This window comes from Musca domestica, unplaced genomic scaffold (genome assembly GCF_030504385.1).
Source record: "Musca domestica strain aabys unplaced genomic scaffold, Musca_domestica.polishedcontigs.V.1.1 34, whole genome shotgun sequence".
Taxonomy (NCBI): domain Eukaryota; kingdom Metazoa; phylum Arthropoda; class Insecta; order Diptera; family Muscidae; genus Musca; species Musca domestica.
Window position 1 is genome coordinate 8,254,278 of NW_026712313.1, and position 72,089 is coordinate 8,326,366.

The 72,089-nt window shown below is 34.5% G+C and overlaps 1 protein-coding gene and 1 long non-coding RNA gene across 2 annotated transcripts; both read right to left on the reverse strand.

The window, feature by feature from the left end:
* Window positions 1-3,364: 3,364 nt before the first annotated feature.
* LOC131803848 (uncharacterized) lies at window positions 3,365-4,184 on the reverse strand. The gene is made up of 2 exons (XR_009342797.1): window positions 3,930-4,184; window positions 3,365-3,867 (listed from the first exon to the last, which is right to left on the reverse strand). It is a non-coding gene; the product is annotated as an uncharacterized LOC131803848 (long non-coding RNA).
* Window positions 4,185-14,425: 10,241 nt separating this feature from the next.
* Window positions 14,426-50,012, reverse strand: LOC131803827 (probable serine/threonine-protein kinase DDB_G0282963). The gene is made up of 8 exons (XM_059125548.1): window positions 49,286-50,012; window positions 31,881-32,146; window positions 31,285-31,816; window positions 29,728-29,866; window positions 28,701-29,654; window positions 25,267-25,710; window positions 14,859-16,262; window positions 14,426-14,786 (listed from the first exon to the last, which is right to left on the reverse strand). Exons 1-8 carry the CDS (start codon window positions 49,338-49,340, stop codon window positions 14,426-14,428), a joined length of 4,155 nt encoding a protein of 1,384 aa, XP_058981531.1. The 5' UTR covers window positions 49,341-50,012.
* Between the last annotated feature and the right edge of the window lie 22,077 nt (window positions 50,013-72,089).

Sequence of the window (72,089 nt, forward strand, 5' to 3'; positions counted from 1 at the left end):
AATTAAATCTTTCCTATTTTTAATTTACTGGCTAATTTACTTCCGCTGCCTACAACAATTATGTAAGCAGTCTTAGCGCACTATTATTAGGTGTAAAGGATTATTGAATGGTGTTCTGTTTATTGTGATGTATTTTGTAATTCGCTACGCCTATTACATATAATAGCGGCTATATTGCTGTAATAAGTAAGTAACATCATACGATATTCGTTATCTATCTTAATATACTTACCACCTACCTATCTGCACATCAAAAATGTCAGATCGGCCAACGACGAATTCAAAAATTGAACAGGAGAACAGAAGTAGTAAGAAGTAATTAGCAATTTAACAAGTTAACATTCCTGTGATCAATTGCGATTGGCCTATCTATGACAGTGATGCGTGCTCACACACACATACCATCACAACAAAATTGCATTTGCGTACGTATGTATGTGTAATTTCATAACAACCAATGAAACATCAGTGGAATGAAAATGTTTGCTTTTGCACTGTACGCGTTAGAAAGAAACAAATGCAAAAATAACACAGGCGTCGCCCAATGAAAGACTTACTGTCTTTGCAAATTTTAGAATAAGTTTAGATTTGTTCGAATTAGTCACATTTGGCACTAACTGTGACCTTCAAACGGCCAATAAAACTGTCCCACGCTGCCCGAATGTTGCTCTGCGGTATTTTGGCACATTCTCGGTGAAGCGCTTGCTTGAGGTAATCGACACTTTGGTATTTTTTAGTGCCAACCTTGCTTTACAAAGTACTCCAGACACAATAGTCCAACGGATTAATATTGGTGGCCATTGTGCGCTGGAAATGAAGCGAGGGACCTCATTTTGTAAGCATTCTTTGTTGGCGCATGCTGAGTGCGATGGTGCTGAGTCCTGTTGGACTGTCCAAGGTCTGCGGCTAAAATGTTTGCATGCCCAAGGCTTTAATATACCCTCCAGAATATTTTCGCAATAATATTTTCATTGCAGAATTATGCGGCCCTAATTATGTCTGATCTAATTAATTATTTCCTGTTTATGGTTGTTACAAAAAATTAATTTATTTGCCTAACCTGTTAGTGAAGATTTCTTGGTCCCGAGGTCCTGCATTCTACATAAGACATTTTTGTAGTAAAATTGGTCATTTGGTTTCAATTGCAATGTTAAGGATTTACTTAGGTAATCAGAAAAATTTTGATCTGTTTAAAGCAGGGCCAAGCAAAGGCAAGGGTGCCTTCAATTAGCCTAATTTTCTCTACTCTCACAATCAGTCACAGTGTTACCGCCAAAAAATTTCAAAAAGTGACACAAAAAAGTTATTTTCTTAAAAAAAGACAAAAAAGCCAGCACAGTAGTCAATTTTTGAAAAAAAAATCGAAGATATTTGTTTTAAGTATTTTTTTTTTTTCGAAGTAAAGCATAAAAAACAATCGAAAATTCATGTCTGTATTTTTGTTTTTCAAGTTGGTCACTTGGATTTAATACCCCTATTTCATCACCTAGTATATTTAGAGTTGATAACATGGGCAGTTTTAAAAGCTCGCGTTCTTGGCTGCTGATCATATTCTGTAAAACTTTTGAAAATAATTAATAATTTGTTATTGAATAACCTCTCTACACCATCGGATATTTAGGGTGAGATGAATAAACTGCAACCAACTTCAGACTGCTGTCATTTCTAAGCCACTCGTCCGATGGCTGTTAAAATTATTCCAGTGACAGCTCAATATATTGTTCACAAGCGTACAAAAGCATCTTGGTGAGAATTTTCCAGAAAAAATGTTATTCGTGATGGAATATAAGCGTGATAGTGTGATTTCTTTATATTTGGCTGAAAAACCACAAGTGGCTATCGTTAGAGCTCTGCAGCATTTAAATGTGAATAAATCTTTTGTGTCTCGTACCATCGCTCGTTACCGTGATACTGGTAGCGTTGCCCGACGTCAAGGAAGTGGACGGAAGAAAACAGCAACATCAGCAGAAATGGTTCGAAATGTAAAGAAGCGACTTGATCGAAACCCGCATAGCAGTGGATGAAAAATCGCTCATGAGCTGAACATGTCGTAATATTCCATTCGGCAAATTTTGAAAAATGAGCTCGGGGTAAAACCATTGAAATTCCAAAAAGTGCAAGGACTTACACCGCAACAGATAGAAAATAGACTCAAAAGAGCTAAAGATTTGCTTGGCCGAAAGTAGTGATCTGCCGAATTTGAGTTTCTCCGATGAGAAAACATTCGTTGTCCAGCAGTTTGTAAACAAACAAATTGATCGTGTTTACTTGCCCAAAAGGTCAGCTGAAAATGTGCACCTTCGGTCGGCCACCAGAACCCAAGCGCCGGCCATGGTGATTTTGTGGGCCGCCATAACAGCCGATGGTCGCTCTCCGCTCGTATTAATCGACCGTGACATTAGAATAAATGCCGAATATTTTCACGAAAATATTCCGAAGGGTGTATTAAAGCCATGGGCATGCTAACATTTTGGCCGCAGACCTTGGATATTCCACAGGACTCAGCCACCCAAGAATGGTTACAAAAATGAGGTTCCTCGCTTCATTTCCAGAGCACAATGGCCACCAAAATCTCCGGATACCAATCCGTTGGACTATTGTGTCTGGTGTATTTTGGAAGCATGGTTGGCACTAAAAAATACCAAAGTGTCAATCACCTCAAGTAAGTTCTTCCCCAGGAATGGTCCAAAATACCGCAGAGCACCATTGGGGCAGCATGTGACGGTTTCATTGGCCGTTTGAAGGTCATAATTTGTGCCGGAGGTGACCAATTCGAACAAATATAAACTTATTCTAAAATGTGATGCAATTTCCGACATGTTTTGCTTTCATTCAATAAAATTTAAAAAAAAAATGTAAAAATTATGGCGTTCGACTTTGTTGATTTTTTTATCTCACCCTGTGTATGAGAGTTATAGCTATATCTGTTCCGATTTCGATCAAATATGGCATTCTTATTTCCGGGCTTAGTTTGGTCGTATATTCAATACTATTTGGGCTGACATTACACGCTTGGTGTACAATAAAAGGTAAATCGGACGAAGATATATATGGGAGCTACATCATAAATTTTGACCTATTCAGGCATGTCACAGAATGTAAAATCGTTCAAGAGTGAAAACGAAAACGGTTTTAGCTTCTCTAAAAAACGGAAAACGCAAAAATTTTGCGTTTTGATATCACTTTCAAAAAGCAGGGTGAAATTGAAATGTTTAGTGATTTTAATGTAAAAAATTAACAGAAGACACATACATTTAACAGAAAATATTGTATTAACCAAATTCTCTTAGAATGAACTTGTTTTTGGAATTTATTTCACAAAAAATCTATTATTTTTCTAATCCATGATGAAAACGCAAAAAAATATGCAGAAATGAACGGCAGACTTGTATTGTTGAATTATTGCCATATGTGTTGAAGAAGAAGGTGTAGAAATGTACAACTGACAGACCAAAAAGCAATGTCCCTTTTCTATTATAAAAAAGGGATTCGTCTTCGGAAGGTTTAACCATTCTAACGTGAGTTCCGTCAATGCATCCTACAATTCCTGGAATTTCATAATTTTCAAAAAAGTACAATTTCGACTATCTTTTTTCTTCGGAAGACATTCTTAATTTGATCCAATGTGGACAAATTTCAGCTTCAATTGCCTTAATAACTCTCCACATAATTGTAGAAACTGTACTTCTCCCAAGGCTTAGCTCCACATCTCTACCTACAACTCCTTGAAATGCACCCGTAGCCAAAAACCTAAGCGTTGTTGCAAGCTGGATAATAGCCGGTATATTGGAACGTTTGAGGTGGGGAGAAATTTTTTCCAAAACTAAAACAAAAGCTTCTTTATTTAGCCGATAATAAGTTATAAATCTGTAGAAATAAATTATTATTAAAATAAATTTGAAAATAACTCATTGCTGGTGGAGCCTTACTCTGCATTTGAGTGAGATAAAGGATCTGATGCGTTCCTCAATGTCCGGCGACGAATTTTTCAGTAGACCGCTGATTTATTTCTTCATCAGCAAGTATTGAAGCCCCTGGCATTTTTACTTTTGGTGTTTATATTATAAAAAACAATTTAAACTCCTTTTTTAATTGTCAATAATTTGTTTACGACTTTTTTTTCATGGAGTTACCATATTTTTATTTCAAAAATGTGAAATGATTTTTTTTCCGGATTAGTCAAAACGTACCAGTGCTGAAGAAGCAAAAGCAAATCGTAACGATTTGGAAAAGGTGAAATAAATCGATTTCGTAAAATTTCTGTGACATGCCTGATTATCTTCAATTTAAATAGGGTTTGTCATTGGGTCAAAGAAATTAATTGTACAAAATTTCATCTGGATCGGGCAATAAATGCGACCTGTCCATCTTTTACAAATCTACATGGACAGACGGACAAGCATAAATCGACTCAGAATGTGATTCTATGCAGATCATCAAAAGGAACTATGGGTCTATCTCGCTTCCTTTTGCCTGTTACAAACAAATGCACAAAGATATAATATCCGGACCACCATGTGGTGTAGGGTATAAAAGAATATAATACAAATATGTTTGCAAAAGGTAACTTCTTAATTCGACCATGGGTGTCGCTATATGAGGCATGTATCATAAAAATTTGGGAGGTTTAGGGTTGTTGCGGGATCTCAGACAAATATTTCGAGGTTATACAAACTTTCATAAAAAAAAACTTTATAAGAATTACAGTTGTTATAAAAATTTGCATTTTCCTTTTTTCTAAATTGTTTAATTTCGCTCATAGCATATAGTATATTATACAACCTATATAATAAAAATTGTGTATAATACTTATCCTCTGCATTAATTATTTTGAGATCAATTATACCATGTTTACATGTCAGTTCATTTACATAATTTTTCATTAATTCAAAACATTTTTTAAATGCATATTATTTCAAATTTAAGATTTCTTAACAGATGACTTGGAGTAGACGATATTCGAAAAATGCAATTATTAATTATTAAATTCTAAACGACACGTAAATACGGTATAGTATTCAGCTATTAAAAAACAATTATTTAATTTCATATTTTTTTGCATTTTTATTTATTTATATATATTCTTTCAACGTTTCAGTTATTATTTCAAATGTTCAAATATATGTATATATGTTTTAGACGATTTATAATATACGAGAGAGAGAGGAGAGGGAGAGAGGTTGGTTATCAATTTTCTGAAGTAATATGTGTATGTACTCAATATATGTATGTATGTATGCATTTTGTTTTTTAGTTAGTTGTAATAATATCTATTCGCTAAATTGTTTATCTTCTTAAATATTTAGGCTATATAATTAATTTACACAGTATATAAATATGTATGTTATTGTATATAATGACATTATAATGCATAATTCAATGTAGATTTTTTTTTGCATTTATATAAATTGATTTTACTACAAAATTTCCATAAATAATGCATAATACATACGATGATGGACCTAACAATGTTTGCTTGGCTTAGGCAAATATTTATAAATAGAGTAATGCAGTGTATAACAAGTTTGAAAATGTTTAAAAAAAGGGAAAATGGAAACAAAATAGTTATGTCCAATGATTTATAAAATTATTAAAAAGAATTGAAAATGTTTAATTTTGTTTTAACTAGCATGCAAAGTTCATAAAAAAAAATTTTATTTATGGAAAATCACAAAATACGATTTCCATATTATCAATTAGTATCAGACTATTTTTAGCTTAGAGATATAAAATATATATATTTTTTTTTTCATATATTTTAGTAATTTTTAAAACTTTTTTTAGATATTTAAAATTGAAACAAATAAATTAAAAAAAATATATATATATTTTAGTAATTTTTAAAAATTTTAGAGTTTGAATTGTTTAAATAACGAATCTTTTGTAACAGTTTGAGTAATTGAGTTAGTAAAACTTAATTTAAAACCTTAAAACTATACTTTACATTATTTGAAAACAAGAAATGTGATTTAAAATCGAGCCAAGTTTAAAAAATATGCAGACTAGTTCACGTAAAAGGTTTCCATAGGTGGTTAAAGTAATTCTTCCTACAGATTACCGGTAGGTAAAAAGTAATTTTTCTATGAATTTTTTCTCTGCAGGAATATTCTCCTTTAGTGGAAGACCTGCCAAAGTCTTCTACATATAGACAGTCGTCTAATTTTATATATGGATAATCCCAACAATATTTTTAATTCATAGGAACTGAGCAAAAGTTGTTTTTTTCTCATTTTTACACCTATATATCGATTTATCTATAGAAGATCTTCTCACAATAATAGATCCATGACAAGTAAAAAAGCAGTTTGAATACCCTTCACCATTTCGAAAGAGTTTGGAAATTTTCAAAAAAAAAAAAAAATAAAAATAAATAAATAAATGAATAAAATCAAAACCGTTAAAAATTCTGTTAGAATCTTAGAAGTTTCGAATATTGCCGTTATATTGAGGTCTGGACGAAGACGTCTACAGGTCGACGGCAACTTTGGTCATTACGATATTCAAATACGAAATTTGAAAAGAATAATGTAGTTAAAAACATCAAAATAACGATTATAGGGAGGTACCGTCATATCGGAGCTATTAAGAACTTCAAATTCGAAATTTAAAACAATTCCGGTGATATTAGTACCTTAAATTGGAAAAAATGACGAATATAGGGAGGTACCGTTATATCGGGGCCATACGAAGACCTTCATAGACAATTTTCCGGTACAGGCTGTAATATCTATTAGGAACTTCAAATACGAAATATCAAGCAATTTCGTAAAATATTGTACATTAAATTGTCAAAATACCGAATATAGGGAGGTACTGATATATGCGACCTATACGAAGAACTGGACCTTCATAGACAATTTTCTGGCATAGACTGTAGTTCCCATTACGGACCCTAAATACGAAATTTCAAAATACCGAATGTCGGGGGCGTACCGTTGTATGTAGGCTATACGATATCGTGGATCTATAAAAACCTTTCTCTTCCAGGGGGTAAAGTGCTTGGAAGGAACTGCTAGTATAGATTTTTAGACAATTCCATTAAAAAATGTAGCGAAAGTCAGCAAAATAGAGAATATAGGGAGGTACCGTTATATCCCTCATATAACATACGATATCGTGGGCATATATAGACAATACTCTTCCAAGGGTAAAGTACTCGGAAGGAACACCTTTTGTGGATTTTCAGACAATTTCATTGAAAAATTTGGGAACAATCATCAAAATAACAAATATTTGGGGGTATCGTTATATGGAGGCTATACGATATCGTGGACCTAGATAGCACTCTTCCAGGTAGTAAAGTACTCAGAGAGAACTCCTTATGCGGATTTTCAGCCAATTTCATTGAAAAATGTAGCTAAAGTCATCAAAACACCGAATATAGGGAGGTACCGTTATATGGCGGCCATACGATATCGTGGACTTATACAGTCCATCTTCGAACTTGATCTGCCTGAAGACAAAATACTGATTTATGCAAAATTTCAGCTTCCTATCTTTATTCGTTTTGACTCTAGCGTGATTTCAACAGACCTATGGACGGACAGGGCTAAATAGTCTTAGAATTTTAAGCTAACCAAGAATATATATACATTGTTATGCCTAAAATTATTATTTCGATGAGTTACAAACGGAATGACGAACTTAATATGCCCTCCATACTATGTATGTTGGAGGGTATAAAAAACGCTTCTATCTACGGAGGACTATCTATGACAAAACGTGTTCTATTGAAGTCTTATCACTAACAAAAACCTGTAGAAGGTCTTGCTTCATAGACGACCTGTAAAAAAACTAATAGGAAACATTTTAAAATCCAAATAGGAAACACTTTAAAATAATAGGAAACATTTTAAAATCCTCTTTCTGTAGAAGTATGGGGAAAGTTATGCTATGTATGGATATAATATAAAAGATGGATCTGTCGAAGATCTTTAATCTATAAATTTTTAACAAATATTCTGTGGTAAAAGTTCTGTATAGGGAAATTATTAAAAAATGTTACCTTTATAAGAAGACCTGATGAAAGGTAGAAGGTGTGAAGGTTTAATTTCGATTCGTTTTAGATGTATTTGTCTTTAATGGTTTCAATGATATTTCTTTGGCAGAATTCTCTTGTAAAATTGTAATCTTAAAATATGGTCACAATTGTAAATAAAAAGTTTTCTAAAATCTGATATATAAAAATTAGGCTTATGCTCAAACTGTTTATAATTGTAGCTTTGACTTGGACCAAAAGACTTCTAAAAGAACCGCCAAGTAGGTGAAAATGGGATCATGAACCTTTTTCCTCAGACTTGCTATTGGATGGAAGTGTAGGCAGACTTTAAATAAGCTGTTCATAAGAAATGAATTATATTTTCTGGACATTTTCCAACCATTTTCCAAGAATGTCATAAAAGTATTGAGTGTAAAAAAAAATATTAAAAATAAATTCAAATATAAATTTTATAAATCATTGGACATAAAATAATTGGTTTACAAACAAATTTGTTTATAACAAAGAAGAAGGAAAAACTTAACAAGTTTTTATTTTTAAGGTATTTAATTATGTACCATGCATGCATACAGTTTACAGTTTCAAGCAATATATTATTAATGGCTTTTTTTAATTCATTATGGATATTTCAGTATTTCAGTTTATAGATTTATTTTTTTGTTGATATTTTTTTATTTAGAAATGTTCTTAACATTAATTTTTTTTAATGCTGTTGCTGTTGTTAGTTTGATAATAATTTATAATATTTGTTAATAGAAAAACGACATGGTACGCGATAATATTTGTTCTATATTCTTTGTACAATTTAAGGCATATTACATTGTGATTTATTTTTAATTTTTAAATCTATAAAACATTTTAATAAAAAAAACGGATTACATACTAAAAGGTTTCAAAAGAAGGGGTAGGTAAATCATATTTACAGATCACTAAAAAAATTATAAAAATATGATTATATACATTATATTTATTTTATGTATGTATATATTTTTATTCCTAGCAGAAATAACAATCAACAAAATATCTTAAAAAAAAACAAACAAAAAAAGGGAAGAGTTTTAATAATTTGATTTTTTCTTTTCTTGGAAAAATAATGCACACAATGATTATGATGATGTTGTTTTTTTGCTTTTGTTGTCGATGACGATGTTTTTTTTTGTTGTATAAAAATATTTTAAGAAATAATTAAAACTTTATAAACCTTTGTTTTTTGTTTTCTCATATAATATTTGATTTTGAAATCAAGGTACATATATGTTTTTTTTAATACTTAATATTATTTGATTTTTAGTTAGATATTAGGGTTTTTCATTCATTTTCTTAATTTTAATCCATAATATTTTCTATTTTGTTGTTCATAATAATTTTAGTTAAATATTTATTCTAGTAAAAAATTGTTTTGTTTTACAAGTAAAAAAATTCATAAGAAACAAGATAATGTTTTTGTTTTTTCATTTCATTTCATTCGCATTGTTTTTGTTAATATTTGCACTTAAGTTTTAGAATATATATTTGAATCTGTTATAAAGGGGGACAATTAAGAGACTAAAGGTTGTTTATTTCAATAATCGTAAATAATTTAAATAATATTTTTAAAATCAAATCATTTTTTATAGAAAATTGCATATCATCAATGATTGTTGGGATTTAAAAACGGTTCAATTTAGTTAATTTCAAAAAATTTATTTCACAATGTTAACTTTGACCTCTGTTAGGGGTACAATTAAATTCGAATTCTCACTAAAATTTCTAAGCGAACACCGGGCTCTTAGCATAGTTTTATATGAAACCAATACTAGAAGCAATATTTCCATCTGTTACAAGATTTGAAAATACTTATCTATATAAGATGTTTGGATGGATGGTTGAAGAAAATTTTATAAAAAAAAAGAAAATCTCTTTTAATTGTCTGCTTATTATTTACTCTTAATTGCACATTAAAAGTAATATAAACAAATATCGTCGTTGCTTTAATATGTTTTAGAGATGTAGAAAGGATATAGATATCAGTCTATTACTCAAGTATTATAAGAGTTATAGTGATTTCAGAAAATATTCGACGCAAAAAGTTTGAAGCTGGAGCAAATTGAAGGATCTCATCCAACAATGAGGTCATAAATCTGTAGCGATATTAGACTGGAAAGAGAATGAGAAATCAATCACCATTGAAAACCAGTAAGGAAAAGTAAAAAGTCGGGCGGGACCGACAATATGATACCCTACACCACTATGCATATTTAGTAGAGCTCCCGTAACAAAAGAATTTATTTCAAGTAGATCATCAACATTTGCCTCTAGAGCAGTTATAGTTTGCTATAGAGTGCATGATATTACTTGGAAAAGGATTATTTTAAAAAAATATATATATCGGAGCCAAGTTGCACAAAATGGAAACGTACGTCCCGAAATTCACTCCATTTGGGCTGATATTAACATTATTTGCACAATAAACCTGAAATCGGATTATGTGAGCTATATCCAAATCTTAGTCGTTCTCGATAAAATTTTGCAAAGGTGTTTCCGAGCTTTATAAGATATCTGGTACCAAATTTGTAACCGGTCGGATCTACCAAACCTCAGGTCATTTGGACTGATATTGGCAATTTGGTGCACAATTAACCCGAAATCGGATGAAGATATGGGAGCTATATCCAAATCTGAACCGATCTGGTATTTTCGAGCAGTATCTGATGTCCGGTACCAATTATCATTCTTCTGGTGCGAATATTACGCATGTGAGGAAATATATATATATGGTAGCTATAGCTTTATCTGAACCGATTTACACAAAATTTGATTTACTTGCTTCTAGGCTGAATTCGGTCGGATGTACCAAAATTCAGTCCATTTGGGCTGATATTAGCCATTTTGTGCGCAATAAACCTGATATCGGATAAAGATATATATGGGAGCTATATCCAAATCTGAACCGATCTCGATAAAATTTGACAGAGATATTTTCGAACAGTATCTGATGTACGGTACCAAATATCATTCTTCTGGAGCGCATATTACGAATGCGAGCGACTCCAAACCGAATGAAATACATATATTGGAGCTATAGCTATATTTGAACCGATTTTCTCCGAATTTGATTAATTTGCTTCTAGACTGAATTCGCTGGGATGTACCAAAATACAGGTCATTTGGACTAATGTTAACCATTTGGTACACAATTAACTCGAAATCGGTTGAAGATATATGGGAGCTATATCTAAATCTGACCCGATTATCACTAATTTCAATAGGGTGGACCAAAAAATGCTGTTTGCAAAATTTCTTCTCAATCTGATAATAAATCCGACCTTCATTTTGTTCACAAGAATACATGGACGGATGGACTAATTTAAATTAACTCAGAAAGTTATTCTATGTAGATCCTCCAAAGTAAATATGGGTCTATCTCGCTTCCTTCTCCATGTTACAAACAAATGTACAAAAACATAATGCCCTTACCACTATGTGGTGTAGGGTATAATGAGGCAACATGCTGTGAATCTGAGTCACACGACATCGTCATCTAAAACTATTTTATTAAGACTTCTAAGGTGTATCTTCGTCTATAGAGGATATGTAAAGGCAATTCAATCTATATATCTGTAAATAATTTGAAAAAAATACATATATGTATACAAGAAGGAGCACTCTATAAGCATAATTAACATGTAATACTTCTCCAGACTACAATTATTCTGCTCCTTGCTCTACACCTTCAAGAATTGGATTCGATTAGAAACATCAAACAAAAAGACAGCTTTTTAAATAAAGTATTTTTTCAATGGACACTAAAAGTAGTCCCACGCTTGGATGACGAAATGCCTGTGAGAAAAAAAAAACGTTTTCCAATGGGCCATCAGCCCTGTAAATTATAAATGCTATATAAGTATATAGTTTTAGAATTGGGAAATACTACATGAAATGTATATCCTTTGATAAACTTGACTATGTAGTTCTACTCAGATTTAAAAATGTGTTTAAAACATGATATATATGTTAAAAAACAAAATATTGCACAAATCTAAATTTACATCATGCTTGTGTCATCATTACCTAAAAGAAAACTGACGGAGTGAAAAACCATCCATCTAAAAATATAGCTAATCGTTCAATTTTACGAAAGCTAGCTTGTGAAATAGTTGTGAAAGTGACACCGAAATTCCGTCGGACTCCACTACATCATAATTTAAAAAAAGGGGACCTATCTATTCCATAATTTAGGCTCAATTTCCATTTTTTTTCAGTCTTAGGAAGTATTGAAACATATTTCAATAAATTCAAAAATAATTTATAATGAGATCATTAAATTAATAAAATATAATATACGCATGCAATTAAATAAAAGGTAATTTTTTATAATTTCCTACCAGTTCTTGGCAATTCCAATAATGTCCAAAAGGATGAACCCATTGATTTTTGATAGACTAAGAATAAGACTTTCAAATTATAAGATTCTCATGAACAAGCATGGGGGATATAGGGTGCTACCCAACACTTTTCTAAGTGAGACATCAAACAGTAATATTAAAAAATGTCGCCGGCAATACTGGCGTTAAAAATATATAATTTTGTTGGTTGGTCTCGAAACTTAAGAAAACGCTCGCTGACCTTAAGAAAACACAGCGTCATGTTGTATATCCATCATATGCTTGTAAATTATGAGCCTCAAATGAAGTTTAACTATTAGAAAATTATGCAAAGTTGGGGGAAATGAATCTACTTCAGGGGATAGTTATGAACAATAAAGTACTAACCATAGAGGTTCAATGGTTAAAATTCAGTAGTAGGGTCATCGGTTTAAATTAAAACAAAAATATTTCTCCATTTCGCCTCTGTGGTACTATTTTAAGAATTTTCATTTTGTCTTAAAAATCCCTTTTGAAGGTCTTCTATTTTTAAGAGACCTTTGGAATTTCTGCCATCTATAGAAGACACTGTAAATCTCCTCTTTGGTAAATAGAACACCTATAGAATTCCTTATATGAAAACCCGTAAAGAAAGTGCACAATACAAGGCAAACAGGACGCAGATGTATATGGGAGGTATATCTACATTTTTACCGATTATCTCCAATTTAAATAGGGTTCGTCCTTGGGTCAAACAAATGATTTGTGCAAAATTTCATTGGGATCGGGATCGGTACATTGTTTACTAAAATACTTGGTTAGACGGACGGACAGACAGACGGACATGCATAAATCGACTCAGAATGTGATTCTATGCAGATCAACCAAAAGGAACTATGGGACGGACATGCATAAATCGACTCAGAATGTAATTCTATGCAAATCATCCAAAAGGAACTATCTTGTTACCTTTTGACTTTAACAAACAAATGCAGAAAGACAAAATACCCTGACCACTTATCTGTTGGTAATTTGTGTAGGCATTTAATGTAAATGGACCCTCTAAGAGACAATCTCCAGTGGGCAGGAGACCAGAAGACTTTATCAAGTTCCTGCTAGCTTTTTTTACAAAATTTTCTAGTGCGATCTTAGGTAGGTCTTCTTCCACAGATGACCTTCGAAAGGGCATTCTATCTGTGGAGGGTCTTCCATCAATTGGACATTTTCGAGAGGTCTTTTACATGTGGGAAAACTTAATAATATTTGCCTTGGAAGACCTGCCTTCATTAGGAGATCATTAACATAAGAAAAACTATTAAGTCTTCTACGTCTTTTATATGTTGCTGTACTGTAACTTAACAGAGATCTTCTATAGACAGTAGACTAGAAGACTTAATCGAATTCTTGTTAGTTTTTTAATAAAATGTTTTTTTTTTTTTAAATCTACCAAAGGTCTTCTTAAATTCAATGGCAAAAATTTGAAGGGCCACCAAATTTTTTTTCTCATTTTTAAAAGACCTTTCAATGATCGTCCACCTTTAAACATTAGGGATTAAAGGCGAGGCATCAGTACAAAAAAACATTACAAAAAACTTGTCGTATTATAACTAAAAAATTCGGTAGCACTCTATCTTTATGAGGGAAATTCAAACGGTCTATCTCCCCAGTGAAGTTAATTAAGCTTTCTTCTAAATTTCATCGGTATCCTAGTTCTCTATAAGAAGAAAAAAAGAATAAAACATTAAAAAATAATAACAAATATTGTTTAAAACCCCAATTATACCTCTTGGAACCACTTCACATAGCCGGTGGCAATATAGCATTTAAATTCTAAAAATATATCTTCCACCACTTTTCAATTTTATAAAAATATTTTTTTCTAATATTTAACAATCATTGATGATAACAATTAAAAAAATTAGGACAAGGAAGGGCAAGTACTACTTAAAAAAATAAAATTGGAATATAAAATTTTAAGGGAAAAAATTAGGAAATAAAAAATTGTTTAAGTTTCAAATAATAAATCTCTTCTTCGACGTCGTTTCCCTTTGTTATACCTACGAATAGGTAAATACCCCAAATTCTAGTAACTTATTTTTTTGCGCAGCTTCAGGGACAAACGCTGCTGTTGCTGCTGCTGGTCACGTTCAGTGCTGTGGTTGTGGCCGCTGTTTGGATTGGCCAGCACCGAAGAGCTATATTTGCCACGTGGCACATACATACCTTGACTAGTGGGTGTGGGTATACCCGATGTAGATGCCGACGATGTCGAGGAAGCAGTTGAGGACTCCACCAAATGGCCGGAGGTGGTGTGTCGCAGATAACGGGAACGAAAATTGCCACCACCGGTTAGGGTGGAAGTACTGCTGGACGCTGAGGATGAGGAGGCGGCTGCTGTTGTTGCCGCCGATATGCTGGCCGATGAGGTAGCAGCAGCTGCTGAGCTGTTGTTGTTATTGGACGTTGTTTGATTGTTGTTGTTGCTACTGGTTTTCCTTAGTAATTTGTTGTTGTACTCATCACATTTGTCCTTTTCGATGCGAGTACTGCTCAAGGAACGTTTGTTGCGTTTAATGTTACTGCCGCCGCCACCGCCGCTGCCGTATGGTAGTCCTGCATATTGACCACTGCCACTGCATGAGGAGGGTATGTGCGATGATGAAGAGCCTACACCCATGGAGGACCTTTGCGAATTTCGACTAAGACGATTTGTATCTAAATTATGATGAGACGGTGAGGGAGATGATGACGATGATGAGGTTAAAAAGGTTGTTGTAGGTAATGGAGGTGGTGTATGGTTGGATATGGCCAGGGAAATGTCATTATCAAGGGAGGGAGAGGGCGAGGAGGAGGTGGTGGTAGGGGGAACATTGAAATGGATGATGTTAGAAAAATTAGATGTAGAGAAATTTGTGTTTAATTGTGTGTTTGGCATAAAATTATTATCAATGGGGACATTACTGTGGTTGTTGTTGCTATTATTGTTGTTGTTGTTGTTATTGTTCGAATGGCTTGTGAGATTTGAATTGTTGTTATTGTTGGTTGTGGACTTGAGGGTTTCTGCATCTGAGGAGGAATTTGAATGATTGGCCGAAACTGAGGTAGCTGTACATGAATTGGAGGAGGAGGATGAGATTGGCGGCGATTTTCTATTGCTGTTGTTGGCCATGTGGCCAAGACGTTCTTCTAGCTTACTACAACTACTACTACTACAACTATTGGATTGGATGTTATTGTTTCTGTTGTTGTTGTTAATGTTCATGTTGCTGCCGGCCTCTTCAAGGGTGCCACCAACTGGATTCGAATTGAAATCCAAATTGGCCGATGATGAACGTGTCGTCAAACCACCTGCAATGCCACTGCCACTGCCGCCACCCAAAGCCTGAGGCAAGGCTGAAACATCGCGATAATAACGAGCCGTTGTTATGGTACAGGGAGGAGGTGGTTGACCACCACCACCTCCATCATTATGGCGATGATGATAACGTAAACGTGAGCGGCCCCTCAAGGTCATGTGGTGAGTGGAGCTGCCACTTGTGCCACCACCTCCTCCGGGATGCACCAAACTTGATAAACGATTAGAACTCCGAGAAGGTGGTATTGTGGCACAAGACCCCACCATACCCGAAACAGCTGTTCCAACCACCGGATTTAAATCTAATAAAGCTGCTGTGGCCCTTACAATGGGAATTTTGCTTTCAATTCCAGCTCCAGTACCACCAGCACCACCACCACTATTATTATTGGACGTTGCTGAACTGATGAGGGTATTTTGATAGGTTTTCGTTTGTTTGCTGAGACTAGTTGTTGTATTGTTGTTGTTATTGTTATTATTATTGTTGTTGTTGTTATTGGCGGCAGTGACATTGCTGTGGGTGATTTGTTGCTGTTCGGCTTTGCGTAAATGCATTAGACCCATTCTATTGTGAAAAAATTGATGGCCACCAATTTTGGATGTTGTTGCAGGGATTAGTAGAGCAGATCACCAAAGTTTAATTTTTTTGTTGTAGAAATCCATAGCCATAATAGTGTTTTATTCACCATAGAAAAAAGATTCAAGAAGAAAAAGAGTTATAAAAAAGAGAGAGAAAAAAGAAAAGTTTTTATGTTGTAATTTTTCTCACCAGATTTTCATTCAAATGGAATTGAAGAAGGAGGAATAACACTAAGAGTTACGGGAACTATTTGAGTGTGGGGTTTAAACGTAAACTATTTTGCGGAAAATACAAAAAATACGATGGCATTCCAGATAAAGTGTTCTAGACAAAATAATACGATATCTACGTACACAGATACCTTCGAGTTATTTGTTTTGTGGAGGTAATACCTGAGGTTCGAAAAATATATTTTTTTGACGAAAATATAAGTAGGGAAAACTCCCCTATATAAATTATATGTGATAGAGGTACCAGACCTTTATTAAGAGTTGTTGGTATACTTAAAACAATTTTTAGTTTGAGATAAGTTTGATTTGGCAAAAATTTTCTAACACCTCAAAATGGTGATCAAAGGTCCACGACGAGCTTAGTCGATATAGTTGTCCGAGTATGTCCATGCTAATTTGCATTTACCCTTCACGTCACTATTATTGCCCGATCGTCACGAAATTTGGTAGGAAGTTTATGTCAGAATCAGAAAAGGGGTCCACATTTTGTAGAATTGATAGCAAACTATTACGGGGATGAAATGGACTCCACAGATCAACTTATTGTCTGATACCGATGCGAAAACTATTTTGTGCATATTTTTGATGTGGAAACTCATTTCCCAAAAAATCACATATGGCTACAGTGGGTATAAATCAAATGGCCAAAACGCGCGTCATAAAAATAACGGCTTTAGACCCTAGTTCTCTTTGAAGCATATCAGTTTCAGGATATTTGGAGTCGATCTAGGGATGGACGTTCGCCCGTCTGTCTGGCTGGTTCGATAACACTCGAATGGAGCGTTATAATACTTCGTAATATTAAGATCGGGTTCGGAGATGGGCAATATCAGTCCAATCCTTTTGGAACCTCCCACAAAAAGCCAAATATTCGAAGAAAATAATTTACCTTATAGAAAAAAAAGGATTATTCGATTTTACTTCAACTTTGCAAATCCTAATATTTGAATCAGTGCTAAGCCAGGTGGGAAAATGGGCAATATCGGTATACTCCATCAAATACTTCCCCCACAAAGGGTCAAAATTTTGAGTTATTATAACTCTTAGAAAATGTGATGTAAGAGTCCGATTGTATTCAAACTACACCCAACAAAATATTTCTACTAACACAAGATCTGCTGTGAAGATGGGATATATCTGTCGACTCCTTCTGGTGGTCCCTCTAAAAAGTCAAAATTTTGAACTCTATGAAGCTATAGAACACGAAATTACCATCCGTTTATATTGAGACTTGGTACATCTGAATATTTTCATCAACACAAGATCTATTATAAAGATGGTAGAGATCGGAGTATTCCTTTTGGTACCTCCCCCACATAGGGTCAAAGTTTTGAATAACCAAAACGATTATAAAATCCGAAATAAGCACCCGGTTCTCTTCATATTTCACATATCCTATTATTTTTACTAACACTAGATCGGATGTGGAGATGGGATATCTCGGTCCACTCCTTCTGGTACTTTCCCCACCAAGGGTCAACATTTTGAATATCCATGAAGCTCATAAAACGGGAAATTAACATATGATTCCCTTCAGATTTGGTATATCTCAATATTTTCCATCCACACAAGATCTGTTATAAAGATGGTAGAGATCGAATCTTTCCTTCTGGTACCTTCCCCAAAAATAGTAAAAATTTTGAACTTCCATGAACTCATGTTAAAAACATCCATATTTAGTGGTCTGATGGTACTTTAAAAACTATTCTTAAACAAGTAAAAAGACATAAAGTTCGTCCGGTCCGAATTTCTAATACCCTCCACCATTGGGTGAAAAAAAACATTTGTATGCAAAAGTATCTGGATTCATTCGGGAGCCTATATAGCAAATTTTTGTACTACAACGATTGTAATCTATTGCGAGAAATTTGACATAATTTCGTGGGTAAATGTGACTATGATGACTAGGACCAATATGGACAATGTTCTGATGCCGGTTGTTGAACCCATTAGGAAGTACAAATACCAAATTTCACACAAATCTATTAGAAAATGTGACTTAAATCGTCAAAATACCGAATATCCGAAGGAACCGTTATATGTGCCGAATATCGAGAGGTACCGTTATACATTGGCTATACGAAAACTTCGACATATATATGTGCATTGTGCCTCTATCGGAGGCACGAAAACAAAAAATGTGACAGAAATCATCAAAATACCAAATATCGAGAGGTACCCTTATATGGGGGCTATACGAAAACGTGGACCGATATATCTCATTTTTAATATCACCCATCCTAGACACAATACAAATTGTTCTGTCAATTTTTGAAGCTCTACGTCAAATAATGTGAGCTGATATCGTGATTTTAGCAGACAGACAGACGAAAATTCTTAAGTCGACTTAGAATTTTGTGCTGATCATGAATATATATACTTTATGGGGTTTATGCCGAATATTTAGAGGCGTTACAAACGAAATGACAAATTTAATATACCCTCCTTTCCAAGGTAGGGGGTATACAAATCAATGGTTAGTGGTCCTATGATTTTTTCCATGATTAAACCAGTAAGGAAAAGGCAAAAGTCGGGCAGGGCTGATTTTATGATACCCTACACTCCTATACATATTTAGTAGAGCTCCTGTAACAAAAGAATTTTTTTGAAGTAGATCATACCACCTATCAACATTTGGATTTATAACAGTTATAATTTGGTTTCAGAGGGAACTAATATATAGGAGGCGTATCCAATTCTGAATCGATTTTCACTAAATTTGACGGAAACATTTTAATCTTTTACACCAAACAACGTTGCTATAGAGTGCATGATATCACTTCAACAAAGATTATATTAAACAACATATATATATATCGGAGCCGAGTTCCGATATATATGGGAGCTATATCCAAATCTTACTCGATCTTCATTAAATTTGGCAAAGGTATTTTCGAACCCTATAAGATATCTGGTACCAAATGTCATTGTTGTCGATTGCATATAACGAATGTAATGGAACTTTAAACCCCAAAACCCTATATCTGATTTCCAAATTTGCTGTATTTCATTCTAGACTGAATTTGGTCGGATGTGCCGAAATTCAGGTAATTTGAACTGATATTGGTCATTTGGTACACAATTAGCACGAAATCGGTTAAAGATATATTTGGAAGCTATATACAAATCTGAACCGATCTTGATACAATTTGGCAGAGGTATTTATGTGATGATCTTATATTTGATCCAAATATCACTTGATGTATATAAACCGATTTTCATCAAATTTTATATACTTCCTTGACTGAATTCAGTCAGATATGCCAAATTTCAGATCATTTGGTGCACAATTAACCCGAAATGGGTTGAAGTTATATTTGGAAGCTTTATTGAAATCCGAACCGATCTTGATACAATTTGGCAGAGGTATTTCTGAGATGTATCCGATATCTGGAACCAAATATAATTCTTGTGGGGCGCATATTACGATATTTAGATATATAGCTATATCTAAACCGATTTTCACCAAATTTTATGAACTTCATTCTAGACCGATATATATGGAAGCTATATTTAAATGTGAACCGATTCTCACCAATTTCAATAGGGTTCGTCCTTGGGCTAATCAAAATTTGGAAAATTTCATCTCAGTCGGATAATAAATGCGACCTGCATTTTGTTCACAAGAATACATGGACAGGCGGACGGATGAACTGACATGCATAAATCGACTCAGAAAGTGATTCTATGAAGATCCTCAAAAATAACTATTGCCCTATCTCGTTTCCTCCTCCATTTTACAAACAAATGCACTAAGACATAATACCCTTACCACTATGTGGGGTAGAGTATAAACATCTACATTATGGATCTTATGTATCGATGGTCCTTAAACAATATTCTTAGAAACCCAATATTTAGTTTTTTGTTGGTTCTTAAAAAATATTCTTAAAAATCCGCATTTATTGATCTGATGGTCCTTGAAAAAATATAAATTTAATATGTTGATTTAAGAAAACGTAAAAAAATCATATCTAGTGCCTAATGGTCCTTCTTAAAATGTTCTTAAAAATTCTATATTTAGTGTTTGATTGTCTTTGATATCATTTTTTTAAATTCATATTTAGTGGTCTGATTGTATTTACCAAAATATTCTTAAATAATCCATATTTAGTGATCTGATGGTCCTTCATAGAATATTGAAAAAAAAATCACATTTAATAGGTTACCGTTTAGAACCGATGAAGAGATTGGATCAATATTCCTTAAGAAGTACTTAATCTTTTAAAAAATCAAAGGAGATTCCTTTAAAAAAACCTTAAAATTATTTATTAAAATAATTTTCCGCAAAATAGTTTTTCTTTCTTTAATAGGTGATAAACAAAACACTCACAAACAAGGCGACAACAACGGAAATTGGACAAACAAATGTATACAAGACAAGAGACAGAGAGCAATCAATTCAACAAGTGGAGAGGGAAAGGATAACAAAACACGAGCAACTTAACCATTAGAAAAATAATAAAAAAAATAATACAACAGGTTTTTTTGGGTGGGTGGAAAATTTTTTACATTGGTTTGTAAATTGAATTTTGTTTTTATTGATCATGCATAAAATCATTTATTGTAAAAAGTGAGTTATATTAAAAACAAACATAATAGAGGATACACAGAATTTCGGATGGCTACAACAACAAAAAGTAATATATAAAAAAATTAAAATCAGATAGAGGAGTGGTTATGATGCTAGGTTTTTTACTTTACTTATATAAATTCGATACAAACTAATAAATAAATTGAATATTATTTTACAAAATAAACAATGTTTGTTAAATAGAATATTTATATATTTTTTTTAGAATTTTCAATAATGTATATAAAAGTCATACATATAAAAATTAATTTGTGCATTATTATTGGTTTTATTGATTTTTAAATAATTTGTACATTTTCACAATTTATATTTTTTGTACAATTTAGTTGCTGCTTTGTGGGTCAATTTAAAAAAAATAGTTTTGAGGGAGATTTCATTAATAATATTATTGGTTGGTGGGGGCGGGGGTAGGTAGTGATGGTGATAATTATAGGCATTTTTCTGTTGCTACAAAACACCAGGTCATCAGGATTTAAGTTTTTGCATTAGACTTCGTACAAAGCTTAAGAAAGGGGAAGGGGGAGGGATGGCTTATTTTATTTTGTAAAATATTAACAAAGTATTAGGGTTAAATATGTTTTTTTTTTTTTAATTTTGTTAGTTAAAACTAAGCAAGAAAATGCTATAAATAAAGAAAACGAAAATTGCTACATGCCATAAAAAATGTTATAAAAGAGCTACGAAAAATTTTACTAAACCAAACAAGAAAAACGAAGTAGTTAATAATTTAGTACAGTGGAATAACAACACAAAAATAATGAAATTTTGTTGAGAAGACTTTCCAGGAGGCCTTTTAGACAGTAGAAAACCTTTACGAGAGTGTATCTTGGTTAGATATTCATGTGGTCTTTTTTATGGAGAAGACATTTTAGAAGACATGCCCTTTCATCCCTAAAATACCTGTTACAATTATTTTATTCATAGAAGAAGAATGTAGAAGTTTTCTATTCAGATCTGTTGGGAGCCTTAGGTACATAGAAACGTCCATATAAGATCTGTTAAGAATCCTCTATCCATAGAAGATCAGCTTAAGATCTTCTATCCCTAATCAAAGGCATTCTATTCCAAGAGATAATCTATTCAAATTATGTAAAAGGTTTTCTATACATAAAATACCAATTTGAGGATTTCAATTCCAAAGGAGCTTCAATTCTCAATTCAAGACCAGTAAGGTGTTTCAATTCAAAAAAGGACCTTTGAAATCTATCCTACCATCCCTAGATGTCCCTACATTTCAAAATTTTTTTTATTCGTATTTGGAAGTTTTCGACCTGTGTGATGCCTTAGGTTAATAGAAATGGCCATAGAGATCTAATTAAGAAACCATAGAAGATCAGCTAAAGCTCTTCTATCCATAGTCAAAGGTATTTTATTCCAAGAGATAATATTTCCAATTTTTTTTTAAAGTTTTACATTTATACATAAAGGATAAGTTTGAGGTTTTCAAGAGGCCTTCAATTCTAAAAAGCCCAGTAAGAGGCTCAATCCCAAAACGACCTTTGAAATTTTCTAAAAGACAAAATAAAATACATTTCCAAGGTTTTCCAAGAAGAGGTGTGATTTTGATATTCAATGAAAAATTAAAACAAGTAAAATAGTATCAGTTGGTTTTGCTGACAGATGTATACCCCCAGCCTTTCGTTAGGATTATTCAAACTGTTGACCCTTTATAGGGGAGGTTCCGATGCCGTATACCAAATCTGAATGGAATCGAATTTTAATTTCTCGTTTGAAAATGTTGACGTTTTGTGTGGGAGGGAGAAACTCCAACTAAACGACGAGAATTAGAGTGGATTTTCTTCCACACTTTGGGCTAGAGCAGCATTATTCCACTCAGTTTTTCTTAATCGACTTGCAAATGTTTGATTTATACATCAGAATGTATTTTATTTCCACACCAAAAATGCTTCCGTTCTGCGAATTGTAAGTGTAACTGTCAGTTCAAAGAAATTTTGTGGAGCTCCTAAAAATATGCTATAAAAATTCTAAATATAATTGTGAAAGTCACTTTCCACATGTGTCGGGCATGTCTTTGACAATCGCCCAATAGCAATATCCAGTTTTAACATTTTGAGGAGATCCTAAAGGCAAGCTAAATATAAATTTGATAGTAACTTTACATATGACTCTAAAAAACAACCTCTTAAAAAAACGTGTAAGACTTTGGCCTGTTGGTCCTTGCAAAAATATTTTAAAGTCCTTGAAAAAAAATTCAAGCTTGACACCACTGATATTCCTCGAAGGAATATATTTAAAAAACCAAGTATATTCCCTGATTGTCCTTGAAATGATATATTTAAAGGAATATAAACGTGGATTCTTGGGTCAGATAGTCCTTCAAAAAATATTTTCAAAAAGTCCGGGTTTATTGGAAAAATATTTTTAAAATGTTCACGTTTATTGGTCGAATGGTCCTTAAAATATTTTTTTAAAAATCAAATTTTTTATTGGCCTGATGGTCCTTGAAAAAATATTTTTTAGAAATCCACGTTTATTGGTCAGATAGTCCTTGAAAAAATATTTTTTAAAAATCCACGTTTATTGGTCGGATGATCCTTGAAAAATTATTTTTAAAAAATACACTTTTAATGATTAGATGAACCTTAAAAAAATAATAGACAGGACATATAGACCTAAAAAAATATTTTTAAAAAATCTACGTTTTGCCATAAATCCGTCGAAGGCCGATCGAAGATATTCTATTGATTACTACCTACAAGTCTTTCTTTCATGGAAATGCTTTTAACAAACTTCCTAAAAAAAGGTTTTTAAGGTCTAGTGTTCCTTAACTTTCCAAGACCGATTAAAGATTTTCTATTTATAGAATACAAATTAGAAAAGACTTTATTCAACGATCTGGAAAATATCTCTTCCAAAAGCCCTCCAATCCATAGAAAACCGTCAAAATGTATTTTCGTGTTTTTGGAAGTTTTCTCATAGAAGACCATCTATCCTTTTCTCATAGAAGACCATCTCATCTATGAAAAACCGATTGGTCTTCTATAATAAGATCTCTTGGACTTCTATGAGAAGACCTCTTGGTCTTCTATGAGATGATCTCTTGGCCTTCTATGTGAAGTGATCTTCTATGAGAAGACCTTTTGGTCTTCTATGCGAAGATTTTCTGGTCTTCTTTGAGAATACCTTCCGGTCTTCTATGATCGTCTTGATATAAAAGATCCTTGTGAGACTTCTGACAATAAAAGACTCTTCTTACTGATCATATATCTCCATTACCGTCAACAGACCTAAATACCATCAACAGGCTTCCTATTCTTAGAAGGCCACAATATATCTATTGAGGATGTGGTAAAGTTCCACCTCCTTATCATTTCCTTCTTGCTAATACAGGCATCAAAATCAATAATACATTAATCTAAAGCTACCCAACATATCCACTGTACCAAAATTAACAAATTTAAATATTATTAAAATTTAATATTCTATAAAAAAAAATGGAAAAAAGAAAAAAAAAAGAACACGCAAGAATTGGCAACATGAACAAAAACACAATTGTAGAACAACATTCAAAGCAATTAGGCCAATAACAAAAAAGTGGTAAAACTTTAAATTTAATTATTAAAAAACAGGAAAACAAATTTTTTAAAAAATACATGATAAGAAAAAAGCTAACATACTTTCTTATTCATTCACGCTTTTGGACGCAGTTTGTAGGGAAGGGGATGTGGTTGGGTGCGTAGGTGGCAAACACGTTTTACGTTAAAAAGAAAACTTTTCTTGCACACGGTAGACTGGAAGACATTGAACGTTTAAAGCTTTGGCGGGTAACAATTGTTCTAGGGGTAGTAGTACTATTCATATTTTTGGATGTGGACGAGGAGGAAGGTGGTTTGTTTCGAGTGGATCTAAAATAATTGGTATTTTAATTTATTTTTTTTTTGGGTTTATTGTAATGGGGATAGAAGAGGGAAGGAAGATAGCAAACATTAGGGTAACAAAACAGGGAAGCAATAACAAAATAATCTTGTTTTGTCAAGTTTTGTTTTTTTTTTTTCACACACGATCGCTAAACATTCGAATTTCAAAATAACAACAAATATATTGAACTTTAAAAGGGTCGGAGGTCTTGGGATTATTTTGAAGTTGGTGTGTGTTGTCAGAGGGAAGTGTGGGTAGTTGGTTGGGGGGTTTCTGGTGAACTTACCGTTTACTATAAATGGCTAAACTGCGTGCCCGTGTTGTTATGGTTGAATTGTTAATACCCGATGCCGTTGTGGTTGTTGTTGTTGTGTTACCACTACCAACTCCTGCAGATGAAGATGATGGTAATGTTGTGACACCATTACTGCTGCTACTGCTGTTATTAATAATGTTATTATTATTGTTGTTGTTGTTATTATTATTATGGTTATTGCAATGATTGTTATTATTAATGTTGTTGTTGTTATTATTATTGTTGTTATTATTTAATAAATTATTTGCTGTATCATTTCCGGCTGCTGCTGAACTTTTACCCATTGCCAGAAATTGTCCACCTGCCGTTGCTGTTGCCGCTGTTGTATTTGTAGGTAACATATTAACAATGTTATTGTTATTGCGAAATGGCTGCGACCGGGCCCGGGTATGACGCAAAGGATTCTCGGTTTCACTGTAAGAAAGAGCAATGGAAAAGGGCTGATTAACTGTTGGTCTTTTCCTTTACATCAACAATTTTTTTCTTAATATATTTAATGTAACCTCAGAACACTTTAAAACGGATTTATTTAAAACTTGTGTATAAAGTAAGTTGTAAAGAATAGCTGACTTGTTTCACAAGTTATGACAGATAAGAGTATTGAAAATTGTGACCCTTAGTGGGGGAGGTACCGGAAGGAGGGGACTAATATATCTCAATTTCACACCAGACCTTGGGTTAATATTGCGATGTGTGAAATATGAAGGGAACCGGATGCTTATTTCGGATTTAATAATCGTTTGGGTTATTCAAAATATTGAGGGGAGCTACCAGAGGGAATGGTCTGATCTTTACCATCTTTATAGCAGATCTTGTGTTGATAGAAATATAGAGATATGCCAAGTCTACATGGAATCGGTTGATAATTTCGGGTTTTATTGAATTTTGAACCTTTGCGGGGAAGGTACCAAAAGGAGTAGACCGATATATCCCATCTTCACAGTAGATCTTGTGTTAGTATAAATAATGGTATGTGTGAAATACGAAGAGAACCGGATGCTTATTTCGGATTTTATGATTGTTTTGGTTATTCAAAACGTTGACCCTTTGTGAGGGAGGTACCAGGATGAATGGTCTGATCCCTACCATCCTGATAACAAATTTTGTGTTGATAGAAATATTGAGCTGTGCCAAGTCTGAATGGAATCAAATTTAAATTTCGCGTTTTTTGAGCTTCATAGATATTCAAAATTGTGACGCTTTATGGGGGAGGTACCAGAAGGTGTGAACCGATATGTTCCATCTTCACACCAGACCTTGAGTTAATAAAATTATTGGGATGTGTGAAATTTAAAGACAATCGGACTCTTACATCACATTATATTTATTTAAGAGTTGTAATTAATCAAAATTTTGACCCTTTGTGGGGAAGGTACTTAATGGAGTGGATCGATATTGTCCATTTTCGCACCTGACGTAGCACTGACGCAAATATTGGGATTTGCAGGGTTGGAGCACAATAGGATTATCATTTCTCTTTCTGTGCAGAAAATATATTTCTTTGAAAATTTTGACCCTTTGTGGGGGAGGTACTAGAAGGATTTGACCGATACATTCCATCTTCAGACCAGACCTTGAGTTAATAAAATTATTGGGATGTGTGAAATTTAAAGACAATCGGGCTCTTACATCACATTTTATTTATTTAAGAGTTGTAATTAATCAAAATTTTGCCCCTTTGAGGGGAAGGTACTTAATGGAGTGGACCGATATTGTCCATTTTCGCACATGACCTAGCACTGATGCAAATATTAAGATTTGCGGAGTTGGAGCACAATAGGATTATCATTTCTCTTTCTGTGCAGAAAATATATTTCTTTGAAAATTTCGACCCTTTGTTTACTAGAAGGGTTGGACCGATATATTCCATCTTCGCAGCAGACCTTGGGTTAATAAAATATTGAGATGTGTGTAATTTGAAGATAAGTGGATTCTTACATCACATTTTTTAAAAATTATGCATATTCAAAATGTCGACCTTTGTGGGGGAGGTACTTGATGGAGTTGACCGATATTGTCCATTTTCGCACCTGACCTAGCACCGATGCAAATATTAGGATTTGCAAAGTTTGGGGCAAAACCGGATTATCCTTTATCTTTCTGTACAGTCAATTATTTTCTTTGAAAATGTTGACATTTTGTGGGGGAGGTACCAGAAGGAGTACCCATCTCCGAACTCGATCTAAGTTTGATAATAATATTACGACCAAATCGGATACTCTCTCGAGAGTTATCGTGCGCAACAGAGCCAGACCGATGGACGGACGGACTTCGTTAGATTGACTCCAAATGCCCTGAAACGGATTTGGTCCAAAGAGACCTGGGGTCTAAAGGCGTTATTTCGATGAGGCACGTTTTGGCCGTATCAAATAATATATACTCTTTGTAGCCCTATGTCTGAGGGTATAAAAATCCTAGTTTATTGGTCTGTCGATCCTTGGAAAATATGGTTTAAAAAAAACTATTTATTGAAAATTATTCTTTAAAAAATCCATGTTTATTGGTCTGTTGCTCCTTGTAAATTATTCTTTAAAAAAATCCATCTTTATTAATCTGTTCCAATCCTAGTTTATTGGTCTGTTAATCCTTGGAAAATATGGTTTAAAAAACCTGTTTATTGAAAATTATTTTTTAAAAAATCCATGTTTATTGGTCTGTTGCTCCTTGGAAATTAGTCTTCAAAAAAATCCACGTTCGTTGGTCTTTTGGTCCTTGAAAAATACGGGTTAAATTTCGCTCGTTTATTGGTCTGCTGATCCTTGTAAAATACGGGTTAAAATTCCTCGTTTATTGATCTGTTGGTCCTTGGAAAATGCGGATTAGAAAATTTACGTTTATTGGTCTATGGTTCTTTGGAAATTTTGGTTTACAAAATCTACATTTATTGGTCTATAGGTCCTTGGAAAATTTGGATTAAAAAATCCACATTTATGGACCTATGGGTCCTTGGAAAACTTGGTTTAAAAATCCGCGTTTTTTGGTCTATGGATCCTTGGGAATTTTTTTAAAAATGCACGTGTATTGGTCTGTTGTTCTTTGAAATTATAATTTAAAAAAAATATACTTATTGCTCTGCTGGTCCTTAAAAAATTTGGTTCAAAAAATCTACGATTTTTGGTCTGTTGGTCCTTGAAAAATGCGGGTTAAAATGCCTCATTTATTGGTTTATTGGTCCTTGAAAAATATTGTTAAAAAATGCTTTCATCAACTGCTTTAAATTAAACCGTCTGGAACCAACTAATTGGTTCGAATTGGGAAAATTTCGCTACGTTTCTACCAATCTCATAAAAGTAGGAGGAGCGAATGCATTGTCTCAACTCCATATATAAATTCCTTTGCGTGAACTACTCATCTTAACACTTTATATTATACGAAAAAACTAAAAGCCTGGAAACAAAACTTACACTGTAGCACCTCCCGATCGCGAATTATGCTGACGACGCATAGCCTTGATTTGATTAAGTTTATCACCCTGAGTTTGAGCATTTTTCTTTTCGATGGCCGCCTGGACCATTTTAACCGTTGATGCTATTGTGGGTCTCTGGATAGCAGCTGCCGGCTCATAGACCGAGGGTTTCTTCAATTTCTTTTCCGAGTAGAGTGGAGCACCGCCACCACTACCACCAAGAGCCGTCGTTGCTGACGTCGCCGCCGCCGCCGATGAAGTTGTTATGGAATTATTGCCAATTAACGATGGGTCATTATTGTTAATGGGCGGCGTACGGCGTATGCTAAAGAACCCGGCACCAAGTGGTGATTGTCCCACTTTAATACCCAACGAAGCTAGCGAGGCATTTGTTGTAGTTGTTGTTGTGGTGTTGGTGGTCGTTTCCAAACGTTGTTGTTGTTGCTGCTGTTGTTGTTGTATACTGGGTGATTTACGCCTTCGTGAAACAATAAATGTCGAATTAAGATTTGATGCCGTCGAATCCTCTTCAGTTTCGGTAACATCATTATCATTGTCACTGGCACTTGTTGGCGGTGTTATTGCACCATCTTTACTGCTCGTCAGTACACGGGAACGTGGTGTAGGGGTGGTGGTCGTCTTGGTGGTGGTGACGGTTACGGTATTACTCACTACTGACGGTTTATTACCATTCTCATAGGAATCCAATGAGTCCAGTTGATTTGAATCGGTTTGATCCTCATGCAAATGCATGGTATCAACTTTTTGTGATATGCCCTTGACACGAGTCATTAAGAGTTCGGTATTATTTTCGGTGTTGACCAGTAACTGGCCAGCAGTTACGGGACAATTTTTATAGACCAAACTGTAGATGCCGAATTTATGTACAGGTGTTTGTGAGCTGCTGCGTTTACGCAGGCGTTCGCCTTCGGACCAAAGCCAGGATTGTTTGCTATGGAAAAGTGAGAGAGAGTGAGGGAGAGATGAATTGAATAAAGAGAGATAATGTAGCAATAGTTACTCACTCTTCCATCCACTGTTGCTGATGACCAATCACTGAACCTGGACGGCAAAGACGTAACCATGCAATAGCTTCCAGAGCTGAGAAGTTATAGTGTTTCATAATATATGCGCCAATTAAACTTCCAGTGCGACCAAGACCAGCTAAAAGAAAAATAAGTGATGAGTAAAGATCATTATCTCTCGCTTAGAGGATAATAGGCAAAGTATGTGATCTGAAGCATTATCTGGGAGATAAGGGCTGATTAGAACCATTACATCATAGATAGTCTTGACGATTATATTGCAGAAAACGACCGATGAGGGCTATTACATGGGATATAATGGCCGGTCAGCACCATTATGTTGGAGATAATGGCCGGTTAGAATTATTATCTCGGAGATAATGGTCGGTAAGAGCTATTATCTCGGAGATAATAGTCGGTAAGAACTATTATCTCGGAGATAATAGTCGGTAAGAACTATTATCTCGGATATAATGGACGGTAAGAACTATTATCTCGGATATAATGGCCGGTTAGGACTATTATCTCGGAGATAATGGACGGTCAGAACTATTATCTCGGAGATAATGGTCGTTCAAGACTATTATCTGAGAGATAATGGTCGGTAAGGACCATTATTTGGGAAATAATGCTCGGTCAGGACCATTATTTGGAAAATAATAATTGGTCAGGACCATTATTTAGGATATAATGGCCGATAAGCACCATTTCATTTCATTTATTTACCTTACAAAGAAATATAAATAAGCCCACAGGGCCCATTGTCTGGGAGATAATTGCCGGTTAGGAATATTATCTCAGAGATAATGGTCGATTATGACCTTCATCTGGGAGGTAATGGGTGTTCAGGACTGTTATCTAGGAGATAATTGCCGATTAGAACCATTATCTAGGAGAAAATGGTCAGTCAGGACTATTATTTCGGAGATAATGGCCGGTCGGAACTATTATCTCGGAGATAATGGTCGGTTGGAACATTTATCTTGGAGATAATGGTCGGTCAGGACTATTATCTGAGAGATAATGGTCGGTCAAGACTATTATCTGAAAGATAATGGCCTTTCAGGACTATTATCTAGAAGATAATGGCCTTTTAGGACTATTATCTAGGAGATAATTGCCGGTAGGGACAATTATCTGGGAGATAATGCCCGGCGAGGCAATTACCTCAGAGACCATTATCTGGGAGATAATGGCCGGTAAGACAATTATCTGGAAGATAATGACCGTCCAAAACTATTATCGGGAAGATAAAGGCCGAACAGGACCATTATCTGGAAGATAATGTCCGTTGAGCATCATTATCTGATAATGCCAGTTCAGGACCATTATCTAGAAAATATCTTTTTGGGTCTGTTATCTGGGAGATAATGGCCTGACAGGATCTGAGAGAACGGTTATCTGAGAGATAATCGCCGCTTAGGACCTTTATTTTTGAGCATACAAGCTTTTTAGGACCATAGTCCTTGATCCTTATCCTCAGACGGTCTCTTTAGAACCATTACTTCCGAGACAGTATCCTTCGGGACCCATAAATCTAAAAACCGAATAGCATACCTTTACAATGCACTGCAATGGCACCCTTTGTCGTTTCGCATATCTGCAAGAATTTCTTCAATATCAAATCACTCGGCGTACTGCCATCTATAAAAAATAGATCCTTATGATCGAAACCGGCATTCTCAAAACTGGAGGCATGATAGACCTTGGCATTCAAACGGATTATCGTCGTCACGTTGTTACTGCGAAAATATTCAAAATATGTTTCGGGGGAATGGCAAGGATAACCGTTCGGCAGTGTTTTAGATTTTTGATGTGGCCCACAAAATGCAATAAATTTCTGAGGTACAATCCAATTGAAATCACCGTTTTCAACGCGTTCATAGTACTCGTATTCCTCGGCATCGAAGTCCTCGAAATTGAAGAAGCCCGCCTTCATGGCCTTCGAAATGGCATTGAGACAGTCGATTAGGGAGATTTTATAACCACTTGGACCATAGGAAGCATCACAGAAACGTGTATAGGCAGGTATATCGCCCACAACCAGAGGTCGATACGCCTCTTCGGGGCTTTTGTTTAGGTAAATTATCTGCAAGAAAAGGGAAGATAATTAATTTAATATTTGAGAGATATTAGCGAAGATATGATCTTACCGAAAATGCTCCTATTAGATATGCGGCATTCACCCTCTTTGCCGGATTCATGGACGTATAGTGTACGATTTTCTTACTGGCCAGCGTTTTGTTGCTCAATTTGGCATTCAATTTCTGACAATAGCGATATAGCATGCATATATTCAACGGCCCGAAATCATTGTAAAAATTCTCATAGATAAAATCATCATCGATGCTAAAATAATGTGTGCTGGGTGTATTTTTCGGTTTGAAATTCTTTTTGAACGCCACAAAATATAGACGATCTGGAAGAAAGAAAATGAAAAAGTTATTAAATAAATTAATAACAAAATATATTTGCAAGGATCGGGAAACAAATAATTGAGGATATTTTAAGGAATATTTTTCAAGGACCAAAAGACCAATAAACATGGATTTTTTTAAGGAATATTTTTCAAGGACCAAAAGACCAATAAACGTGGATTTTTTAAGGAATATTTTTCAAGGACCAAAAGACAAATATACGTGGATTTTTTAAGAAATATTTTTTCAAGGACCAAAAGACAAATATACGTGGATTTTTTAAGACACATTTTTTCAAGGACCAAAAGACCAATATACGTGAATTTTTTAAACGAAAATTTTCAAGGACCAAAAGACAATAAAATGTGGATTTTTCAACAAATTTTCCAAGTACCAATAAACGGGGACTTTTTAAGGAATTTTTCAAGTACCAAAAGTCTAATAAACGTGGATTTTTCAAAGAATATTTTTCGAGGACCAAAAGACAAAAAAAGGAATATTTTTCAACGACCAAAAGACAAAATAAACGTGGATTTTTTAAGGAATATTTTTCAAGGACCAAAAGACCAATAAACGTGGATTTTTTAAGGAATATTTTTTCAAGGACCAAAAGACCAATAAACGTGGATTTTTTAAGGAATACTTTTCAAGGACCAAAAGGCCAATAAATGTGGATTTTTAAATAATATTTTCAAGGACCAAAAGACCAATAAATGTGGATTTTTAAATAATATTTTCAAGGACCAAAAGACCAATAAACGTGGATTTTTAAGGAATACTTTTCAAGGACCAAAAGACCAATAAACTTGGATTTTTTAAGGAATATTTGTCAAGGACCAAAAGACCAATAAACGTGGATTTTTTAAGGAATATTTGTCAAGGACCAAAAGACCAATAAACGTGGATTTTTTAAGGAATATTTGTCAAGGACCAAAAGACCAATAAACGTGGATTTTTTAAGGAATATTTTTCAAGGACCAATAAACCTGGATTTCTAAGGAATATTTTTCAAGGACCAAAAGACCAATAAACGTGGATATTTAAGGAATATTTTTCAAGGACCAAAAGAACAAAAAGCTTTGATTTTTTAAGGAATATTTTTCAAGGACCAAAAGACCAATAAACGTGGATTTTTAAGGAATATTTTTCAAGGACCACAAAAGACCAATAAACGTGGGTTTTTTAAGGGATATTTTTTAAGGACCAAAAGACCAAAAAATGTGGATTTTTTAAGGAATATTTTTCAAGGACCAAAAGACTAATAAACGTGGATTTTTTAAGGAATACTTTTCAAGGACCAACTGACCAATAAACGTGGATTTTTTAAGGACCAACAGACCAATAAACGTGGATTTTTTAAGGACAAAAAGACCAATAAACGTGGATTTTTTAAGGACCAAAAGACCAATAAACGTGGATTTTTTAAGGACCAAAAGACCAATAAACGTGGATTTTTTAAGGACCAAAAGACCAATAAACGTGGATTTTTTAAGGACCAAAAGACCAATAAACGTGGATTTTTTAAGGACCAAAAGACCAATAAACGTGGATTTTTTAAGGACCAAAAGACCAATAATAGTGGATTTTTTAAGGAATATTTTTCAAGGACCAAAAGACCAATAAACGTGGATTTTTTAAGGAATATTTTTCAAGGACCAAAAGACCAATAAACGTGGATTTTTTAAGGAATATTTTTCAAGGACCAAAAGACCAATAATAGTGGATTTTTTAAGGAATATTTTTCAAGGACCAAAAGACCAATAAACTTGGATTTTTTAAGGAATATTTTTCAAGGACCAAAAGACCAATAAACGTGGATTTTTTAAGGAATATTTTTCAAGGACAAATAGACGAAAAAACGTGGATTTTTAAAGGAATATTTTTTAAGGACCAAAAGACCAATAAATGTGGATTTTTAAGGAATATTTCTCAAGGACACAAATACCAATAAACGTGGATTTTTAAGGAATATTTTTCAAGGACCAAAAGACAAAATAAACGTGGATTTTTAAGGAATATTTTTCAAGGACCAAAAGACCAATAAACGTGGATTTTTTAAGGAATATTTTTCAAGGACCAAAAGACCAATAAACGTGGATTTTCTAAGGAATATTTTTCAAGGACCAAAAGACCAATAAACGTGGATTTTTTAAGGAATATTTTTCAAGGATCAAAATACCTAAACGTGGATTTTTTAAGGAATATTTTTCAAGGATCAAAATACCTAAACGTGGATTTTTTAAGGAATATTTTTCAAGGACCAATAAACGTGGGTTTTTTAAGGAATATTTTTCAAGGATCAAAATACCAATAAACGTGGATTTTTTAAGGAATATTTTTCAAGGACCAAAAGACCAATAAACGTGGATTTTTTAAGGAATATTTTTCAAGGACCAAAAGACCAATAAACGTGGATTTTTTAAGGAATACTTTTCAAGGACCAAAAGACATATAAACGTGGATTTTTTAAGGAATATTTTTTAAGGACCAAAAGACCAACAAACTTGGATTTTTTAAAGGAATATTTTTCAAGGACAAAAGACATATAAACGTGGATTTTTTAAGGAATATTTTTCAAGGACCAAAAGACATATAAGCGTGGATTTTTTAAGGAATATTTGTTAAGGACCAAAAGACATATAAACGTGGATTTTTTAAGGAATATTTTTCAAGGACCAAAAGACATATAAACGTGGATTTTTTAAGGAATATTTTTCAAGGACCAAAAGACATATAAGCGTGGATTTTTTTAAGGAATATTTGTCAAGGACCAAAAGACATATAAACGTGGATTTTTTAAGGAATATTTTTCAAGGCCAAAATACCAATAAACGTGGATTTTTTAAGGAATATTTTTCAAGGCCAAAATACCAATAAACGTGTTTTTTTTAAGGAATATTTTTCAAGGCCAAAATACCAATAAACGTGTTTTTTTAAGGAATATTTTTCAAGGACCAAAAGACCATTAAACGTGGATTTTTTATGGAATATTTTTCAAGGCCAAAATACCAATAAACGTGTTTTTTTTTAAGGAATATTTTTCAAGGACCAAAAGACCATTAAACTTGGTTTTTGTTATGGAATATTTTTCAAGGAACAAAAGACCATTAAACGTGGATTTTTTAAGGAATATTTCTCAAGGACACGAAATTTCAATAAACGTGGATTTTTTAAGGAATATTTTTCAAGAACCAAAGGCCAATAAACGTGGATTTTTAAGGAATATGTTTCAAGGACCAAAAGACCAACAAACGTGGATTTTTTAAGGTATATTTTTCAAAGGCCAAAAGACCAATAAACGTGTATTATTTGAGGAATATTTTTTAAGGAATATTCTTCAAGGACCAAAAGACCAATAACTTTGATTTTTTAAGGAATATTTGTCAAGGACCAAAAGACCAATAAACGTTAATTTTTAAGGAATATTTTTCAAGGACCAAAAGACCAATAAACGTGGATTTTTTAAGGAATATTTGTCAAGGACCAAAAGACCAATAAACGTGGATTTTTAAGGAATATTTTTCAAGGACCAAAAGACCAATAAACGTGGATTTTTTAAGAAATATTTGTCAAGGACCAAAAGACCAATAAACGTGGATTTTTTAAGGAATATTTTTCAAGGACCAAAAGACCAATAAACGTGGATTTTTAAGGAATATTTGTCAAGGACCAAAAGACCAATAAACGTGAATTTTTAAGGAATATTTTTCAAGGACCAAAAGACCAATAAACGTGGATTTTTTAAGGAATATTTGTCAAGGACCAAAAGACCAATAAACGTGGATTTTTAAGGAATATTTTTCAAGGACCAAAAGACCAATAAACGTGGATTTTTTAAGAAATATTTGTCAAGGACCAAAAGACCAATAAACGTGGATTTTTTAAGGAATATTTGTCAAGGACCAAAAGACCAATAAACGTGAATTTTTAAGGAATATTTTTCAAGGACCAAAAGACCAATAAACGTGGATTTTTTAAGGAATATTTGTCAAGGACCAAAAGACCAATAAACGTGGATTTTTAAGGAATATTTTTCAAGGACCAAAAGACCAATGAACGTGGATTTTTTAAGGAATATTTTTCAAGGACCAAAAGACCAATAAACGTGGATTTTTTAAGGAATACTTTTCAAGGACCAAAAGACCAAGAAACGTGGATTTTTTAAGGAATACTTTTCAAGGACCAAAAGACTAATAAACGTGGATTTTTTAAGGAATATTTTTCAAGGACCAAAAGACCAATAAACGTGGATTTTTTAAGGAATATTTTTCAAGGACCAATAAACGTGGATTTTTTAAGGAATATTTTTCAAGGACCAATAAACGTGGATTTTTTAAGGAATATTTTTCAAGGACCAATAAACGTGGATTTTTTAAGGAATATTTTTCAAGGACCAATAAACGTGGATTTTTTAAGGAATATTTTTCAAGGACCAATAAACGTGGATTTTTTAAGGAATATTTTTCAAGGACCAATAAACGTGGATTTTTTAAGGAATATTTTTCAAGGACCAATAAACGTGGATTTTTTAAGGAATATTTTTCAAGTCCAATAAACGTAATTTTTTTCAATTTTCCAAGGACCCATAGACTATCCAAGGTGGATGTTTTAAACCAAATTTTCCAAGAACTCATAGATCAGTAGACGTGGATTTTTTAAGGAATAATTTCCAAGGACCCATAGACCAATAAACGTGGATTTTTTTAAACCAAATTTTGCAAGGACCCATAGACCAGTAAACGTGAATTTTTTAAACCAAATTTTCCAAGGACCCATAGACCAATAAACGTGGATTTTTTAAACCAAATTTTCAAAGGACCCATAGACCAATAAACGTGGATTTTTTAAGAAATATTTTCCTAGGACCCATAGACCAATAAACGTGGATTTTTAAACCAAATTTTCCAAGGACCCATAGACCAATAAATGTGGATTTTTTAAGAAATATTTTCCAAGGACCCATAGACCAATAAACGTGGATTTTTAAACCAAATTTTCCAAGGACCCATAGACCAATAAACGTGGATTTTTTTTTTAAATTTTTTAAAACAAAGTTTTCAAGGACCCATGGACCAATAAACGTGGATTTTTTTTTAAATTTCTTAAAACAAATTTTTCAAGGACTCATAGACCATCCAAAGTGGATTTTTAAATAAAAATTTCCAAGGACCCATAGACCATTCAAGGCCTATTTGTTAAACCAAATTTTCCAAGGACCCATAGACCATCCAAGGTGGATTTTTAAAACAAATTTTCCAAGGACCCATAGACCATCCAAGGTGGATTTTATAAATAAAAATTTAGAAGGACCCCTAGACCAATAAGCGTGGATTTTTTAATAAAAATTTCCAAGGACCCACTGACCATCCAAGGTGGATTTTTTAAATAAAATTTTCCAAGGACCCACTGACTATCCCAGGTGGATTTTTTATGTAAAAATTTCCAAGGACCCACTGACCTTCCAAGGTTAATTTTTTAAACCAAATTTTCCAAGAACCCACAGACCATCCAAAGAGGATTTTTTAAGCCTGATTTCCCAAGGATCCATTGACCAATAAACATGGATTTTTCAAACCAAAATTTTCAAGGACCAACATCACTCTCCTAATTGTTTTTTATGACTTGAATAAATTATTTAAGTCCCACCAAAAATAGTCTCACAATTAAAATTTCATTATGACAGTTATGCAAGTGTGAATGTTGTTGCATGCAATGAAAACCCCAACGAATATTTCCATGCATTTTGTTCGTTTTCCCTAAAGCCATGACAAAAATAAAAAATACAGCAAAAACAAAGCCAAAAAGCGCTGCAGAAAGAAAACTCAGTTTAACTGATTGCAATTTTCAACACTGCAACTTTTCAAAAAGTTAACAAAAATAAATGTGAATGCATTATACGAACGAACGATTCGTTCGTTTGTCCGTCCGTCCATTCTCATGGATGTGTGTGTGTGTGTAAATCCATGGTGTGGCACAATGGCCAAAGAAAAACACAAAGCTCGAGCCAAATTACAAAAGAGTTATTTTTCTGTGGTATACTTTTAGGAGGGGATGGCTTACATTTAACGCAGTCATTATATTTTTTGTAAAGTACATATATTTACTAACAGAAAAGAAGAAGAAGAAGAAGAGAAGTGCATGCATGCAGCTGGTCGGTCGTTTGGTTTAAATATAAATATGACCTTTGTCCATGACTGTGGCTGGTAGTTAGTCGGTCGGTTGCTTACACGATTGCGTGACTAAATGACTGACTGCTTTTGTTAATAATTTAAGCAATGATTTACTTATCAGAAATTGTGAAATTTTTGGTAGCAGCTCTCAAAAAAGTAAATAAATGATAAGGATAACGGCTGAAATGAAGAACGATTCTTCTTATTGAACAGTGGAATTGTACAAGAAAGGACAAAAATAAATATTGGCAGAACTCATTGCATACTTTAAGGCCACAATCAATCAACGACCTGAAATAAATTGCTAGAAGGTCTTCTCATAGAAGACCAGAAGAAGGACTTCTTACAGACAACCAGAAGATCTTCTCACAAAAGAGCAGAAGGTCTTCTCACAGAAGAGCAGAAGGTCTTCTCACAGAAGAGCAGAAGGTCTTCTCACAGTAGAGCAGAAGGCCTTCTCACAGAAGAGCCGGAGGTCTTCTCATAGAAGAGCCGGAGGTCTTCTCATAGAAGAGCCGAAAGTCTTCTCATAGAAGAGCCGTGGGTCTTCTCATAGAAGACCAGAAGATCTTCTCACAAAAGACCCGAAAGTCTTCTCATAAAAGACCCGAAGGTCTTCCCATAGAAGACCAAAAGGTCTTCTCATAGAAGATCAAAACGTTTTCTCATAGAAGATCAAAAGTTCTTCTCTTAGAAGACCAAAGGGTCTTCTCATAGAAGGCCAAAGGGTCATCTCATAGAAGACCAAAGGGTCTTCTCATAGAATATAAGAAGGTCTTCTCATAGAAGACCCGAAGGTCTTCTCATAGAAGACCCGAAGGTCTTCTCATAGAAGATCCGAAGGTCTTCTCATAGAAGACCCGAAGGTCTTCTCATAGAAGACCTAAGGGCCTTCTCATAGAAGACCAAAGGATCTCCTAATAGAAGACCACAGGATCTCCTCATAGAAGACCTAAGGGTCTTCTCATAGAAGACCTAAGGATAAGAAGACCTTCTCAAAGAAGACCAAAGGGTCTTCTCATAGAAGACCAAAGAGTCTTCTCATAGAAGACCTAACGGTCTTCTTATAGAAGACCAAAGGGTCTTTTCATAGAAGACCTAACGGTCTTCTCATAGAAGCCCTAACGGTCTTCTCATAGAAAACTCGAAGGTCTTCTCATAGAAGCCTCGAAGGTCTTCTCATAGGTGACTCGAAGGTCTTCTCATAGAAGAGGTTAGAAGGTCTTCTCATAGAAGACTTGAAGGTATTCTCTCTCATAGAAGACCAGAAGGTCTTCTCATAGAAGAACAGAAGGTCTTCTCATAGAAGACCCGAAGGTCTTCTCATAGAAGACCCGAAGGTCTTTTCATAGAAGACCAGTAGGTCTTCTCATAGAAGACCAGTAGGTCTTCTCATAGAAGACCAGTAGGTCTTCTCATAGAAGACCAGAAGGTCTTCTAATGGAAGACCATTAGGTCTTCTCATAGAAGACCAGTAGGTCTTCTCATAGAAGACCAGTAGGTCTTCTCAAAGAAGACCAAAGGGTCTTCTCATAGAAGACTCAGGGGTCTTCTCATAAAAGACTCAAAGGGTCTTCTCATAGAAGACCGAAGTGTCTTCTCATAGAAGACCGAAGGGTCATCTCATAGAAGACCGAAGGGTCTTCTCATAGAAGACCGAAGGGTCATCTCATAGAAGACCGAAGGGTCTTCTTATAGAAGACCGAAGGGTCTTCTTATAGAAGACCGAAGGGTCTTCTTATAGAAGACCGAAGGGTCTTCTTATAGAAGACCAAAGGGTCTTTCCATAGAAGAAGGTTTCGTTGGTGTTTCGTAGGAGAATGAAGTTCTTCTCCAGAATTCAATTTTCCAATGGCAAAGTAATCTAAAAAATGCCCCCCATATGTCCGTCTAAGCACGGCTACAATTAAACAACAATAACATATAAATTTGCAATGGTGCGGACTAACTGGAGATATGCGGAGGAAATGCCGGCTGGCTCAATGTCGAACTGTAAAACCAACATTGGTTGTATTCATTTACAAAAAAAAAAACTAACAACAATAACAAAAAACCAAACTTGGGAAATTTGAACAAATGTTGTCTATGTAAATTAGACAACCCCTAGATATATAAATCTAATACCCAATGCGGAGGCAAGCAGAGAAGAGAGGGCGGACGGAGGGACTGGTCTAGTTTGTAGTTGGAGTTTAACAACTGCGTCAGTAGTTGGTAATTGCACTTGTGTGTTCTACTATCTCGAGTCATATTTTCTCCGGTTGTTCAGTGAAATTTGTCTATGTGTATGTGTTGGTGGGTGTGTGTGTGTGTATGAGTGAGTGTTTTTTTTTTGTTCTTGGCACATAGAAAATATATGCAAATTGATAAAAATGAAGTGCTTAATTTTCTATTTTTTATGCAGTTCCTCTAACCCACTCCCGGCAACGATAGCAGCAGCAACAACAACAACACCGACAAATTGTGGGAAATTTATTTTTGAAAACATCAGTTGGTGTTACACTTTAATAATTGAAATTGGCATTGGGGAGGGGGTGGATTCTTTAAGTAATTATATTTTCCGAATTTTGGATAAAAACCCCAAAGCAACTAGTGGAGATTGTCACTGCTCGCCAGATATCAAAATCGTGGAACCAGCTGTGTGATAAATGACACTGCAACCTGTCGTTTCTCTTTACCAGACTAACTCCCCATCATTGTATCCGGCTATGAAAAATATGGACAATTCCTAGATAGGTTCTGACGAGTTTCCCTCACCAGGTCATGCCTGTACCTCAGCACTGCTACTGGCCTATCGCCTTTATTAATTTTTTAGCAGAGGTTGCGGGATCAACTTTTTCGTATGAATCTTGAAGGCCAAAGAGAAAAACGGAATAGCTTAGACCACTTGAGGGTCTACAACATAGGTACCGGTACGAGAAAATTGTGGGCCAAAGTAGAATCATACTAAGAAAAGGATGGATATCAAGTTTTACGGCGTAACCGTGATTGAATCAAAGAGCTGCGGCATGTAATTATACTCTCAGCCTTTTCCAAATTAAGATCAAATTTTGAGGTACCTTCTGGTACCTCCCTCACAAAAGTTAAAACAATTTGCAAAAATAAATATCTCATTTTGACAGAAGTACCCGAGATATTTCAAACTTAATTTATGTCCACATCCACCACTAAAGGTCAAAATATCGGCTGAACAATATCGGCTACTCCTTTTGGTACCACCCCGAAAAGGACAACATTTCAAAAAAAAAAAAAAAAAATAATAATAATAATAACAATAACAATTAATGAACAGAACGGGAAAGGATAATCCAATTTTGCTCCAAATTTGCAAATCCTAATATTTGCATCAATGCTAGGTCAGGTGAGAAAATGGACAATATCGGTCCACCCCAACCAGAACCTCACCCACAAAGGGCTAAAATTTTGAATAATTAAAACTCTTGTAAAATTACACACATCACAATGCTTTTATTAACCCATGGTCTTGTGTGAAGATGGAATATATTGGTCCATTCCTTCTGGTACGTCGTCATAAGCTCATAAAAGGCGAAGTTAACATTCGATTCCATTCAGACTTGGCACATCTCAATATTTCTAACAAAACACAAGATCTGTTGTAAAGATGGTAGAGATCGGACCATTTCTGCTGCTACCTGCCCCACAGCGGGTCAAAGTTTTGAATAGCCAAAACGATCATAAAATCTGAAAAAAAACATCCGGTTCTCTTCATATTTCACACATCTGTTGTAAAGATGGTAGAGATCGGACAATTTCTGCTGCTACCTCCCCCCACGAGGGGTCAAAGTTTGGGCTAACCAAAACGATCATAAAATCCGAAATAAGCATCCGGTTCTCTTCATATTTCACACATCCCATCATTTCTTCTAACACAAAATCTGTTGTGAAAATGGAATATATCGATCGACTCCTTGTGGTACCTCCCTCACAAAGAGTCAAAATCTTGAATATCCACGGAGCTCATAAATGTATTCAGACTTGGTACATCTCAATATTTTCATCAACATAAACAGGTCTTAGGTAAAGGTGGTAGAAATCGGATCATTTCTTCTGGTAGTCCCCCACATAGTTTCAAGATTTTGAAAAATAAAATGCTCAAAAAACCGAAATAAGCATCCAACTTTCTTCAATTTTCACACATCCAATTGTTTTTGCTATCTCAGGATCTGAATCCCTTTTGGTACCTAACCCACAAAGAGTCACAATTTTCAATCATTTATCTGTCATAACTTACGAAATAAGTCGAAAATCTGTTACGAAATTGACGAAATTGAAAATTTTCCATAAAATTGGATATAAATGTTCGATTTCCTTCAAATTTTGCCAACCAATATTTTTATCTGTATTACATGAGGTATGAAAATGGAATACTTCGATCCGCTATATCTCTTACCTCAAACATGTTTTCACATTTTCCAAAAATTGGCACAATTCTCATATAAAGTGCAGTAATAGTCGATATAGTCAAAATCTGGCACGTTGTAATATTTATATCAGTCTTAGGTCAGATACGAATTGTCAATATTGGTCAACTGCTTCGGAACCTCCCCCATAAAGGGTCAAGGCTGGTGGTATACATCTGTCGGCAAAACCGAGTGATACTATTTAACTTGTTGTCGTACAGGTTATGCAAAACATTACTTTCGAGCGGTTTATTCGGTTCATACAGCCTCAAAGTTCTTACGAAGACGTGTCATTTATCTTTTTGGGTTTTCAGAAGAAAATAAGAATTACTACCATGAGTTACATATCCCAAGTGAAGTTACATATCCGAGCTCCGGTGATACCTTTCATTCTCGGAGTTTAAACAACTTTTCCGTTCAATTCAAATGTGAATGTATTTGCTTCGTGCCTTAGGAAGAACTTCCGTACGTCTTTTACAATACTATCGAGTGCAAAATGCTGCCCCCCTTCAATTGACCCTTTTATTGATCTTCCCGGAAAATGACACTAGAAATATTCATAATTGTTTACCGATCTTTAGTTAACTAAATAGGCCCTGTTTTGGAGGAGGTCTATCTTCACTCCAAGGTCCACTCTGGGAGGATTTGACGCCTTACGAAACTATAAAAAGTTTTGAATTTTTCTTCTATTTCGATTTCAATTTCATTGAAATTTACCTTCATATCATTGACTCAGTTGCCTGTGTGGATGGTTGTATTGAGTTTTCCAATACCTTTTTTATACCCTCCACCTTGGAAAGGAGGGTATATTAACTTTGACATTGGGTTTGTAACATCCTTAAATATTCGTCGTAGACCCCATAAAGTATATATATTCATAATCAGCATAAAATTCTAAGTCGATTTAACGATGTCCGTCTGTCTGTCTGTCCGTCTGTCTGTATGTCCGTCTGTCCGTCTGTCTGTCTGTTGAAATCACGATACAGCCCACATTATTTGACGTAGAGCGCCAAAATTTAGCAGAGCAATTTGTGTTGTGTCTAGGATGGTTGGTATTGAAAATGAGATATATCGGTCCACGTTCTGGTATAGTCCCCTTATAGTGGTACCTCCCGATATTCGGTATTTTGATGATTTATGCCACATTTTTTCACGGATTTGTCTAAAAATTGGTATTTGTAGGTCATGACGGGTCCCAATTCGTGTGGCGAGACATTGCATGTATGGGTTCACCATTTAGTATAGCCCCCATATAACTGTACCTCCCGATATTCGGTATTTTGATGATTTATGCCACATTTTTTCACGGATTTGTCTGAAAATTGGTATTTGTAGGTCATGACGGGTCCCAGTTCGTGTGGAGAGACATTGCATGTATAGGTCCACGCTTTGGTATAGCCCCCATATAAAGGTACCTCCCGATATTCGGTATTTTGATTGTTTTTGCCAATTTTTTTTTTCACGAATTTCTCTAAAAATTGGTATTTGTTGGTCATAATGGGTTTCCATCTCCGGTGGCGAAGCATTGCATGTAAAGGTCCACGATTTGGTATAGCACCCGTATAACGGTACCTCCCGATATTCGGCATTTTAATGGTTTTTGCCACATTTCTTCGCAAATTTGTCTAAAAGTTGGTATTTGTTGGTCTTAATGGGTTCTAGCTCTTTTGGCGAAACACTGTATGTATAGGTCCACGTTTTTGTATAGCCTCATATAGCCGTATTTCCCGATATTCGGAATTTTGATAATTTTTGGCACATTTTCCCATGAATATGTCTAAAAATTGGTATAAGTGGGTCATAATGGGCTCTAATGTTTCCTTTACCCTAAGGTGGAGGGTATTCAAAGTTTGGCCCGGCCGAACTTAATCTTGTTTACTTGTTTCTCCTTAACATTATTATAAGAAGCTCTCGTGTGCAGTTTTTTTTTCAAAAAAAAAAAAAAAAAAAAAAAAAAAAAACATTTATATTTCTTCATATTTGTTGTATTTTAGTTTTCGATTTGTTGCTGTATTATTTAGTATTCAACCTTCTTACAATGTTGTCGGAACTTTTAACACTGTTATGTTTTTTTTTTTTTTTTTTTTTTTTTTTTTTTTGCCTTCTTTCTCTTTTTAGTTATACTTTATGTCGAGGAAAGAGATAAGCTTCAAAATTGAAAATATGGTCTCTAGAGAGAAGGGGATTTTGCCTACAATCCCTTGTCATGTGTCGTAAATGTCACAAATGTGTGTATTTGACATACCATATTTGCTGTCTATTTGTATTCTACCAAAAGCTTAGCATTATTTGTTTGTTTCTTTCTTCTCCGCTCAACCAGAAAAAGGGGGCTTATAGTTTTTGCTTTATGTACTTGCTGCTGCTATATATCACACGCTTATTGGAAACCTAATAACTAACAACATCACCCAATAAACAACACCCGTAGAACCCATGAAACCCCGCCACCTACCTCCCACCCTTTTCATACATTGCATTCACGTGCTTCGTCTCGAAACACTTCTTGAATAACAACCTCCATCACCTTTTACTAAGTTGTCTTCCAACACACATCATGTCTTAAACGAACGATGTGTGTTCGTATGTAGTATGTAAATATATATTTGCTATATGTTGGTAAATCTAATAAAAGTTATTGGAAAATATATAAAAAAAAAAAACAGAATGAGGATAATACGACTGGAGACGGCAACTTTATCTACCACCTTTATAAGGCTAGAGAGGAGCTCCCACAAGAAGTTCGTAACAAGTATTTTTTACTAACGTATATAAATCATTGAAAATAAGTTGTTGTATGTTATTTTTAGTTTAAGAAGCTTTGCATATTATAAATTAAAAAAAAAATAAAATAACAAATGAAAAAGGGTTATCTCAAGGATATCAAGGATGATATCAAATAACGAAAATAATTATAATTTTGGAAAAGATATAATATCTTGTGGGAGACATCAAGGGAGAGGACTTAAAAAAAAAAACTTTTCTATAAACAGAAGACAGTAGGAAGAAAGTAATCTAAAATGAGTGACTCCAAGATATTTTCGCGGAATTAAATCCTATAAACTGTTTGGAATTTTAATTCACTCTGAGTTTGCTACTTTGTACGGGGTATGCATTTAAACTATGGAACTTCTTCTACCCAAATTTCGATTTTGCCAATAGCTGTACAATCTCAGTCAATGACATTATTTCCAGATTTTATTTAATTTTAGTATCGTAGATTAAACCAAATTTCTATCTCATTTATAATACCCTCAACCATATGGCTATAGAGGTTATATCATTTGATACGGCCAGCATGTTCCTCATCGAAATAACGGTTTCAGACCACAGGTTTCTTTGGACCAAATCCGTTTCACAACATTTGGAGTCGACCTAGTAATGTCCGTCCGTCTGGCTGGCGCGCACAATAACTGTAAAAGGGAGTATCCGATTTGGTCCAAATTTGGTACATCGTAATATTATTATCAAACTTATATGGGATTCGGAGATGGGCAATATCAATCCACTCCTACTGAAATATACATCAAAAAAGGTTGAGATTACAAAAAAAAAAAAAAAAAAAACAAGTTAAAAAGTATCAGTCGGTTCTGCCGACAGACATATACCCTCAGCCAATGTTCGATTATTTAAATATATTTTGACTCCTGTTATGATTATTCAAACTCTTGAACCTCTATGGAGTGGGTTCTGAAGGAATGGGCCAAGAGGATCCATTTCATATCGGACCTAAATAAATACAATATAAATATTGCGACGTGCCAGGTTTGATAAGTTCTTGGTTGAGAGAAATTTTTAGATATAGCAAATTCTAAGGAATTGCTGACTTGTTTCGTAAATTATGACAGATAAAAGTATTAAGAATTGTGCCTCTTTGTGGATGAGGTACCAGAGAAGGGGTTCGCGGCTATATATCATCTTCACAACAGATCTTGTGTTAGCAAAAATGTTTGGATATGTGAAATTTGAACAGAGTTGAATGCTTATTAGGCTTACTTTGAGAATAAGGTTTCTCAAAATCTTGAACCCTATGTGGGGAGGTACCAGAAGAAATTGTCCAATTTCTACCATATTTATAACAAATCTTGTGTTGATAGTATGGAATGGAATCGGATGTAATTAACATCCGAATATCCGCGTTTTATGAGCTCCATGGATATTCAAAAATTTGACCTTTTGTGGGGGAGGTACCAGGAGCAGTGCACCGATAAATCCCATCTTCACAGCAGATCTTGTGTTAGTAGAAAAAAAGGAATGTGTGAAATATGAACTGAACCGGATGCTTACTTCGGATTTATAATATTTTTGGTTATTCAACATTTTAACCCTTTGTGGGGGAGGTACCAGAAGGACTGGTTCGATCTCTACCATCTTTATCACAGATCTTGTGTTGATGGAAATATTGAGATGTACCAAGTCTGAATGGAATCTGATGTTAAATGCACGTTTTATAAGCTTCATTGATATTCAAAATTTTGACCCTTTGTGGGGGAGGTACCAGAAGGAGTGGGCCGATATATTCCATCTTCACACCAGACATTGGGTTAATAAAACTATTGTGATCGGTATAATTTGAGGACAATCGGACTCTTACATCCCATTTGAGTTATAATTATTCAAAATTTCGACACTTTGTGGGCGGGGTACTTGATGAAGTGGACCGATATTGTCCATTTTCTCACTTGACCTAGCACTGATGCAAATAGTAAGATTTGCAAAGTTGGAGCAAAATCGGATTATCCTTTCTCTTTCTGTGCAGCAAAATATTTTTTGAAAATTTCGACTGTTTGTGGGCGAGGTACTAGAAGTAGTGGACCAATATTGCTCACCTCCGAACTCGATCTATGTTTGATAACAATATTCTGGAACAAATCGGAAGTATTTGAGAGTTATCGCACCAGAGAGAGAGAGAAAGAGAGAGAGAGTGCGAAAGAGTGCGCACCAGCCAGACAGACGGACAGACGGTCGATGTAAACTTTCAAAACGCCGATACACAATTTATGTTTTAGTCACATTTTTTGGCTGTAGAATTTGGCTCCTTGAATTTTCTGTATGTAGGAAACATCTGTGCAAAGAACTGTCTATATACATCCAAGTTTAGGTAATGTCAGCACACAACAGTACCTCCACTGATATTCAGTTTTTTTTTTTTTTTTTTTTTTGATTTTGTCACATTTCACCGCAGTTGTAACAAAATAGGTATTTGGATTTCGTACATCTACTACCTCCGCTGACAGAAAATTGCTTACATAGATCAATATTTTCTATATTCGTTATTTTCATTATTTTAGCTATACCTTTGCACGGAATTATTTCAAGTTTAGAATTTGCACTGTGTATTTCTTCCTATGACAGAAAATTGCCTGTGCAGATCCGCGTATTCCTATAGCTCCCATATAACGGTATCTCCCACTATTCGGTATTTGATGATTTTAGCTACGTTTTTCAAAAGAATTATCTCAAGCTTGGTATTTTGAGTTTCATCGATAAAAATTTGTTCAAGCTTTTTATTCAAAAACAACCAGAGAAAATTATTCCTTAAAAAAAGTAAAAAAGCTATAATTTCGGCCGGGCCGAACTTTGAATACCCTCCAACATTTGGAACGAATTTGACAACTTTCCAAAAATAAAATCCCTTAAAAATTCCGAATACTGTCATTATATGTATATAGCCGGACCATTACAATATTCAAATGCGAAACTTGAAAAAAATCGGTGAATAATGTAGCTAAAATCATCGACATACTGAATATAGGGAGGCAACCGTTATATTGGGGCTATACGGAGACGTGGACACCTACACAGACAATTTTCTGTAATGGCTTATGACAAAAGTTGCCTGTGCAGGTCCACGTCGTCGTATAGACCCTAATATAATGGTTGCATTCGGTATTTTTAGGATTTTAACAGAATTTTTAACTGATTTTATTTTTTGGAAAATTGCAAATTCGTTCTAAATGGTGGAGGGTATTCAAAATTACAGCTTTCTTACTTATTTTGAGTTCTAATATTCGTTGAAATCTTTTTAATGTCCCTCTGAAGATAAACTACTTAGAACTTTTTAATGTCTAGAATAACTTGAAAAGCTCATCTACGCCTCTACCGCCTTTCCATCGCTAAAAACTCATTGAGTAAATGGAGGAAATATTAGAAGACATTAAGGTGGCAATTTATTCAAGGCTTCCTATAAATATCGAAAACTATTACCATTTACCTATAAATAGTTTATTTTATAAGTTGTATGTCAAAAATAACAGCCGACCTGCTATCCCACTTATCAGCTTTAACGAAATCCAAACATAGTTAATCATTCCAAAAAAAAACCGACATAAAAAAATATTCGTCACAAAGAAAACAGCACTGAAAATAGAATCACGCAATTTCCATTCATGTTTTCCGCCAAACAAAAAAAAAACAATAGAAAAACCCCGACAATAAACAAACAAAATAATCAATGACCTGTTCGTTCCTCAATTATTAGGAAAGGAGGGGAAAGGGGACTACTTTTTGCTTTGCTCTCAAAATTCAATTTTAGTTTCAGTTTTGTTTTACTTACTGCGTTGTATTTCCGAAGCCGAAGCCAACAAATCATTGTTGTCATCATCCAACATGTTGCTGTTCGAATGGTGGTTCGATGGTCGGGTTGAATGTAAAGTATGCAATGCCTCCCTTTTCTATGGAAGCTGCCTCTCGCTAACGCTTGTGATTTAATCAATTATGTGACTGAGTCCCACAGTCCCCCCAGCAGAAGTATGGCAGGCAGGCAGATGGAGGGGAGGATGGATGTATGGTTGTAAGATTAATAGTTGGCTGGCGTTTTATGGTTGTCAATAAAATTCAATTGATGACGTCATGTGGTTGAATAATGATGTCGTTTTCCCAGTGTGCAGGCGGATGTGAGGAGTCTTTCTTTCTGCCACAGGCCACAAATGTTTGAGCAAAACGAAAAAATAGGTGGCAGCACGCTAGGCATGCAACAACACAGAAGTTCAGCAACAATCCAGACACTTGTTAGGCTTTTCCAAAAGGGGAAGGTAGAGGTACGTTTGATTTTGTTTGACTGCAATTTTAAGTACTTGAATTTTTTTTCCTGCTTCAAATTTTGGGATTTTACAACGTCGTTTAGGGCTGGAATTTCATCTATTGTTCGAGTCGATCTCCGCCAAACTATAATTTACCAAAAATCTATCCCAGACTATGTGTCATTTACACGTAATTTAGATTTTATCAAAATTGCCAGGTTTTATCTCCACGCAAGCATCAGGATTCACAACAGGCAAAAATAGATCTGGAATTAAAAAAAGAAAACAATTTTTATTAAAAATATTTAAAAGAAAATTAAATAATTATATAAATACAGGGTGAGATGAAAAAACTGCAACCAACTTCAGACTGCTGTCATATCTAAGCCACTCGTCCGACAGCTGTTAAAATTATTCCAGTGACAGCCCATTATATTGTTTACAAGCGTAAAAAAACATTTTGGTGAGAATTTTCCAGAAAAAAAGTTATTCGTGATGAAATTCAAGCGTGATAGTGTGATTTCTTTATATTTGGCTGGAAAACCGCAAGTGGCTATCGTTAGAGCACTCCATCATTTAAATGTGAATAAATCTTTTGTGTCTCGTGCCATTGCTTCTTACAGTGATACTGGTAGCGTAGCCCGATGTCAAGGAAGTGGACGGAAGAAAACAGCAACATCAGCAGAAATGGTTCGAAAGGTAAAGAAGGGACTTGATCGAAACTCGCGTCGCAGTGGCCAAAAATGGCTCGTGAGCTGAATATATCGCAATATTCCATTCGGCAAATATTGAGTTATGAGCTCGGGGTAAATCCATTGAAGTTCCAAAAAGTGCAAGAACTTAGACCGCAATAGAAAGAAAATAGACTCAAAAGAGCTAAAGAGTTGCTTCGCTTGGCCGAAAGTGGTGAACTGCCAAATTTGGTTTTCTCCGATGAGAAAACATTCGTTATCCAGGAAAACTTTATCCGCTCCGGATAAGGTTTTTCGTATAGGAAAACTTTATCCGCTCCGGATAAGGTTTTTCGTATAGGAAAACTTTATCCGCTCCGGATAAGGTTTTTCGTATAGGAAAACTTTATCCGCTCCGGATAAGGTTTTTCGTATAGGAAAACTTTATCCGCTCCGGATAAGGTTTTTCGTATCGGAAAACTTTATCCGCTCCGGATAAGGTTTTTCGTATAGGAAAACTTTATCCGCTCCGGATAAGGTTTTTCGTATAGGAAAACTTTATCCGCTCCGGATAAGGTTTTTCGTATAGGAAAACTTTATCCGCTCCGGATAAGGTTTTTCGTATAGGAAAACCCTTTATCCGCTCCGGAGAAGGTTTTCGTATAGGAAAACCCTTTATCCGCTCCGGAGAAGGTTTTCGTATAGGAAAAACCTTTATCCGCTCCGGATAAGGTTTTCGTATAGAAAAAACGTTATCCGCTTCGGATAAAATTTTCGTATAGAAAAACCTTTATCCGCTCCGGATAAGGTTTTCGTATAGAAAAAACCTTTATCCTCTCCGGACAAGGTTTTCGTATAGAAAAACCTTTATCCGCTCCGGATAAGGTTTTCCTATAGAAAACTTTATCCGTTCCGGATAAGGTTTTCCTATAGAAAACTTTATCCGTTCCGGATAAGGTTTTCCTATAGAAAACTTTATCCGTTCCGGATAAGGTTTTCCTATAGAAAACTTTATCCGGAGCGGATAAAGGTTTTCGTATAGAAAAACCTTTATCCGCTCCGGATAAGGTTTTCGCATAGAAAAACCTTTATCCGCTCCGGATAAGGTTTTCGCATAGAAAAACCTTTATCCGCTCCGGATAAGGTTTTCGCATAGAAAAACCTTTATCCGCTCCGGATAAGGTTTTCGTATAGAAAAACTTTATCCGCTCCGGATAAGGTTTTCGTATAGAAAACCTTTATCCGCTCCGGATAAGGTTTTCGTATAGAAAAACCTTTATCCGCTCCGGATAAGGTTTTTATATAGAAAAACCTTTATCCGCTCCGGATAAGGTTTTCGTATAGAAAAACCTTTATCCGTTCCGGATAAGGTTTTCGTATAGAAAAAACTTTATCCGCTCCGGATAAGGTTTTCGTATAGAAAAAACTTTATCCGCTCCGGATAAGGTTTTCGTATAGAAAAAACTTTATCCGCTCCGGATAAGGTTTTCGTATAGAAAAAACTTTATCCGCTCCGGATAAGGTTTTCGTATAGAAAAAACTTTATCCGTTCCGGATAAAAATCTTTATCCGCTCCGGACAAGGTTTTCGTATAGAAAAGCCTTTATCCGCTCCGGATAAGGTTTTCGTATAGAAAAACCTTTATCCGCTCCGGATAAGGTTTTCGTATAGAAAAACCTTTATCCGCTCCGGATAAGGTTTTCGTATAGAAAAACCTTTATCCGCTCCGGATGAGGTTTTCGTATAGGAAAACCTTTATCCGCTCCGGATGAGGTTTTCGTATAGGAAAACCTTTATCCGCTCCGGATAAGGTTTTCGTATAGAAAAACCTTTATCCGCTCCGGATAAGGTTTTCGTATAGAAAAACCTTTATCCGCTCCGGATAAGGTTTTCGTATAGAAAAACCTTTATCCGCTCCGGATAAGGTTTTCGTATAGAAAAACCTTTATCCGCTCCGGATAAGGTTTTCGTATAGAAAAACCTTTATCCGCTCCGGATAAGGTTTTCGTATAGAAAAACCTTTATCCGCTCCGGATAAGGTTTTCGTATAGAAAAACCTGTATCCGCTCCGGATAAGGTTTTCGTATAGGAAAACTTTATCCGCACCGGATAAGGTTTTCGTATAGGAAAACTTTATCCGCTCCTGATAAGGTTTTCGTTAGGAAAACTTTATCCGCTTCGGATAAGGGTTCGTATAGGAAAACTTTATCCGCTCCGGATAAGGTTTTCGTGTAGAAAAACCTTTATCCACTCCGGCTCGTATACTTTTTTATTAAATTTGATGTCCACATAATCTCATCCACTTGACAAAGATTTATGCGAATAACACTTGTTGCTCTTCAAAATTATTATTTGCATTGCTGATTAGCATCAGCATTTGGTATTGGTCATATTCGAAAAAAATCTTAGCTAATGTGTATAAGTCCATATACAAACAGAGTTAAGCTAATGATCTGTGTATTACTGTTGTCGGTGTTGTTATTGAATGGATATCTATTCATTGTCTGCTTTGGATTTGACTGAGTGGGAGGGTATATTATGCTAAGCAATAAATTGTTAATCATTCATTGGATCTTGGGTGAATAGGGAGGTGGGGGAGGGTCTACGAACACCTTTGCATGTTAGTATGGCTATGGTGGCAGATAGTTAGTTTCAAGTACGCACAACATCAGCCATGTTCGGAATGATGCATCTTTTTCGAATGTGGTGTGCGAGGGTGTGTTTGAACTTGAAAATTAGCAATGATTTCGAATATTGAGGGAGGCAGAGAAATTATTAAAATGCTTGTTCGACATTTACATTTCGTTGAAAATTGCATTCATGCTTCGAGAGACTGAACTCCTACGTGCTCATATTCTAACTATTCGATGGGTTTCCATTGAATTTTTAAAAAATTACAATTCTGAGATTTGGTTTTCCATTATCAGATCCAATCGGAATTTATTTAACTATTACGTTTTAATTTTGTAAAAATATGAAATAATCACATCATGTAAAAACTATGCAGAAAATCTAATCTGATGTAAATCGGACCCTGATATGACGGCACAATTATTGACAACTGTTCTTAGCAAAAAACTAGAATTCACGAAGCAATTAATTGCCAGTTGACCACCAATCTGGTTTAATTACTTCTTAATAGGTGCTAAAGCGTTTATGGTGGATAATAAGATTTGTAATAATTGACAATAATTTTTGTGGCTGGAAGATAGAAAAAATGCATAGCACCAAATGGGAAAATGAAAAAAAAAAAAACGAGAGACATTTTTTCAGGAGGGACTATCTGAGCTACAGCTAAACAAAATTTTATGAATAATTTTCAAAATGACCATCGTTTATTTTCTAAGAATATTTTAAGAAGGCTTCCGGAGAGATGATTGCTTATTTCTTCAAGAATATTTATAAGGTACCATTGCGGATTTTCCAAAGTTTATTTTCGGAAGTTTCTTTGTACACATTTTATGAATAATTGGGTGGCCGGCGGGATTTTTTAAAAATATTTTCTGAGAATTTTCCAGGCATTTTTTTAAATATTTTTAAGGTTTTATTGAGGATACATAACACTAAATAAGAAAATGAGAACGGGGAAAAGTTAAAAAGTATCAATCGGCATTGCCGACAGATGTATACCCACAGCCAATGTTTAATTATTTCAATATATGTTGACTTCTGTTATGATTATTCAAATTGTTGATTATTCAAATTGTTGTAGTAGGTTCCGAAGGAATGGGCCAATATTATCCATTATTATCGGACCTAAATAAATATGACCAAAATAGTACGACGTGCCAGATTTGGACTATATCGACTACTTCCTTCACTTTATATGAGATATGTGATAATTTTTATAGTCGACAGAAGTATTCCATTTTCATACTTCATTTAATACCCTTAAAAAATTTTGATATGGGAAATCGAACATTTATATCCAATATTTAAAATCTAAAAATTCATATTCATCTCAGGTTTCTAGACATATTTAGAAAAATCAAGTTGTAAAGAATCGCCGACTTGTTTCACAAGTTGCGACAGATAAAAGTATTGGAAATTGTGACCCTTTGCGGGTACCCGAAGGTACAACAAGGGGTTCGCAGATATATATATCATCTTCACAACAGATCTCGTGTTAGCCAACAAGTTTTTGTGAAATTTGAAGAGAGTTGGATGCATATTTCTCATTCTTATGTTTTTCAAAATCTTGAACCCCATGTGGGGGAGGTACCAGAAGAAATGGTCCGATCTCTACCGTCTTTATAACAGATCTTGTGTTGATAGAAATATTCATATGTGCCAAGTCTAAATGGAATCGGATGTTAATTTGGAGTTTTATGAGCTAAAAATTTTTACCCTTTCTCGGGAAGGTACTAGAAAGAGTGGATTTATATATTCCATGTTAACACCAGATCTTGGGTTTATAAAAATATTGGGACGTGTGAAATTTTAAGACGTTCGAAACCTTACATCACATTTTATAAGAGTTATAATTATTCAAAATGTTGACCCTTTGTTGGGGGAGGTACTTGATGAAATGGACTGATACTTTCAATTTTCGCACTTGACCTAGAACTGTCGTAAATAATAGGATTTGCAAGGTTCGAGCAAAATCGGATTATTGCTTTTCTTTATGTGTAAAAATATTTTTTTTTTTTTTTGAAAATTTCGTTCTTTTGTGGGCACCAGATCGAGTGGACCGATACGCTCATCTCCGAAATCGATCTCAATTAATAACATTACGATGTACCAAGTTTGGACCACACCGGATATTCCCTTTGAAAGTTATCGTGCGCACCAGGCAAACAGAATGACAGACGGACGGAAGGACATCGCCAGATCGACTCCAAATGTCCTGAAATGGATTTGCTCCAAAGAGACCTAGTGTCTAAAGCCGTTATTTGTATATGGTATAAAATAAATATAAAAATATTTTTTAAAGGACTATCTGAGCTATAACCCAAGTTTTTTACGAATATTTTCCTAGGAACCATTCTCAATTTTTTAGATTTTTTTTTGTATTTTCAGTGAAAAAAATTTTGAGATGGTTTCCTGAAGAGCCAATGTGGATTCTTTTCAAGAATATTTTAAGGGGCCATTGTGGATTTTTCAAAGAATATTTTCGAAGGATCCTTTGTAGACTTTTTAAAAATAAGAGTTTGGGTGGTTTTTTTACAATGAACATTTGTAAGGCTTTTTAATAAGGGATAGTCGCGGATTTTTAAGGTTTTATTTGTGATCATCGGAAATTTTTTTAAAAATATTTTGTATGAGACGATCGTGATATGCACGATAACTCAAGGGAGTACCGGGTTTGCTGGAAACTCCTCACCCTACAATTTTTTTGTCAAACTACAATGGAGTTCGAAAATGGGCCGTATATGTCCATACCTTTTGGTACATCCGACTCGGTTAAAATATGTGCGAATATTTGTATCATTTGGAACATTTGTATCTGATCTAGATTAGGTGAGAAAATGGAATATATCAGTCCTACTATCACTACTTCTTTTATTTCTCCCACAAACGGTCAACATTTCATTTCCATTTTAGTCAATTGAATCGTCCATGTTTATCTAAATTTGAAAAATAATATTTTGAAAAAGATATAGATATATATATATATATATATATATATATATATATATATATATATATATATATATATATATAAATAATATATATATATATATATATATAATATAATATATATATATATATATATATAAATAATATTTTGATAAACAAAGTCAAGTTTAAAAAAAAATTGAAAAAAAATACCTTTTTTGCCTATCTTCCACAACTGGTTAAAAATGGTGGATTTTGAAATTAAACAAATTGAAAAGATTTTTACCAACATTTCACAATATTTTCAGATCAAAAATTTTCTTTAGGAGGTTAGGTTATATTCTTGGATTACTCAAGAAAAAAATTTAACTTTTGAGCGAAAATGGTGGTTTTTAAGTTTGTTTCAAGAATGTCCGGATGAATTAATTTCTTTTTAGAAAATAAATTGCAAAGATCCCCTCGAAATCATAAGTCGATGAAAGACATCGTGACCAAAATTTATGGAATTTTTTTAAATCCCTGCTTTCCAAAAATGAGAATATTTTTAAGAAAAATCGTGCAGAGAAACAATTCAAAAATCTGGAATTTTATTAGAAAAAAAGTCAAGAATGTTTTGACCAGATTTTGTGAATTTTTAGAACAAAAATCGCGCAACCTAATTAGAAATCTTGATGTAGAAAGATAAATATTTTATACTTAATTTTAAAGAACATTTTTAAATTCATAGTTTTTAAGAAAAAAATTAGTTTTGACCGAAAAAAGTTTTTTTTTTTTTTTTTGTTCTTAAGAAAAGATGATTAATGTAGATGTTTTGAGGAACAATTTTTAAGAAGTTCTTGAAAAAGAGATTTAATATTTTTTAGAAAAAAAAAATCAAGCACTCCCTAGATTTTTTAAAAAATAATTTTCAAGGACGTACGGACTATTTTTTTAATCATATAAAAATGACACGGGCTTTCTAATCAAAAACCTTGAATATTTTTTAGAAAATTTCCAGTGGAAGTTTCAGACAACAATTCTTCAAAGACGTCCTGGCAAACTGCAGATGTTTTGAGGAACAAGGAGTGTTAACTTTAAAAAAAATTTGAGGGGCCTCCTGACCAACAATCGTAAATTTGTTGTAAGGAAAAAAAAACCTAGGACGAATGGACTATTTTTTTTTTTTAAATCACGCATTCTCATGAATTTTTTGATTTTTTTTTTTTATAAATAAATCGTTTTGTTTCAAAGAAATCTAGAACAAAAATCTTGAATATTTTTTAGAAAAAAAAATAATTTCGACAAAAATTCGAAGATATTTTATGAAAATTACCCTGACCAAATCTTGTGGATTTCTTCAAGAACGTCATGGTAAAAATCATGGTTTTTAAAGGAACATCTTTTAAGGACTAGCTGGATAAAAATGTAATATTATTCAAGAGTTTATTGTAAAAACTGTGAACTCAAAAAATAATAGTGTTATATATACATAGTTCAATATGGTTAGTAAAAATATGACTACATAAAAGTGATCATAACTGCCGACAAACGGACTGGTACTCCTTAACATGCTCAAATATTTTTTCATTCTACCCCCTTTGAACCACGGTGCAAAGATTAATTAGTTTTCTTTTTGTTTTCTATAAATGTTTAAAAATACTAACCAACAAACAGGAAATAACAACAAATCAATTGTTTGTTGTAAATAATAAAATTGCAGAAATTCCTAGGAGGCAAAGAAAAAACACAACAACAATCAATTTATTCTATATTGTGTTTGAAAATAAAAAATACAGAGAGAAAGAGGGAGGAAGGAAGTCATCTCAATTTTATCCGTCAACCATCACTGGACCAATGGCAAATTGTGATTGAAAAGGGCAGGCAGCAAATACAAAAAAAAAAAAAAAACAAGTTAAAAAGCAGTAAGTTTCGACCGGGCGGAACTTTTAATACCCTCCACCATTTGCAACGAATTTGGCAATTTTTAAAAAATAAAATCCTTAAAAAATTCTGTTAAAATTTTAAAAATACCGAATATAGCCGTTATATTGGGGTCTATACGACGTGGACATACATAGGCATTGTTTGTCATAAGCCATTACCATATTCAAATTCGAAACTTGAAATAAACAGTGAATAATGTGGCTAAAATATCAAAATATCGTATATAAGGAGGTGCCGTTAAATTGGAGCTGTGCGAAGACCTGGACCAGCATAGACAATTTTCTATCACAGACTGTAATTTTGAAACAATTCCGGTGAAGAATGTCGCTAAAATCATCAAAATACCGAATATAGGGAGGAACCGTTATATGGGGGCTATATGAAGACGTGGACCTGCACAGACAATTTTCTGTCTTAGGGTGTAGTATCCATTTTGAACTTCAAATGCCAAATTTGAAACAATTCCCGTGAATAATGTCGCTAAAATCATCAAAATACCGAATATAGGGAGGTACTGTTATATGGGGGCTATATGAAAACGTGGACCTACATGGCCCATTTACGAACTTAACCTGCCTACTGGAAAAATAAACATGTGTGCAAAATTTTAGCCATCTATCTCAATTCATTCGAAAGATAGCGTAATTGCAACAGACAGACGGACATCGCTAAATCGACTTAGAATTTTACGCTGATCAAGAATATATATACTTTGTTGGGTCTGACATGAGTATTTCGAGGAGTTACAAACGGAATGACAAAGTTAATATACCCTCCATAGTATGGTGGAGGGTATAAAAATAATAACAACAGCGAGATGAAAAAACTCGAATAGAAAATTAATTACATGAGTGTTGATTGTTTTGCCATTGCGACAATGTTGTGACAGTATGGCAGGGAGGGCCATGGGGGGAGTCTGAGCAAAGCTAAACTATTGTGACAGATTTCAATTTATAAACATGTCATGTCATAAACTGATTGAGATTTACCGGGCGGGGACAATTGGACTTTCGCTATAAAAGACCTATAAAGGCTTTTCACCAAAAAAAAAAAAAATAATAATAAAATAAAATAAATAAAAGAATAAATAAAAAATATAACAAATCGGATGAATAATATATATAAGTTAACGTTAACTTCTTTATTTCTGTTTCTGTTGCGCGTGCAAGTTCGATGGCACTTAAATATGCTTGCAAAATGCTTACAATGCATTCATGTCATTCATTCGTATAAACAACAGACAAATGCTTACATTTTAAGAAACCTAACTCTAAGAAATAATAAAATCAAAAGTGCTAACGTTGCACTAAATACATTGTCCAACAAAACTTAATTTTAAGAATAAAGGAAAAATAAAGTTAGTCCCATTTTGTCACTCGAAAAAGAACGTTATGATTAATTGGCGCCCAACGAAAAATTAAAAGCACCCAAACGGCTGCAAAGTTAATAAAGGCACCTCATGAAGCTGCAAACTGTCAACTAAAAATTAAAGCACCCAAACGGCTGCAAATTAATAAAGGCACCTCATAAGCTGCAAACTGCTAACTAAAAACATCAAAACCTGTGGAAGAAGGCACCTCATAAAGCTGCGTACTGGTAACTAAAAACATCAATAACCTGTTGAAGAAGACACCCTATAAAGGCTGTAAATCAACACTAAATCCCCAAAAGCTGTGGGAAAAACTTGTGGAGTACGAGAGAGTCAACGACATCCAGCCGGCTCAAAAGATTGAAGACACCCTTAGTAGCAGAAGCAAAAAGGAATACGGAGAATCAACAGGAGACGGCATGCTCTACAAAGTTTTATTGTAAGTTTAGAAAAAAAAGTGATAGTGTTTAAGTGAAGAAAAAAAAACTAAAAACATTGATAAAAACAACTTCCCTATTATTAATTTTGAAAAGTTAAAACAAAACAGACGGCATGCTCTATAAAGTTGTATTGTAAATTTAGAGATAAAAAGTGATAGCGTTTAAGAAAAAAAAAACCCAAAAACTAAAAACATTGATAAAACAATTTTCCTATTATTAATTCTGAAAAGTTAAAACAAAACAAAATTGTAAAAATATAATCTGTGTTCTAAAAGGTTAACAACTAAATAGTGATCGTTTAAAATGTCCAACCCCAATAACCTCATCCGACCACCCATCCTTAACGTCAATAACTCCGACGGACAAAATAATAACGGACAGAATAATAATAACAATAATAGCGCAATAAATTCAGCAAACATGGAACAAACCATTGCCAGAATCTGTGCACAGCAATGCCAAATTGCCATAGCCCAATTTTTAAGACCTAGTTCAGACATAGCAGGCGAAGACGAAACTATCGACGTCAGATATAGAGAAAACTTGACAGATTTAGATAAAGTACCCGACGTAGTGAGAAGCTTGAGAGAATTTTCAGGAAAAGCATCGGAATTCAGCTCTTGGAAAAAGAGTGTCGAAAGGATCCTTAAGTTATACGAATCTACAAAAGGTACCCCAAAATACTTTGCCATCCTTAACACCATAAGGAATAAAATCATCGGTAATGCCGATGCGGCCTTAGAGTCTTACAATACACCCCTTAATTGGAGTAGTATTTCAAAGTGTCTAACGCTTCACTACGCAGATAAGCGTGATCTTACGACACTAGAATATCAAATGACAACCTTAATACAAGGTAACAACAGTATCCAAGATTTTTATCAAGAAGTGTATTCACACCTTACGCTTATTATGAACAAATTATCATGTCTCGATGTAGGTAAAGAAGCTCTAGATATCCTAGCCCAAACTTATAGGGATAAAGCTTTAGACATTTTCATAAGAGGACTAAAAGGACAAATGTCAATTCATCTTGGCATGAAAGAACCGACGGATCTCCCACAAGCACTACAATTATGTCTCAAAATGGAAAATCAATTCGCTAGAGCACAATTTGCTAACTCACACAATCCAACAGTTAAAAATAATAGACTAAATTTTCAGAAACCACCCCATCCAAAAACTCATTTTCAAAATACGAATCAGATGCCATTTTACCCACAATTGGCATATTTGCCACAACACTCTGGTGTTCGACAAAATAATTCTAATCCTCCTATTTATCCTCGTAATAATTATAATCAACATAATTACCCCCAAAATCAAAATTTGCAACCACCAAGACCAACAGCACCAAAACCTCAGCCCAAGCCTGAGCCGATGGAAATAGATGCTTCCATGCAATCCCGAGCTGTTAACTACATGAATAGGCCAGCACAAAATAATAGATTTTATGGAAAGAGACCATCAGAACATTCTGACCAATTTAGGAGACCTGATAAGGCACAAAGAAATTTTCATGTAGACACAGATGAATTAGGTCCCACCGCTGAAGAATACGAAACAATGTTAGAGCAGTATGAAAATCAAGAACAATTATCTGATCTCAATGATTACATAAAAAATCAATATGATGTTCTTGACAACGATGACAAAGAAGATACACAAGAATTCGTAGATATTCATTTTTTAGATTAACGAATTCGTCCTTACCTTATTTTGAATGTAGGACGAATTCAGGGCAAATTCTTAAAATCTTGATTGATACGGGTTCAAATAAAAACTATATCCAACCTGGACTTATAAAAAATCCTTTAGAAAATAAAACCCCGTTTTTTGCAAACTCAGTAGGAGGAAAAACAGCAATAACACAACACACTTTTATTAATCTTTTTGACAAAAATTGTTGCCCTCTACAATTCTTCCTTTTACCAACCCTTAAATCTTTTGACGGAATTTTAGGAAACGATAGCTTAAAAAAATTATCTGCTGTCATTTATACGTCAAAAGACTACATGCTTATAGACAATAGAATAAAAGTGAAAATAAAGCAGAAATTATCTAGATCTGTGAACACTATCGACCTTAGGACAGACCATTTAACCCCACAAGAGAAACAAAAATTAGATCTAGTGATCCAAAGGCATAAATCACTCTTTGGGGAACCAAATCAAAAACTTACTTACACTACGACAGTAGTCGCCGATATTCAGACTACCAATGTCGAACCAGTTTATTCAAAATTTTATCCCTACCCTATGCATTTGAAAGGAGAAGTAGAAAAACAAATAAAGGAACTCCTCGATCAAGGTATAATTAGACCTTCACGGTCACCATATAATTCACCCATCTGGATCGTGCCAAAAAAATCAGATGCATCAGGCAAAGTGAAATACAGAATGGTGATAGACTATAGAAAATTAAATAAGGAGACAATTCGAGATAGATATCCCATCCCAGAAATAAATGAAATCCTACCACAAATAGGAAAAAATAAACTGTTTAGTGTATTAGATTTAAAAAGTGGATTTCACCAAATATTACTTAGGGAAAGTGATAGAGAAAAAACTGCCTTTTCTATTAATAATGCAAAATACGAATTCACTCGACTTCCATTTGGTTTGAAAAATGCTCCGTCCATATTCCAACGAGCCTTGGACGACATTCTTAGGGAGCACATTGGCAAAATATGTTTCATCTATATGGATGATATAATAATATTCGCAGAGGATGAAGATTCACATCTCAAGAATATTTCAACCATATTCGAGACATTAGAGAAAGCCAATATAAAGGTACAACTCGACAAATGTGAATTTTTGAAAAAAGAAGTTGAATTCCTAGGTTTCATAATATCCGATTCCGGTATAAAAACAAACCCAAAAAGGGTTGAAGCAATAGAAAAATTTCCACTTCCGTTAACACTAAAAGACTTAAGATCATTTTTAGGACTTTGTAATTTCTACAGACGCTTTATTAGAGATTATGCCAAAATTTCTAAACCTCTGACAATATATTTAAGGGGGGAGGCAGGACGTGCGTCCAAATACGTTTCCAATAAAATGGCCATAGATCTCGATCAAGAAGCAGTAGAAGCTTTTAATAAATTAAAGAGAATATTGTCATCGGAAGACGTAATATTGGCATATCCCGATTTTAATAAAGAATTTGAACTTACTACGGACGCTTCGCACTATGCAATGGGCGCAGTGCTTTCACAAGATAATAAACCAATTGTATTTTTGTCTAAAACTTTCAAAAAGGAAGAGGAACATTATGCAACAAACGAAAAGGAGATGCTTGCAATTACTTGGGCTCTCAAATCCCTCAGAAACTACCTTTACGGTTCTGCCAAACTTAAAATTTATACCGATCACCTTCCACTGACATACGCATTGAATAATAAAACAGCTAATTTCAAGCTAAGAAGATGGAAAGCCTTCCTTGAGGAATTCAATTACGAATTACTATACAAACCCGGTAGTACAAATGTAGTTGCCGATACACTATCAAGACCTCCTAAAGAACCAGAAGAGATAAATGCTCTGACTTCGACCCAACACAGTCATGAAAGCTCATCTCATAATTTAATACAATACACTGACGCTCCGATAAACGCATTTAAGAATCAAATTCTCATCTCTTCAGAAGATGATGAACCATCTTATAAATTTGAAATTGTCTTTCCAACTTATCACAGACATACTATAAATGAACGAAATATTACACCAGAATTTCTCAGAGACATTTTGAAGAAATATTTAAACCCATCGGTAACAAACTGCTTAAAGACTAATGACGAAATCTTGGGAGTATTGCAAGAAGTGTTCCGTGATAATTTCACACAATACAAAGTCAAATATTCAAGACAAATGGTAACCGACTTGAAAAATGATGAAGACCAAGAAAACAAGATTATTGCTGAACATAATAGAGCACACCGAAATAGCGTAGAAAATAAAGCACAGTTATTGACAAAGTACTACTTTCCCAGAATGCAAGCTAAAATTAAGAAAATAGTCGATCAATGTAAAGTTTGCAAAGAAAACAAATACGATAGACATCCTAATAAGATAGGCCTACAGGAAACACCTATCCCACAAAATCCTGGACAGATTGTTCACATAGACATTTACATAACCGAAAAGACATCCGTATTGACGGCTATAGACAAGTTTTCTAAATACGCTCAAGCAAAAATTCTGAAATCAAGATCAGCAGAAGACATTAAAGAACCACTTAGGGAATTAGTCATATCCTTTGGAATTCCTGAAATAATAGTTATCGACAACGAAAGATCTTTTAATTCCAAAGCAATAGTTTTCATGTTAGAAAATCAGTACAACATCAAATTGTTCAAAATCCCGCCGTACAGTAGTACTGTAAATGGGCAAATTGAGCGGTTCCACTCTACACTGTCAGAGATAATGCGATGTCTAAAAGCACAGAACTTACACAAATCCTTCTCAGAGCTTTTACATAGATCCATTTACGAATATAATAACACAATACACTCAAGCATTCAAAAGAAACCAGTTGAAGCATTTCTTGGAAAAAGGGCAAACATGAGTCAGGATGATATAGAGAAAGAAAGATCCGAAATTGCCCAAAGGCTTAAAGAAAAACAAGCAGAAGATATTAACTACCACAATAAGAAAAGGACTCAACCAAAAACCTATACGCCAGGAGAAATCATATTCGTAAAAGAGAATAGGAGACTTGGGACAAAGTTAAGTAAGGCATACAGACAAGAAATAGTAAAAGAAAACCAAAATACAACTGTTATTACAGAATCAGGAAAAACCGTACACAAAAACAATATCAGAAATTAAGAAATCAAATATTTTCAGATTTTTATTCGCCACGGCGACCGCCTATGTCAAGATTTTGGACTATACAAACTCTCAAATTGTTGCGTTTGATTCCGGTTTGGCAAAAATTCAAGATGGTAACTTCAGGATAATTCATATCATTGACATCGACAAATATCAAGAAACAATAAATTCCCTACAAAACATCCTTTCCCAGAACATAACCAAACACCATTTCCTTCATCCCTTCCTAACCCATGAGCTGACAGAGATTCAAGGATACTTGGACCGTTTGAAGCCAAACGTGAAAAATAAACGATCATTGAATTTTATAGGTTCAGCGTGGAAATGGATTGCTGGAAATCCAGACCACGATGATTTTGAAATAATAACTCAGAAAACTAATGAAGTTCTAGAAAACAATAATAAACAAGTTGTAATTAACAAATTGTCATTGAGGAAAATTAATGAGTTAACACAAATAACTAATGAAATAATAAAAAGTATAAATTACAGTGATGTAAACAGAGATAGATTAAGTTCAAAATTAAAATTTAAAATAGAAATATTAAAACAAGAAATTGTAAATATTCAATACGCTATCCATTGGGCAAAAATAGGAATTGTAAACTCATTCATACTTTCATCTGACGAGATAAATATTATTAAAAATATAATTGAAAAAGATTCAATACCGTTTGTTAATGTAGAAGAAATCTTTGAATTTGCTCAAATAAAAATCGCAACTAATAATCAATCTATCATTTATATTATTAGAATACCAATGACAGACAACAAAGTTTGTAATAGATTATTACTTAAACCTATAAAATTTGAGAAGTTCGTCAATAAATTAAAATTCGAAAATGTAATAATGTGCAAACAAGATTTAAAATTATACGGAATCAAGAGTGAATGCATGAAATACAATAATATAAGTATCTGTAATAGCATAAACTTAGAAGCTATAGAGAATAACACCTGTATTTCTAATTTGTTAAATAGCAAGACATCGAATTGCACGGTAACTGATAACAAAACAGTACCAACAGTTGAAGAAGTTTCTCCAGGAGTAATCCTGTTAAATAATTTCAATGAAACAATCCTAATAAATAATGTTGCACAAAGACTTATTGGATCGTATGTCATCCAATATAGCAACACTACACTAAGTATTTCCGACAAATCATATTCCTTTTTTGAAATAAGCCATATTCAACCATTACCGGCGATTCTGCAACCTAGGGAGTCTGTTCTCAGTATAGAAGAGACGCTCTCTTTAGAGTCAATTAAAGAAATTCAAATTAGTAACACAAAAGCCATAAATTTATTGGGAGGCAAATATGAGTGGGGTCAAACCACAAATTTTGGACTTACCTCCTTCGCGATAATATTGATAATCGTTTTCATTATAAGGTCCAAGATCTGCAAAAGGGGAAAAGAAATTATACTCACCCCGTCTATAGCAGATTCATGTCCGTATGACGCACGTAATCGTGTTCCTATGCCGGAAGTAGTGGAATTGCCGGGAATACGAAGAATTTCTCATATTCCCTATTTTTGACCGATCGAGGACGCTCGGTTTAAAGAGGGGAGGAGTTAACGTTAACTTCTTTATTTCTGTTTCTGTTGCGCGTGCAAGTTCGATGGCACTTAAATATGCTTGCAAAATGCTTACAATGCATTCATGTCATTCATTCGTATAAACAACAGACAAATGCTTACATTTTAAGAAACCTAACTCTAAGAAATAATAAAATCAAAAGTGCTAACGTTGCACTAAATACATTGTCCAACAAAACTTAATTTTAAGAATAAAGGAAAAATAAAGTTAGTCCCATTTTGTCACTCGAAAAAGAACGTTATGTTTAATTTATATGAAAGCTATAGCTATATATGAACCGACTTTCACCAAGTTTGAGTTCTAGGCTCAATTTGGTCGTAAGTGCCAAATTTCATCCCATTTGGTATTTATGTGCTGTATGCGATATATTTTCCCAAATATCGATGTTACAGAGCTTATATTACGGCTGTGGAGGGCAAAAATATCAAATCAGATAAAGAGTATATATAGGAGGATATCTGAACCGATTACGATCAAATTTGATATACTTATTTCCAGGCTTAATTTGGTCGTATATGCAAAATTCCGTACTATTTGGGCCGATATTACACGTTTGGCGAACAATAAAAAGCAAGTTACGGGGTGAGATGAAAAAACTGCAAACAACTTTGGACTGCTGTCATATCTAAGCCACTCGTGCGACAGCTGTTATTAAATTAAAATTATACCAGTGACAGCTCATTATATTGTTTATAAGCGTTCAAAAGCATTTTGGTGAGAATTTTCCAGAAAATAAGTTATTCGTGAGAGAATTAAAGCCTGATAGTGTGATTTCTTTACATTTGGCTGGAAAACCACAAGTGGCTATCGTTAGAGCACTCCAGCATTTAAATGTGAATAACTCTTGTGTGTCTCGTACCATCGCTCCACCGCACCGTGATACTGGTAGCGTAGCCCGACGTCAAGGCAGTGGAAGGAAGAAAACAGCAAATCAGCAGAAATGGTTCGAAAAGTAAAGAAGCGACTTGATCGAAACCCGCGTGGCCGAAAAATAGCTCGTGAGCTGAACATATCGCAATATTCCATTCGGCAAATATTTAAGAATGAGCTCGGGGTAAAGCCATTGAAATTCCAAAAAGTGCAAGAACTTACACCGCTACAGAAAGAAAATAGACTCAAAAGAGCTAGGTTTACTTCGCTTGGCCGAAAGAGGTGAACTGCCGAATTTGGTTTCCTCCGATGAGAAAACATTCGCTGTCCAGCAGTTTGTAAACAAACAAAATGATTGTGTTTACTTGCCAAAGAGGTCAGCTGAAAATGTGCACCTTCGGTTGGCCACCAGAACTCAAGCGCCAGCCATGGTGATGGTGTGGGACGCCATAACAGCCGATGGTCGCTCTCCGCTTGTATTAATCGACCGTGGCATCAGAATAAATACCGAATATTATCGCGAAAATATTCTGGAGGGTGTATTAAAGCCTTGAGACGCACACATTTTCGCACTCAGCACGCGCCACCCAGGAATGGTTACAAAATGAGGTTCCTCGCATCATTTCTAGCGCACAATGGCCAACAAAATCTCCGGATACCACTTCGTGGACTATTGTGTCTGGAGTATTTTGGAAAACAAGTTTGGCACTAAAAAATACCAAAGTGTCGATCACCTCAAGTAAGCCCTTCGCCGGGAATGGGCCAAAATACCGTACAGCAACATTCGGGCAACGTTTGACGGTTTCATTGGCCGTTTGAAGGCTATAATTCGTGAAAAAGGTGACCAATTCGAACTAATCTAAACTTATTTTAAAATTTGATGCTATTTCCGACATTTTTTGCTTTCATTCAATAAAATTAAAAAAAAATGTAAAAATTATGGAATATTTGGCTTTGTTGCTGTTTTTTCTTATCTCACCCTGTATAAAGGAGGCCTAACACGAAGTGTTGGAAGGAAACTAAAATTTAAGGGTGTACTTTTCGCTGACGAAGTAGCGTGCACTTGCTAGTATTAGAATATTTTCTTTATAAAACAAACATTAGATTTTTCTCTCAAATACAGTAAGGTCTTCTCCAGGGAAGCCCAGTAAGCCTTCATTAATCTCAGCAATTGGACTTTTAAATTTTGCGACATTTCTTTCTATTTCTATAAAAAAATAGTCGTGGTACAAAAAATATTACCCCCTCTCCAAGTTTTTTTTTTGTTCTCCACCAAAAATAGAAAAAAATTGTCCGCCTCGTTCATTTTTTTAGTTCGACGTTAGCTTAGCAGCTTCGGCAGTGTTTGGTGTCAATAGCAAAACCACACGGAAGCTTTTTGTTCTGGTTTCTGTTTTTTTTTTCTATTTTTTCTTGTCAGGTACCATTGGCGTTGGATGCGTTTTTTTACTTTTTTAGTAAAATAATTACTCAGAAGAACATCAGAACGGAGAATAGAAATGGTAAAAAAAACATATAAAACACATTCATTCGAACAAACGACACCCATCATTGGCGTCGTCGTCATTCAGACAGCCAGCCAGCCTTTGGTTCCACCAGAGCACCTTTGAAAATCGCGTTGAAGTGAACCAGCCCCAACCGCCAAACAACCAACCAAAGCCAGCTATGACAACCAAAAAAATGATAGTTAGGTGTGTGGGCGCTCTATTTTAGTCGTTCAAGTTCGTCATGACAAAAGGACGGACAGACAGACGAACCGACAGACAAAACGACTGCTGTCATATCCATTCATAGAGTCATTCATCCATTCAGTCAGTCAGTCATTCACTCACTCAGCGATTCGTATGTGGGAATGACAAGTAAATGGAATTGTTGAAATATCCATATTTAACAGAAAATAGAAATAAAAATAAAAAATAACAACAACAACAACATCAAAGAAGCTGCTGTCACTTTGTTTTTTTGCTGCTATTGTTCTAATGTTTTCGGGAAAAAATATTAAACAAATAGACAATATTTGCTAGGGATGCAAAATAGAGTTGCTGCCTGTCCTTTACTAAATTACATCTCGTCCCTTGATAGAAAGGCGCAGAGATAGTAAGATTTATGCCAAACTCGGGTCGAGTCCAAAGATTGTCCACTCTTCCCGGTACCACAATATCTACCTGGATAAATGTGTTGAATTTTTTTGAGAAAATTATTTAATAGCCTCCAGACCAAAAAATCGTGGATTCTGAAAAAAAAAACAAATCAGTAGAGAAAGTCTCAAAGTCGGGCGGGGCCGACTTTATGACACCCTACACCCTTTCCATATGTGAGAATTAAATAATATCAACCTTCTTTGAATCGATTTCTACTAAATTTTCTGAGACACTCGTGCCATTTCAATTCGGGCTTGTGTTACCCATTTGGTGGACAATTAACTTGAAATCGGAAAAAGATATATATGGGAGCTATATCAAAATCTGAATCGATCTCGAAAAATTTGTCAAATGGAAGACCTTCGAGTCTTCTATGAGAAGACCTTCGAGTCTTCTATGAGAAGACCTTCGAGTCTTCTATGAGAAGACCTTCGAGTCTTCTATGAGAAGACCTTCGAGTCTTCTATGAGAAGACCTTCGAGTCTTCTATGAGAAGACCTTCGAGTCTTCTATGAGAAGACCTTCGAGTCTTCTATGAGAAGACCTTCGAGTCTTCTATGAGAAGACCTTCGAGTCTTCTATGAGAAGACCTTCGAGTCTTCTATGAGAAGACCTTCGAGTCTTCTATGAGAAGACCTTCGAGTCTTCTATGAGAAGACCTTCGAGTCTTCTATGAGAAGACCTTCGAGTCTTCTATGAGAAGACCTTCGAGTCTTCTATGAGAAGACCTTCGAGTCTTCTATGAGAAGACCTTCGAGTCTTCTATGAGAAGACCTTCGAGTCTTCTATGAGAAGACCTTCTGCTCTTCTATGAGAAGACCTTCTTCTGGTCTTCTATGAGAAGATCTTCTTCTGGTCTTCTATACGAAGACCTTCTGGTATTCTATACGAAGACCTTCTGGTCTTCTATACGAAGACCTTCTGGTCTCCTATAGGAAGACCTTCTGTTCTTCTATGAGAAGAAGACCTTCTACTCTTCTATGAGAAGAAGACCTTCTGCTCTTCTATGAGAAGAAGACCTTCTGCTCTTCTATGAGAAGAAGACCTTCTGCTCTTCTATGAGAAGAAGACCTTCTGCTCTTCTATGATAAGATCTTCTGCTCTTCTATAGGACCCATCTGGTCTTCTATGAGAAGAAGACCCATCCGGTCTTCTACGAGAAGACATACTGGTATTCTATGAGAAGACCTTCTGCTCTTCTATGAGAAGACCTTCTGTTTTTCTATAGGAAGACCTTCTGGTCTTCTACAGGAAGACCTTCGAGTCTTCTAAAGGAAGACCTTCTGGTCTTCTATAGCAAGACCTTCTGGTCTTCTATGAGAAGACCTTTTGGTCTTCTATGAGAAGACCTTCTGGTCTTCTATGAGCAAACCCTCGAGTCTTCTATGAGAAGACCTTCGAGTCTTCTATGACAAGACCTTCTTGTCTTCTCTGAACAGACCTACTTGTCTTCTATGGGAAGACCTTCTATGGTCTTCTATGGGAAGACCTTCTATGGTCTTCTATGAGAAGACCTTTTGCCCTCTGTGAGAATACCTTTTGTTCTTTTATAAGAATACCTTCTGTTTTACCATAAGAAGACTTTTTCTGTCTTTTGGCTCTATCCTTCCACATTTTAATTTGCCTACATACTTCCCCATATTCCCACTTGTATCAATTGGTCATTTCTAGTATGTAATTAATTAAAAAGAGATTTATACAATTTTAATATCCCCGCTTGCCATAATAATTCCTCCTCATCGCCATCGTTGAGGGAATAATAGACCAACTAACGACCCCAAATGGCAGTCATAAACAGTTTTCAAAAACACATTTGTTTAGTTTTAAAATAACGTGATAACGTAATGCCCGAGTGGGTGTTCTCAAACAAGCCCCCGCTTGTCCCAACGAACACCGGCAGCAACAGCAGCGGCAAATGCTAGTTTCAAAACGTGACTGACTGCCTGGTTTGTTGGCTGACTGAGCTGCTCTGGGCGTCAAGAATGAAAGACTTTAAATAAAAATCGATTTTGTGTTTAGCTGTCGTGTTGTTGTTATAGCTATTGTTGTTGGATGTCTTAAAGCTAAACACCTTTAATTTGCTAATGACAGATGTTTGTAGGCATCAGCAGCAGCAAAAAATAAAAAAATAGAAGAAAATGAAAAGTAGGGGACGACTTTCATTAGCAGAACAATGAAAGAAGAAAAGAATAGAAAAATCTCTCCCCGTGGGAGGGCAAAGGCGTTGCTCGCCGCAAAAAGATGCAAACAAACAAACGCACACACTTTTAATTTTACAATTAATTTTATGGGCCCATTAAAAATAATTAAAATTTTGAGAAAATGTGCTAGAAAGACATGAAAGGTATTCTTAAAGGAACCAAAAAAATATATTTTTCTCAAATTATTTTTCAATTATCTGCTTAAATAAGTAGTTGAAAATCTGCCCAAAAGACCATCTAAAAATTTGTTACTTGATTTTTTTTTTTTCAAATACTTTTCTCTAATATTTTTTCATCTACTGTGAAAATAAAAACCCAAACAAATAAAAAAACACTCCCAACACACAATTCGCCCAACTCGGCCGACACGAACCCAAATTTAACGTCAAATCCACTGAAGCGGAAAAAAAAAACTAAAATTCCCCGCCAAATATAAACTGTAAACAAATTTAGCAAACAAAAAAAAAACAGACAAAAAAAAAACTCGAAAAAAAAAAAACAAACTCAAAATGTTTTGCATATTTTGGCTGTCATGAAAGGTTAAACAAAGAAATCTGTCGAAGAATCATCGAAAAACGAAAACAAGAAAAGAGATAAATAAATCAATTTGGAATCGTTTGTCATCGAAAAAGACATTATTAATAATTTAACTAAATTGTTTTCTATCGAGAAATAAATATAAAAAAAAATTAAAAAAAAAACAATAAATTTTGACGGACCCAATCAAGT

Coding starts and splice junctions, on each gene's coding strand:
- LOC131803827 (XM_059125548.1), bottom strand. CDS start 49,340: ATGTTGGATGATGACAACAATGATTTGTTGGCTTCGGCTTCGGAAATA. Junction 32,147..49,285: donor GGCTTCGGAAATACAACGCA/GTAAGTAAAACA, acceptor TCTTTCTTCCAG/ATCGTCTATATTTTGTGGCG. Junction 14,787..14,858: donor GAAAAGGACAAATGTGATGA/GTACAACAACAA, acceptor TAACAACAACAG/CTCAGCAGCTGCTGCTACCT.